Source organism: Magnolia sinica, chromosome 1 (assembly GCF_029962835.1).
Source record: "Magnolia sinica isolate HGM2019 chromosome 1, MsV1, whole genome shotgun sequence".
In the NCBI taxonomy this organism is placed as follows: Eukaryota; Viridiplantae; Streptophyta; class Magnoliopsida; order Magnoliales; family Magnoliaceae; genus Magnolia; species Magnolia sinica.
The window spans coordinates 29,834,338-29,906,426 of record NC_080573.1 but is presented as its reverse complement, the minus strand read 5'-3'; the positions used below and the strand labels follow the sequence as shown (position 1 = coordinate 29,906,426).

The window sequence follows — 72,089 nt, the reverse complement described above, 5'->3', positions numbered from 1 at the left end:
AAAACCAAAGCTTTATTAAAACCAAAATCAATTAATTGTTCATCATTCAAAACAAATAACTTGAATCAAAGTAAATTAGAACATTAAAAATAACTACAAGCTTCACCTCTTAGCCATAGGTAAAAGATTTAGCCAACCATTGTCATAGTTGAACTAAACTCTAACAAAAACATGAAAAAGAACTTAGAATCGAAATATTAGAGAAGAAGAACGACACTGTAGAAGCTCCACAACCTCTTGTTCTCTCTCTCAAACCCTAAATTGTCTCTAAAACAGCCTAAATCACCCCTTTAAATAGGAAAATTCCACACCGACTTTATACCATCTTGAATTTCTGCACTTTTGTTACGCTTCGGTCGCATCAAATTGTTCTGTCGGCTGCAACTAAATTTCCTCAAAATATCTCTGAACTTTGTCTCCCTCAGGTCGCATTAAACATCATTTCGGTCGCACTGAATTCTTAAGTTAAATTAAGTCTGAAATTCATTTTTTCTTGCTAGATTGTTTTGGGCAGTTACGGTCGAACCGAACCAACCTCAGGTCGGACCAAACAATCTGTTATTTCTATTATTAGATTGTGATTGTTCAGACTTTTCTTCATCTTTAGTGCTTGGTTTTTTGGATATTTGGCACTTGAATTCTTCAATTTTATCCTCCATAGATCCAATCCTTCACTTAGTCATTCTTCGAGCATTAAATCATTACTCTATCTTTTTCATCTTATCTCTCTAAATCACCTCGCATAGCAAAACACACATACTTAGATCATTTTAGCACACCTATAGTTATAAAACCAATGCATAATTAGGGGAAAATATGTAATATTTCACACTCAACACATCATCGTCTTGGAGTCACCCTCTTGAGACAATATCAATTGGGCTATGCGTTATACAGATGGAAATCCAATATATTGTGGAGTAAGGACAAGCTCAAGCAGACCAGGTGCGAGCTCAGGCAGAGCAATCACTGATTTAGGCATACACTTTCAATAGGTGGATGTCTAGCTACACCGAGTGTAAGACCTGTAACCCTATGAGGTCGACCATATGCTTCATTTTCTATGCCGGCACATTCCAGGTGGACTAGATTGGTGAGCTTCGATTGTAACCCTATTTCAGTACCGCAATGACCCGAGATTAATTGGTACCTTGGCAATCACGCATGCATTGCGATTCTAACACCGCGCAACACACCCTATTTCAACGCCTGGATTAGGAATTTTAGTTTTTGGAGTAATAAGAGGTGTGCCGCACAATGCAAGCGTGGCGCAGGCCCCACTTGCACAAATCTCGAGGTAGTCCAATCAATCAATCAACCCTCAATCACTCATGTCTCTCTCCCCATTAGTCAAACAAGCCCGTGCCTCCCATCCCTCACCCATACCTTTGCCCATGTTAAGCCACTCCCCTCCCTCTTCCCATTATACCCCTCCATCTTTTCTTATTTCCCTCTCTATACAAAAAGTTCTACCACAAAGCTCCCAAAGCTCTCTCATTTTCACAACCTTTATAGTAAGTGAGAGTGAGAAGAAAAGAGAGATGAGATTAGAGAGAAGGAAAGAAGAGAATAGGGAAAATTGGAGAGAAATTAGAGAGGAAAGATAAGAAATTATAGAGGTTTGAAAGAGGTTAGAGAGAAAAGAGAGAGTGCTTAAGAGAAAAATTGTTTAAGAGAGATTAGAGAGCGAGCTTGAGGGGAATTTTGAGGGTTAGAGGAGTCTAGGAGGAGTTAGGTCCATCCAAGCCGTCCGATCGATGATCTGACCCAATCTGGCCGTTCAACATCATTGTGAGTATAAGGGAGGACAAACTCTCCCTTTCTCCTTGTTTTCTTTCATTTTCATGGGCCCATAAGGAGTGGGACCCACCTTGTTATGTGATAGTTATGTAGATACACCAAAATCCCTATTTAGGAATGAAAATAGGGTCCTAAAACATTAGGAACAGATGAAAACCGTCGCAAATTAAACAACAATTTTAAAATGGTTTTGAACCCTTCCGTTAGGAAGGGCCGGTAAAAGCCGTGCAACCACTGGCAAAAGCTAGTATTCTTTTTTTTAAATTTTTTTTAATTTTAAATGGAACCTTTATTATTATTATTATTTTTAATATTTGAAACCCAAAGAATGTTGCAGTACAATTAAAAATGAATATTAAACAAATATTGTATGACTTTACAATAAAAGATATATAATATTTTCAACAATAAGTTGAAACTTGTCCAAATACATAAAAAAAAATCCTCCATGTGGTCCACTCCTAGCTTAGGCCAATACAACTCATTATCTCTAGCCTTTTTGTACACACATCATTTCAACCAAGCAACGTTGGTACCCATCTGCAACGGTCATTGCCCAAGTGTTCATCTACAAGTTTAAGAGAACAAACATGTTAAGAAGTCAAACAAGACTGGAGATTAACACAGGAAAAAAAAAGATCAATACAAAGAATCCTTTGTAATCTATCAAACAACGTTTTCTATACAATTCGAGTTATAGAACGCATACCCAGAATGAATATTATCATGATGAAGTAGTTTGTCCAGTAGCTGCAAATACACATAAAATCCTCAAATAATATAAATGAAAATGAACATCAGCATTAGCCTTTCAAATCTCAGAAATTGTGATTTTACCAAATCATGTGGCCAACTAAGATTTCAAAGAGGTGCTTTCCGGAGGTTGAAATGACCTAAATGCTTTCATATCACTTTTAGTGAAATATTCACTCTAGGTTGGTAATTTATCTAAAATAAAAAGAACTTGAGTCAGTATTATCGAGATCATGATTGTTAACTATACATGTAAAGGAAAGACGTTAATGAGGAAAGCACGGATTCTTGTAATTGATTTCGACGGACAAGGGAACCCAAAAGCCCAATTTTGGGATATTTGTTTCCATGCATTCATGTATTAACTCAAGTTAGCTAACAAAATTGTGGAAACCTATAATTCCCATGTCACAGTCCAAAAATCAAACTAGTAGGACAATATTAACCTCTTAACTGTGGACACTTCTTTGCTAAAAAGGGAACCTTGGATTTTTATTTTTATTTTTTCTCTTCAATTTTCCTCCTTGCTTGCTGTGGAAAGAGAGGTTTTCATGGGCCTTACGGGGTTGGTTATGGCAGTGCAGAAATAGAAAGCGTAGATTGGTAATGCATAGGAAACATAAGCTATAGAGAATTTGGCCACAAGTCCAATTGAACTACGATAGATCCAAAGCACAATTTTCGATTGAATTGCCTATTTTGGCGCATATGATCAAAGTTGTTCGGATGGAATTGAGCCACACAGTTGGTTCTGAAATGCCAACACACATCACATGTGACCAAATTCTGCATCCGAGGGGCCAACAACTCCATCCACACTGGGACCCATAATTTGTATATTGTTCAGATAGGATGGGATAACACCATTTTTAAATGGTAGTATAGTCGTAATTTTCATTTCCTAAAAGGCGGGACATTTGAGAGAGCTTCAATCGCCACGACATTGCTCTAACACCATAACATTGTAGGAGGCATTTATGCGTTGTAAGTTGCATTACTAACTTTCTCTAGAAATGATCACATATGGTACCTCGATTTCTTCTCTGCCAACCTAGCACGTGTGTACATCCAATCCGTTTATAAGGTGGGCCACACAATGAAGATCTCCTCAAATGAAAATCAGTCCAATCCACTATTGAGAGTTTGGTTTAAAAATAAAAGGAAAATATTTTCAAAAAAAGTTTGAATATTGGTTTCCCTCCAAAACAATTTTGAAAAAAACCAAAGAAAAATGTGTTTTGTTTAGTCCCACATTGGATAGAGTAGGAGAAAACTTTTGGTTTATAAATCGTTGCGTGTTAAGTATTCTTACTTGGAGAAATGGAGAGAGAGAGATGCTCGGTTTGCTTGTTCTAGTGCGAGCACTAGATCACACATACACGCGCGCTTGGGCTCAGGCATGGGCAATGTGGTCATAGTGGCCCTAGTTGGCGTACTTTGTAATAATAGTCAAATGGTATGAAAATGGACGACCCTTGATGATCCACACCCCAAATGCTATATAAATAGAACACTCCAGATCTAGAATCATCCAAGTCTACCAGATTCAATCAGAATCTGATCTGAGCTTTCTAAATATATATTTTTTTCCTTTTAAGATGACTCAAGAACTAGTTGAGTGACTTGAACCTTTTTTGTTTGAATCACTAAGTTCGAGCACTCAACGAATATGCCAGAGAAGTGAACTGTGTTAACCAAGTCCCTATGAAGGTCCCTTTGTGACTTCTGCATGCAAGACCTTACGAAAGGCTTGTCTTATCCTCGAAGCGATTTGCCTGTAACCCGCCGGGGATCTCAATTCAACAGGAATAGGAGGCCAATTAAGCTTTAAGGACAGCGTATTACATACAAGATTCAGCTTGGTGTACAATTTTTATTTTATCTTTCGATTTCCAATATTATTTTGTGAAATAATTCCAATAGCTACTTATTTGATGTCTCACTCTATGATTGAATCGGCCTGATCTTTGCAGTAGCTGATCATCATGGTGTGACCATTGTTTTGCCAGGTTGCGGGGTTAGATGTCCCACAAGTTAGTGGGAAAACTTGTGGCAAAGAAATGATTGTATCTAAAGTTGTCCCCACACCCTGCCTATGTGTGACTATGACCATAAAGAAGTTCATGATCCACACCGTTCAGTAGTAGACCTCACCATAAATGGCCCATGATCCAACAACCACATCGATTGGATTGTCCTAGATGCAAAATCAGACCGCTTGCCTATGAGTGTCCATTTGGACCACACAATCATATGGTTAGCTTCAACTTACCAGAGTGATTTCTGGTCCATGATGTCTCCATAGATGGACGGTCAGAATTTTCACCACATTTGCCAAGTGTATGGTTCCAAAATGAGGAATCAGACTCCAAGTTCGAACCGTCCAATTGGGTAGATGGCAAAGGAGTGGTTGAAACAAAAGCACCAAAACTCCCGATTTAAATAGGGTTTTTACTTTTTACTCCCAATAGACCTGTGGTATGACGTGGTCGTGCCTTTAGTCTCTCATTTTCGAATGTAAGTTTTTTTTTGCTTGAGGGTACGTTTTCTTCTTTCCGAGGATGAAAATACCCTTATGTAACAATTGTTTCTCACACGGCATTAACTTGTCTCAGAAGGAACGAAATAGGTTTTGGAAGGAGAATTTTCGGTCCCACAAAAATAAAAAAAGGCGCACCCCTTGATTGATCTAATCTGGTCATTTATTTCAGGGCATCCTAGGATATTGGAAGGTGTTGATTTCATCTCCATCTGAGACCTTTGTGGCCGTCAATAGAGCTAACGGTGGCCTTTTATTTTAGAGTTGTTTCCTCTGGTGTGGTCGAATCTTGATGTTTTCTTCCCTCATTTTTTAGGCCATGCCCTGAAATCCCCCCTTTCCCCCAGCTAATGGTCAGAGTGGATTTCAAAGGAGATGCATAGTGGGTAAAAAAGGGTTTGAAAAGCTACATGGACTCTAAAAACATGGATTTTGGTGCTATTTGAATTTATTTATGGGAAGTTATTTTAGAGAGAGGGGAGCACCAACCTAAAAGGTAGTTAGAAGTGTTGTGCCACCCCATGGGACCCACTCCAGCAAGAATCCAACATCATTCCCTCCATTCCGGCGAGTTTCCCATGACGTTCAATTTTTTTTGCGAGAAGATGTGCACTCTCTGATGACAACTGTCCCTTTCGTGGGCCCCGCTCCCATCATATCCTTCCTTGGGCGACATCGATAGAAAGGTGGGTGTAACATTTATTTCACATATTTTTTATCCTTGAAGATCCTTGGAAATGCATACCAGAGATCCTTGGAGTAACAGAGATCCTTAGAGTAAGCGCAATGGAGATCCGGTCGAAAATGCATAACGAAGATCCTTTGACTAAGCTCGTTGGGGATCCCATCAGAAATACACAACGGAGATCCATGGACTAAGCTCAACAGTGATCTTGTAAAACATGCACATAGGAGATCCATGGACAAGGAATCGCGGATATTCACTGAGGACTACTGATTTTAACAGTGGACCTCTATTATTTACTGTGGATTGTTAATATTCACAGTGGGGGATGACTGATATTCACTATGGACTGTTGATATTCATTGTGGACCGTTGATATTCACTATGGGCCGCTGATATTGCTAGTGGACCGCTGATATTCAATGTGGACCGCAGATAATATTAATGGATTGCCAATGTTCACTGTGGATTGCTGATATTCACTATGGATCGTTGAGATCCACAGCGAATATTGGTGATAAACATGAAATATCAGTGATCCCTAGTGAATGGATCTCCAATGTGCATTTTCAGTGAATATTGGTGATTCACAGTGGTGATCTTGGTGGAAATACATAATGGATAGGGTTGTAAATGAGTCAATGGACCTGATGGGGTGCCCAGACCCAACCCATTTAGACCCAACCCAGACCTTACTCATTTGTTAAATGGCATGGGTTTGGGTCCAAGAACAGACCCAATTGCTAAATGGGTCTAGATTTGTTTTTCTCTATATTAGGCTCGACCTGACCTGACCTGACCTGAACTCATTTTGTAAATGGGCGGGTTTGGTCTATGTTGCAAGGGACCCATCCAAACTCGGATCGGTCCAGACCTAGTTTTAAACTTGGTAAAAAAGCTCGCATTCCTTGACAAGTAACATGGGAAAATGAGAAATCCACCCCATGTTCGGTTGAGAATATGGGGTACCATGGAATATGGATCGACGCGCCGAACATGGTGGGATTAGTGAATTAGGATGTTCATGGATTGCATGTGAAAAGCTTTTAGGTTCTTGGACAAGTCTTGCATCAAAACTCAAGATGTAATCCACATGAAGGAGAGTTCATGGAGACTATCCACCATAGCCAAAGTGGAGCAAATGACCAAATAAAGATAATCGTCTCTATCATTCCGATCTTTACCTGCACCATTATTTGCATTTTTGTTATTTGAGAAGTTAATTTTAATTTTTATTATTAATTCACATTGATTAATTTTGATATAAAATTACGGTGACCCAAACCCGTTAGACTCGTTGATAAGTGGATTTGGTTTAGGATATGTGTATTCCTTAACCAGACTCGTTAGACTCGACCCATTTATAAATGGGTTTAAGTGGATTTCCCTCTACCAAACTTAGACCCAGACCCATTTATAAAAGAGTTTGATGGGGTTGACTTTGACCCGACCAAGACCCACTCATTTAGTAAAAGGGTCCGGGTCTATCATTTACAACCCTAATAATAAAGGCCATTCGACTAACCTCAATTGAGATCTTGTTGGAAGTGCACAACATATATTCTTGGAAATGACAACTGAGATATGTTTGAGCTTGTTATATTGTTATTCTAAGTCTAATAGCCCAAGCCTTTTTCATTTTAGGTACATTAATATTTGAACATCATAACTCTTCAGCTCATATGCTGCCATTATGATATATGAATGAGGGAGATGGTCGTACAAGGGTGATAGTTCTAAGACGGTAATTATGAGCAGCGAAATTAGATACGAGGAGCTTATATCCAAAGTACACAAGATCATGAACATAACACCCGGGGAATACGAGTTTAAATGAAGGTTATTTACGCTTCGCTTAGCACCATATCACTGAAATTGTGTGGATTGTCTACCACGGCATGCGGAAGCTTGACAAAGGTTAGAATTATGGGTAGGTCCTAGAGGGGGGAGGGGGAACAAGACCACTTAAAAATTCTTGCCTAATTAAAATAATTTACTAATTTAAATTAAGAAGACAAATAACACTTAGGCTTCTAAGCCAAGTGGGTTTAATCACATAAACTACAAAGGATACAACAATGAAAGCAATTAATCTATAAGAGATACTGATTTTATATGTGTGTGAGGTTAATTAGATGCCTGACATTCAATCCATTGAAGCATTCATCTAATTTAACCAATCAAACTCATAGGCGTGAATATAAATGTACTTAAATGACAATCATAAACACAAGCATATATAATGGTTCGGCTACTTGCTTACTCTATTCTCTGCAAATGCACTCTCTCGAGTATACTAATATTTTACTATTGGAGGTTTTAAATCAGGTTCACCTTTAACATTTACAATAGTTTCTCGTAGGCTAATCACGAACCTACACGTACACTTCCATGTCGGAGGAACACATTTTCACCCGTGTCGGTGGCTCTTGCGGAGATTGAGTTTTCTATCAACTAACCAACAAGCATCAATGGTCCTAATCTAAGGCCCTATGTACACTCCCGTCAAAGGCTCCCTGTGGAGATTAAAATGTATGCACATGTCATTGCCAAAATCGTAAATTTGTGACGGACCAGATCTGTCGCCAAACCAAACAAATGACAGATTTCATTCGTCGCTTGGTGCGTGGTTGTTTTCTGGGTCACAAAAAAAAAAAAATCTGTTGCTAAATTCAAAAAGAACCCACTCGAATTATTCTGCATTAAAAATATTGGCGACGGATACGGTCCGTCGCTAATACGAGGAGAGTGACGGACCTCATCCTCGTTGATTTTCAACTTCAGAAATTAGCGACGGATTTGGTCCGTTGCTAAAATATCTGCGAATAAAAAAAATATTGTTAGATTTGTTTGTGTTTGTTTGTTTGTTTGTTTGTTTTTTCTTTTTTTGAATATTACACCGATAGTCATTCAAAAAATAATTCACATGATTGTTTAATAAGAATCCGATTCACAAAATTCAAAAGGTTGAGCTGAATATGAAACTGGGCAAATATCAATGGGTGTTTGGATGCTTAGAAGGATTGAATAAAAAACTAATTTAAATATATAGTAAGTAGCCAAAATTAGGTCAGCTACTGATGAAATTAGGTAATGTAAAGAATATCATTTGCCCTGAAAACTAAACAAATGATCATCATATTTATGTCCCATCAATTAAACTACAAATCCAAGATATGCCGGACCTCCTCCTTAGACATGGTTCGATATATTTGTTGCCTATCAACTACCCTTGTAGCAAGTCCTTCCTTTGTCACCTGTTATAGTAACAAAAAATCCATTTTCTATTGTTCCAAACTTTTGATTGTAGAAGAAATTTTGAAAATAAAATGAGTTTTTTTTAAAAAAAAAGTAAAGTGGGATCTAGAGATTTACAATGTGATGGTAAGTAAATCCTCATACACATCATTTATCAGTAGTCATGTTTTGTCTGTACCTGCCGTTTATATATTTTTTCTTCCATAGTTCCACATGCCATCAAACGATATGCATAAACTGGCTTTGTTTGGCCATACCTATAAGAATGCAATACATTTTAGAAACAAAGAACAACAATGAGAAAACCGCACTCCAAAAGATTAAGCATTAAATTTTTTTAGAAAATAAATATCTCGATTATGTCATACCTCCAAACCCGAATATAGCCTGAAGATTTTAAGTAGGGTTCCACAAACCATCAATAATGATTACACAGTGAGCAGCGTGAAGGTTGACGCCCAATGATCCAGCTCGAGTTGATATCAAAGTACATTTTAACTCTTTTATTTTTGGGTTCATTAAACCTCTCGACAAGCTTTGCCTTTCAAAGCCCTCTGTACTTTCGTCAAGCCTATTTATTCTGTTGAAGAAATCAATTATATTATATGATATACCCAAGAAATCTGTCGCTGGGTATTATTTTTGGCGGTAATTTGTGACGGACAGAAATTCGTCGCAAAATCTAAATATGTGACGGATCAAATCCGTCGCAGACCAAAATCCATTGCAAAATTGATTTTAGCGACGGATTTTGGTCCGTTACTAAATTCCATGACTTTCGATCTTGAAATATGGACATTTTTCTTTAGTGACAGATTAAATCCGTCGTTAAACCAAGCCACTTTTGCAACGGACCAAATTTGTCACAAAATCTGTCACAATTTCGCGATCTTGGCATAGTGTGTATCTGGTGAATTCGGCCCTATACAAGAGCTTAGGTCCTACATAAGAACCAATTCGAGTTTGGGTCACAAATTCTACACTCAATCCTATGTAAGGAAGGAGTGTTTGGACTCTACAATTGACAATTTATTAGATTGAATCCCGTTGTAGCGCCTTTCTTGAGATGCCTGATCAATGCTTTATTGTGCTTCAATTAGCTTCTCAATTGTTCCCATGATCGTTGATGCAGATGCTTCAACTTCTACAATCAACCGCCTTGCATATGATGCTCTAATGAGATGACTAAGGTGGTGGGAGTTGGCTTGAATCTTCTACAACTAAAGGTTTTAATTGATTTCTGGTAAGGATTCATGTAGATGGGTGTTTTAAATAAAAATAAAAAATAGACAAGGATTTGCCTATAATTTTAGTGTCTAATTTCTAAAACATGGAGGAGATCAAGTTCATCTTCAAAGAGAGTTTAGAATGCTCATTCAAGTGGTAAATCATAAGGAAGATGATTTAGATATCTTTTGTATGCAGTCTAGAAGAGGGATATTTAAAGGGGAAATATCTAAGCTTCATTTACACATACCCTCCATCAAAACGCCTAAGAACAGAATGCTCATTTTATAAAAAAAAAGTTTTCCAATGGCTAGTTAATGGCTCTGTCGATAGGATTGAAAGGTCATTCGATAGGATTAAATGTCCTTCGATCCCATTGAGAAATTATAAGAATTTTCTGTTTAGTTGATGGACTGTATCTTCGATAGTATCGAGATGATTTTCGATTTTATCGAGTCCTATCAATAGACTATCGATAGGATTAAGAACAACTCGAAAACTAATATTTTAGGCCATGTTTTTACAACAGTTTAGCACCTCTAAAGCTAGACTAATTTTGATTAAATTAAGGTCCAAAGGCCAATGGATGATCGATCAAATGTTTACCTATTTAAGAATGGATCATTTAGTTCAGTGATCCGCACCTCTTTACGGCTCTCCAAGCCCAAGTTCAGCTTTCTGGTGCTGAATTTAAAGAGAGTGCTATGGCTGTTACTCTCCACTACCAGGTAGCCTTCCGGGTGCAGAATCATTCTATCGATTTGTAGCTTCCAGGGCTTGCATCATGACAAGATGCTCTGTTAATTTCTGTTGACCAAGGTCACCAAGGCACCTCATGATTTACCTGTTCTTCACTCTTTGATGCTTCATGTCCTCTTGTGTCTTCGGTCTTCAACTTTTAAAGGCTTAATTGACTCACGGACATATGGACCCATGCAATTGAAAAATAGGTGCACAAATAAGTGCATTAAATAGTTACTTCATCCACAAATTATAAGATATGATGATGATGTCATTACATATATGATTATTTCCGACCAGAGCCGTATAGTTCAACTACCTTTATTTATAGAGAAAGTCAGGCGTATAAGTGTAGTAAAAGAACCCATGTTCGTAGATCTGAATGAGTCAGTAACAAATGCGAATACCTCTATATATAGACAATATTACATAGAGGTTACATCATCGGATCGTGCAAACATCCTTGGCCCATCAAGTAATGCACCCATTTAAGATCTGAGGCTCGACAACTTGGATGTGCAGACTTTTCACTCTCCGTATCTTGAAAAGTGCATTAACACCCTCCATGAGTTGGTGCAGATGTAGTTGGCCCATCAAGTAATGTACGTATACATGTTCCGTTGTTCAACAGTTTTGATGTGCCAACTTTTCAATTGTTGGATAGCCAAAGCTGCATGGACACCCCTTCACTGGATCCTGCAGACATCCCTTCACATTCAAGCAATGCACCCATTCAAAATCTGAGTCCCAATAGCTTTAATGCACTGACTTTTCACTCTTGGTCTCGTGAAGAGTGCATTAACAACCCCCACTAGTTAGTGCGGATGTACGTGGCCCATCAAATCATACACATATACATATTCCATTATTCGATGGCTTTGATGCACAAACTTTTTAATTATTGTATAGCCAAGACTACATGGATATCTCTTTACTGAATCATGTAGACATCCCTGACCCATCAAATGCACCCCACTCAAGATCCGAGGGTCGACAGCTTAGACGCGCCGACTTTTCACTTCCTATCTCATGAAGAGTGCACTAAAAACCCTCACTAGTTGGTGAAGATGTACCTGACCCATCAACTCCATGGAGTCCTATAACAGTGGATATCGTGGTTGCACCATCTGAAATATTGTGACTTAACATATGCGACGGGGATGTTACATTCATTAATGTGGATTATTCGGGACATTCAGATTTTATTGATGATTATACTAAAATAGCCATTGGACAGATGTACATGGACAAGGCTTGACTCAAGGATGCTCTTTACAAGTTTGCGATGCGAGAACTCTTATAATATAAGGTTTTGAAATCAAACAAGTAGAGGTAAACAATTAGATGTCTCATTGAAAGTTGTTGTTGAAGGTTGAATGCATCAAAACTGGATGATGTTGATGCTTTCAAAATAAAGACATACATATCCAAACACACATGCAATTGATATTCTGCTGCGATAGCTTATCTTCAAGAACATTCTGAGGGGAGTGGTCTGTGTAAACATAAAGCAACTTATAAAGGGATGATGGGATATCATCAACATGCGACCAGTAAGATATGTAATAAATTTGTTGATAGTCACATGAGGAAGGGCCTAACATGTAGGCCCGTCGATATACAACATAAAATGTTCGATAAATATAAAGTCGATGTCAGTTATGACAAGGCGTGTAATGGTAAGGAACTTGCAACTATTGAGGTCGGTTCATTCAAACATTTGTATATTGTGTTGCCGGCCTATTTTCACGAGCTGACAAAGGAAAATCAGGGGACGGTAACAAATTTACCGATGAACTCTGAAATCAATTGCTTCGAAAGATGCTTCATCACACTCATCCAATGCGCTAAAAGCTTTTTAGTGTATATTCGAAATGTATTGTGTGAATGATGCTCACCTGAAAGGGATATGTAAAAGTGTATTGTTCACAGCTACGAAGTTAGATGAGAATAATCACGTCCTCATGGTAACTTATGGAATTGGTGAGTATGATAATAGCAGTAGTTGGAATTGGTTCCTTGAAAATTTGTGACAAACAATTGCACCATACGTGGACATTTTTATTATATCGGATCATTATAAAGTACTAATCAGCAAAGTGAAAGTCATCTTCCCGGAGGCAAGTTATGGCTATTGCACACACCATATCTTATCAAATATGATGCATACATGCAAGTGTCATTCATTGAAAAGGTACTATTGGGCAGCAACTAAGATGTGCATGAAAACCATATTTGAAGAGCTTATGCATTCTATGGCATTGGCCAATCCTTCTGTATATGACGGGCTCAATAGTATAGAGAGAGATGGGCAATGATACAACGTCACAACAACAAACATAACTGAGAGCAGAAATGCATGGTGGAAATACTTGAGAGAACATACGATCACGAAACTTCTTGACGATGTAATAAAGAAGATACAATGGTTCTTTATCATTAGAAGATGCCATCGATTTTTCTATAAGAGCAGCTCCATGGGTAGAGTCTCACATGAGTGAACTATTAAAAGAGGCACAGAAGACAATATATATTGTGATATATGCGGATGAGTATGAAGTGGGAGAGAAGGGTTATAATAATGTAGTGAAATTGAGCGAAGTGAAATATAGATGTGGTAATTATGGTGCGATGATGTTTCCCTATCTGCATGTAATTATAACCTGCGATAAGTATGAATGCAATCATTATACTTATTGTTTCCTATTCCACTCATCAGATTTTATCGACAAGCATACTGAGAATTGGTGTATCCAATGCCTGATATTAGCCAATGGAACACATCGATAGATGTCAAAGTGACATGCAATAAAATCTATCATCCGATTCAGAAGACATTGTCTGGAAGACAAGAAAAGAAAAGAATTACAAGCCTATGTGAAGAACGGCCAACCGTAAGGTGCCATAGGTGCAAGTGAATGGCTCACAATCGAATGACGTGCAATTACCTTCTAGCCGTCAGTAAAAAATAATTTTTTTTTTCTAGATTCTATTTACAATTTTGTAAGTTGGAAGATTATATTATCCATTTTTTATATATGTATAGTGTAATGGCCACTTATTGTAAAACAATGCTCAACAAGTCATATTTTATCACATTATAAAGTAGATGGATTAATATTCCCATTGATCGCATTGTGGTTCACTATGGATCACTGACATTCATTGTGGACCGCCAATATTAACAATGGTCCATTTTGACATTCTATCCATTACGCCATCCATCGCATTTATCCATTACAAAATTCATCCATTACAAGCATAGACTAAATGTATCAACACTCATGAAAGGAATAATTAAATTAACGAAACAGTAATTACAACATTCATACATAAATTTGATACATTCGGTCGCTTAAATTTAAAATATTGAAACGGAATGTGAAATAACTATTCATCAATGCTTGTTAACTTCCTCTTTTGAAAGAAGAATTTATGTGTGGTTATCTTCCTATTGGGGGTTTAATATCCGACACTTCTACTTAGTCTTCTAGCTCGATACTTTGTGATTCAGTCTTTCTAAACTACTGAATACAGTCGAAAGACATGGTTGGTCTAAAATTATTGAATTTGTCCTACAAGTTAACATACAAGTTAATATTATTCATATAATGATGATATTATAATAATGATTAGGACTGAGAAAGATTTCATAAGAATCTTACTGGGCTAAATACAATATCCAGTTGGATACAAAGGAAGTCGATATATTTCATCACGAAGACCCCATATTCGTTCTTACCAATCTGTTTTGGAAACTCGCTTACCATTTCCAACTTCCAATCGACTTTCTAGTACGCATTTCTCCTGTCATATAGATGGAATAACCATCCTAATCCCTCTGTGAATCCAACCACTTCCTTACCGCACTTCCCAATTAATTCTGTATGAAGACTATCAAGTAATTGAACTAGTCTTCTTTGTGAGTGTATAAAACTCAATGTTATCTTCGGACATTGAGTGAAAAGTATACCAATAAAACACACAAACAGTATTATAAGTACATTTAAAGAAAACACGACTTATAACATTACGTCAATTAAGTAATGTAGAAATGCAATGTCAAACTTACACAGTCGAAGTTCCACATTTGCCTTTGGAAGTGATGTCTGATAATAATAGACAAAGCCACAATATTAATATCATTCTTAATGTCATCTCTATCTCTATTTTAATACTCACAGGCACCATATTCCCATAGAAGCTTAACATTTCTTAAAAAACTCTTATCACAAATGAATCTAAGTTGGACGACTACGATATAAGTTAAATGTGCATATCATTAAATGGACATTACCCAGAAGAATGCCGTCATGGACATGCATTCCTTAGGATACGCTTTAAGATGTTCTAGGTGAAGATCCGTCAAAATTTCTATATACAAGTCGATTCCCTATACAAGTACCAAATTATCAATAAACATGTATAATATAAAATGGAGTACTTAAAGAACTTTTGTATCATAAACTTACTTGATTATCAACTCATGCATCCTTTCAAAGATATGAAAGCCATAAATGATCATGCTTATCATAGGCCGCCTTAACAATTTCATATTTTTTGGAGCTAAATAGGTCCATAAATGTAGATTTATCGGCCAAAATGGGTTCTTGCTCGGTGCAGAGCCGTATATGGACTGAGAAGGCACATTGAAGGATGTTTGTTGTGTAGGGGCTTCTCTTTATCTTCATTAACTACCCCACACCGAATCTGAAGGGGCGTCACAAATAATGACACCGCTCCCTCTGCACCACCTTTGGGGTGGGCCCGCGCCTCATGGATATCATCGGGACTAGCCCCCGCCTCATCTACGCTATCTACTATGGCCCCTGGTTGATCTGAGAAGGGGGAGTGGGTCTCAGCCTCATCCATGTCATCGATGTCATCCCCTCCCTGATCTGGTGATGTGGAGTTGATCCCCGACTCATTAGATGTTGAGGGCTGGTCTCACGCCTTGACCCCTACTAATGTGGGTGCGCATCCTGCAAGAGTATCACATATATTGATTAGTTCGGAATAAACTAGACTTGCATAATATAACAATTGAAAATTTACATACCTTCAACGTCTCCACCTCGGCCTAGAGAAAGTCAATTTCGTTTTGCAGTCTCTTATTTTACTTTTCTAATATAGTATTTTTTTCGATCTCTTCTTCATATATATAATCATTATTCTCATATGACCCTCATCGGCTATCTCTCTCCTCCCCTATCTTTCTCATTCCACTTGAGGGGTTGCTTTCTCCTAATTCTTCTTCTACTTTGCACCACTCTCCTCCCCCATTTCCATTTCAACTCCATCTTCCTCTTACTCCTCTCCTTCACCACCTCTCCTTTTCGTATCTCCTTTATTGAATTCATATTCTTCTTCCTCTTCCTCTCTTTCCTTCCCTTAACAAGTTTATGAGCTTGTTTAATAGCAACAGTTTTTTCCTCATCTGCTGTGGGGATGAGTTCATAGCTAATCCTAAGTTGCAACAATATGTATGTGATGTCAGAAACACTAATAATGGTAATATGAAATGAACAAACCAAGTTTGAGGTGTTATTTCAACTTACCCACACATTTAAAAAACTTGATATACGCTTATATTTTGCCACCTTAGTCGACGTCCAATTCAGAAATTAAAAAATTCTGATCGAACTACATCTAGTGGGAAACCCATTCGGGCCGCATACGTCGGGAAAAACCTCATATCCCCAAACCTGTTGAATGAGGGAAACAAGAAATATTAAAATTAGGAATATTATAGTGACATAATAGTTGATGGATACTTATAGAAAAAATAATTACTCGTAGGCATCCGCAGAAGTCGTAAGAATCCGGAAAGTGGTTTTCTTGATTATAATATTCGTTTCTTCTTTTAATATCTCGTATGCCACACTCCCCCAGGGGTGATTATCAAATGCATCAAAATTATTTATTAAATCTATATACTCATCTACAAACGTGTTCTTCATGGGTGATCCAACAAGTAAATACTCTACTCACATAAGCATTGCCCACTTCACGGCATTTGCATGATGGTTAGTCCCTTAGAGATTTTGAAATGCATCAATAAATTATTCTTTGTAATATGACACTGATCCTTGAAAAATCGATCCCTAATACTCTTTCTCCGTGACGATCCTTGGCCAGTTTGCTTCGATTTTTTAGTGTTTCCCACTTGATACCTATGATCAAAGCAAAGTTCAGCTCTTTGAAGCTGAGAATGGTGCCATGAAAATCAAAGTAGAGGTCACTGAGGTGCCTCTATATCAGGCAATAAATCAAAGGTCCATTTGCCCTCTATACTCCTTCGTCGAAATCAAGGAGATATCCAAACTTAGTTTTTCTAAACATATCTCCCTCATGGCAGGGGGAATTGTTGAAATCATCCTTCATAATACATAGAAATTCTACTAAGCATTTTGGGGAGACCTTTATGTTGTGGTAGTGTAGGCAAGGACTAGGTTTTCTCACATCCCAAAAGAAATCTGTAGTACATGAAAGAGAAAGTATTAGAATTAAATATAATCATACCAATTCATCCAAAGACACTGTTTGTATTACATATTTCCTGTGTACCGTGCTTATTAATAGTGGCCCGCTAATATTAACTGTGGACAGCTGATATTAACTATGGAATTCACTGTGTATCGTTGATATTAACGGTGGTATGCTGATATTCATTATGGACTGATATATCAACGGTCCATAGTGAATATCAACAAATAATGAATATCATCAGTCCACTGTTAATATTGGCGATTCAACGTTAATATCAACGGTCCACAGTGAATATCAATAGGCCACTGTTAATATTGGCGATCAATAGTGAATTCCACTGTTGATATTAGCGGATAACGTTAATATCAATGGTCCACGGTGAATATCAACAGGACGCTATTAATATCAGTTGTCCACAGTGAATTCCACTGTTAATATAAGTGGTCCACAGTGAATATCAATGGTCCACTATTAATAGATCCATAGTGAATATCAGCGGGCCATTCTTAATATAACAAAAAAAAAAAAAAAAAAACCGCAACAACTCCCGCCATTCATATAACAAAAAATCCGCAAACTCCCACCATTCATACAAAAAAAAAAAAAAACACAACTTCCACAATTTATACAACAAGAAAAACCAACAAACTCTCACCATTCATACAATAAACAAAACCCACAACAATTATAAAGGGAACAACCACACCCTCCTCCCTTTCACAAACTCCTACCAATCATGCCCAACTATATAAAGAAACACAAAAATAACTTACCTTTTGGCACCATAACTTCCACGTCAAAGATTGTGATAAGAAAACTTATATATAAAAAAAACCCTCTTGTTTAGTGCCCAGAGTGTGTTGTTAAATTTGTCGGACCTTCATCGAAGCTTGACCGAAGTTTTTCATCATCGCTTGAAGAGTGCGGTGTTCGATCGTTCAACTACCAATTGTCGAAGAAGTTTCGACTTCGTGTGGTCTCAAGAAATGAAAGAAAAGAAGGCAAAAGAAAAACCAAGTGACTAAATGGCCCCCATGTGGCAAAGGCCCCACATTTTGAAATCATCGACATCTTACATGGGGCCCACTGAGTTGTCGTGAAGCAAATCCAACCCGTCCACATGTAGGGGATTTTAATATCATGTCATTAACCCAAGTTTGAGGGCAAAACTCATCACAGATGGACCACACTGGAGAAAAATGTTCAAAATCAATGCACAACATTAGTGTAGTTGTAGGCCACGGACATCTTCAAGCAGAAAACTAGAAAAATCCTTTTGGGAGTTCACATCTGTTCAATTAAAATGAATGGATCAGATCGACTAAGGGATGAGCTAAATCCTTATTTTGGTGAGGCACGTACCCCTTTTTCAAAACATATTTCTTCTTCCGATGCAAGTTAACACCGCATGAAGAGTTGCTCTCGCACGGGCATTTTCATCCTTGAAAATAAGAAAAAGTGTCCTTAGGGCTGTAAAAAACTGACTTTAAAAAATAAGAGGCTAAATGTACCACCACATCATACCATGGGGCTATTGGGACCAAAAACCATATTTAAATGGGATGTCTTGCATACAACCACATGTACCACTCATTTGACTACATATAATTAGCTATGTGTCATGTGTGAACTACATCCAATCAGTCCAAAAGGGTGGTCCTGCTATGTAGATTACCTAGTACAAAAACAAAGGCTAATCCTCTGATGAGTTGGGCCGCGCGCATACTTTAGAACAGATTAACGGTTAAGCAATTTTTTTTTCCTATGTTGCTTCCCACGTGAGGAGTAGATCAGCCTAATTTTTGCATCGAGTCGTCTTCAAATGTGGGTCCATTTTTTTTTGGAAGGTTTGGATGTTGCACGGCTTCATTCTACGGTAGGAATTGTACAACTGGTTGTGATTGCGAGACTTCCTCTTTGTATGGTTAGAATCTTTTTCCCAGACACTTGAAAATGGAAACCTATTCTTACCACTTTCTAATGTATTAAAAGCCTGCTTGGACAGAGAAATCATGGCATTTTAGTACTCTTTTTGAAGTATTTTATTGAAAAACATTGGGATTTATTACCGTTTAAAACTCTCCATCTTTTAGAAGAGAGATGTTCTAGTGAGGTAAGTGTGTGGAAACCTTTCCATGCACCTAGTTGCATTTGGACTTGTTGGAATCTACACTATCTATCTGGACCGTCCATAAGATCCAGTCCACTCTTCTTCCACGTTTAAGAAAATCTTACAGCAATAGGATGGTCCTAAACATTCTTAACTGGACCTATCTTGTCCGTCCATTCTGCATGCCATTTACTGAATAGTTTTGACAATCCAATCAGTATGAATTTTCCGACATAACAGAATAAGTGTGGACTGGACATAATGGACGGTCCAGATATATGATATGGATAGACCATGCTGCATATTGGGACTAATTTGGGCCTTTTGGGTTGGATTCACACCCTTGTGGTGTTTCTCTTCTTACTTGTCTACTTGCATGTGATAAATTGCAGTGTTAGGAATGTCATTCTATCAAGTCACCCTGTAGTCCATCAGACCAATGGTCGACATCACTGGATTGAGGGGCCCACTTGTGCAAAATGAACATTAGAAAATAACTCCATCTCAAATTATGGACCTACAATCCCTGATTTTTACGCCGGGGCCTACAACTTGGATGCTCTAAACAACTGATAGGCCAGTCTGAAGTTCACATACATTTGCTCGAGTTACATCACTCACGTTTATCACCATTAAAGAACATGACATACTCAGAATACTTGTATCAGGCCGAAGTATTTGTACTGACACCATACAGCACTGAAGTATACAAGTCAAATGTTTCTATAGCTGTAAATCCAATTTATTCTATGGCAATAGCTATCCGTTCCTCGGTATCTACACAAGGGCTACTTTCAAAATGACTGCATTGGAAAATATTGAGTTATATATCTGTACTCTCAGTATACATACCTGTATATGGGCATCACTGGGAAAGATGATCCTCAGCGCCCATAACTAGAAATAGAATGAAAACTGCTTAAATAGTTTCATCTTTTCAGGCTGTTCTATTCAAATTTCCAAGTAGTTTCATAGATCTCCGGAAATGCATCTGCAAAAACAAGAACCGCTCTCTATCGCTCTTCTCTTTTAGACTATTGAAAACATTTTGAGCATATTCAAAATTCTGATCATAGAGGTGGGCCACGCATGCTGCCTTGAAAGTTAAGAGCTGCCAGTCACCTGTTGCAAGCAACGGTTATCAGTACTAAAATTCAGTGACTCGACTTGAAACTCAGCGGAGATCAAGCTGAATCACTGGGAAAGTCAGCTTGTAAGATGATTTGGACGAGACCCAATGGAACCTGAACTTACCCGCTTGCATCTCTGAGAGATAGGTATTCTTGCTGAAGTGGCGTGTGGCCCACCATCTACAACGGAGCTTCCATGACTTTCTTTCCTGGTCTTTAGTAAATACTCCAGGAATTGTATTGGGAGGAATAAAAGATACTTCCATGCCATCATCATCATTCATTTGTCGAACAGTTGACATCTGATCTTCTTCATATGGATGTCTTGCCATGGTTTGAAGCTCAAGGAAGCACGAAGCAAGCTCTCCCCATATGTCACAAGTTGCATATGTAGCATCCAAATGCAAAGCTATCATCCCCAGTAGTGGTTCGATATTGTAGCTTCCTAAAAGAAAATTCACAAAAAAGAATTGGACTTCCATGAAAATAAAAATAGATATCACAAAATAAATTATATAAATTTCAGAGCCTTGCTAAGCTCACACGTATATGCAACAAAGCTCATGTACATGCCACGCATGTGCCGGCAAGGCAAAATAGGTCTGAGATCAAAACGATCCATCAGAACGGTACCACTATATTGATGCCCTAGCCCAATAATCAGGCAGTTAGCAAACCAAATGTACTGCTCCAAAAAACTTGGCTGAAGTATCCTAAGTTCCTAACCCATCCACCTGTTTCCAATATTGGGGTCCACATGCTGAGTGGACAAGATTTATTTTTGGGAAAAGATGTACAAGGTTGGACCAACCTGATGGATGGATTGGACCTTGCACCTCTGTGCCATGCTGGCATGTGTGTCATGTACATAGCTTTATTGCATGTGTCTGCCACTAGAAAAGCTCTAAATTTCAAATGCACATTAAAAATATACTTCCATATCCAAATGCGTGTTAAAAAGAAAGATCCATTGTAACAATGGAAATTGGTTCCTAAAAGATCTCCATGGGCCATAATGAACAAAGCTGATCAGCGGTATATATTTCATGTTTAAATTTCAGGAAAAAAAAAAGACCACTGGTAACACAAGAAATGCAAAGGATATTTATGCAGATAGGATGAAAATCCTCTGCGCAACATGTGCGAACATGGCATACCAGTGTCGTATCTAGACTGTTCATGGGCTGGCCCCACTGTCAACAAGCCATGGCCCAAAAGTAGGCACATGTGCATTTGAATGTGGACCTCTTTTTTTTTTTTTCCTTTCTTTGAGCAATGAGAAAGAAATTTTATAAAGAGAAAAGGCCGAAGCCAAAATGTAGGACCAGGAAAGCTATACACGGACCCCAAGAACTACAAAAGTTCAGCCCAGTTGGCTGGAAACTGAGCTACAACATTTGCGGCCACTGCCCATTATATTACATGAAATTTCGCTGCCCTTAATACATCCTCTACTCGACCCAATCGATTCCTGAAAGTTTTGTTATTTCTTTCCAACCATAAAAACCATAAACCCGCCAACAGCAAGAACCGCCATACTTTCCGACCCGCCCTCCCCCCACCACCTTCGTGCCACATGAGAAAGAATTGACCAATGGATTTTGGCGAAACCCACAGTTTCAAAAAGGTTGAAGAACTTATGCCACACCTGATGCACAAAGCCGCAATGAATGAATGGCTGATTCACCGATTCCTCATCCTGAAAGCACATCATGCATACATTTGGGAGAATCATATTTCTTTTCCTGAGATTATCAACCGTCAGAAACTTGTTGCTTCCTGTTAACCAAGCAAAAGCTGCCACCTTAGAGGGTGTGCCATATCGCCAGACTAAAGCAAATGGGCTTGGCCCGCTACTTATATCACATCCTCCAAAAACCTGTAGAAGGATCTAACTGAAAATCTCCCGGATCTATCTTTTAACCACACCAACGAGTCTGATTCAGATAATACTGGCCTCACCTTATCAAGCAGGGACAACAAAGCTGCTAGCTCCTCAACCTCTTCGTATGCTAAATTCCTTCTACAAGGTGGAGACCATATACAACTCTCTCCTAGGATCGAAAAGCATCTTGCCACTACCAAGCCTTCCCCCAAAGCAGCCCTCACCAACCTTGGAAAACAACCTCCAATTTTTGCTCCCTCACCTAGATATCTTCCCAAAACTTGATTTTCAGCCCATTCCCTATAGAAAAACCAACGCCTTCCCACACCTTTTTCCTCATCCGAGCTATCCCTTTCCACACCGAGGCACTATACAAGGACGAGGCCCGCATCCACCAACCCCCTTCGCCTACCCCATACTTTCTACCCACCACTTCCCTCCAAAAGGAATCCTCTTCAACTCCAACTCTCCACCCCCATTTGCCTATTAAAGTGTCGTTAATTAACGCTGAATCTCTCAAACCTGCGCCAACGCGGTCTCGAGGCTTACAAACTTCTTCCCACTTCATAAGATGAAACTTGTGTTTAACTTCCGCACCCTTCCATTTGAATGTGGACCACTCTGGTCAATTTATTCCAAGCCATCCAGTTTCATCATACACATGTTCCTGCCTGATAGCAGACCAGCCTGATTTTTGAGCCAGCTCAGTTGAGCTCGCTACACAAAAGTCTAGGATCTTGCTCGTGGTTCATTATGGGCATATTGCGTACATCCTCAGTAGGATTGCAGTAACGCATGCATGGAAATTCAAAAGGCTCAAAATGCACACCGAAGACACATTATTGATGGATGGTGTCGACAAGAAAGCTTCACACCATCCCTAGAGAAAAACAATTCTATATTTTCCATGGGGATGGATCTAGTGCTCAATGCTAATATCTTAGTTATCAAACACTCAATCTCAGTAAAAATGGACACATGTACAAGATTTTGGGCTGTTCATCAGTTTGGCCTGCTGTGGATGGGCCATATGCCAGAAATACATCTGTGACCCAAGCTACTGATTGGAAGATTACTGTTGAACAATGGGCGGACTGTTTTGCCAGCCGCCCATCTGTAATTCTATAAAATCATCCAACCAGCAGTGAAGATCAACCAACTTGGATGATTTTTAGGCTACTCCAAATCAACGATAGAGCCCAATAGATTAACAGTCCTTATCTTGAACACATGTGCGAAAGGTACAGAGATTTAGTGGCCTAATATAGTTGAATTTCACACTGGATGCTTTCTCATTTCCATTATGAATTCATAATGTCCAGGACTTTTCTAGAGATCTGTCTGTGTACAGACGTTTTCTTCTAATCTAGAGATCTGTCTGTGTACAGATGTTTTCTTCTACAGTTATTGTTTCTTTTGTCACATCGCATAATGCCCATCTGGCCGCAGAGAGCAAGGTGTGAAGCTTTCTTCTAGAATTAGAATACTGTGTCTCCGACGCTAAGTGAGACCATTTCAACCCACGTTTGAAAATCAGTTCCGTCAATGATATAACCACCAATCTGAGTAGTTCAAGGCAATTTCAATTTGAAGTTGCAAGAAAGATACCTTACAGCATAGATGAGAAGTCAAAACAGACAGTTTACCTTACAGCATAGATGAGAAGTCAAAACAGATAGTTCATCTCATTTCTCAAACACCACAAATCTTGATGCCACATAACGGGAATTATAGGGTCCTGCTCTTCGGCAAATGTATACTTTGCTGATGAGTTCAATTTCATTTATGTGACTTCAATGGTTTGATGATCCAAAACACAGGTATGATGGTCCAAACAACAGAGTAATCTCCCAAATTTGGGGATCCCAACCTTTGGGTTCTAAATATGGACCCCCATGAAAACCAATATGATACGAGTCAAAACAGCCCAACACGGGCCCATATCAGCTCATACAAGCGCATACTGGCACCCAGAAAATTTTTGAAACTATGAAGGGAAAACATAAAACACTAGAATCAGCATGGTTTTGAATATCAGTTACAATACGGCCGTATGGGTCACCCTCATTATGCGATACAGCATTGACCTGTTCCAAATTAAGAAAAACAGGCTGCATCAGCCTGTGTTAGCTGCTACAAGTTGATAAGTACCGTATGGTGCCAACTGCCAATACAGCCATAAAGCTCCCCCAACCTCCCTATTTTTTCTTTCATTTTTCGACTCCTTTCTTTATTTTAACCCCTTGGAAACTCATTTTAGACTACGTATAGGCCTATTAACAGGATTAAAACACAAGTTTTGAGTGGCATTTGACATATCGAAGTTGAGTACACAATTACTTCCTTTTTTTTAATATTCTTTTTATTGTATTGCAGTGTAATGGGCCCTAATCCACCAAAGCATGCATGATTTGTGTTCAATTAGAGCCCATTTGGTTGACTTTCAGCACCATCAAGCATATAAACAACATTCCTATCAAAGAATGACTGAAAAACCATTGATTACATGTTAAAAACACAAAAAAATAACAAATTTTGCTTCTTCTTCTTTAAATTTTTTTTTTTAAAAAAAAAACATTTTCTTCTTATTTTTTCTGATAATTTCGAGAAAAAGGGAATTATTTTGCAATTTTTTCCAATAATTTTTCAACAACAAAAAAAGAAGAAGGGGAAAAAGCTGTTATAGGGTCATATTGTCTAATATAGGTCGATACTCCCCGAATCGTATCACTCTCAGGCCTGCCAATACACCACTTGATACTGATAGTTAAAACTTTGGAATCAATCTTTCTCTGTGTGTTTTTCTAACATGTATTTGATAGTTCCCTTTAAAAGAACATATATTCAATAGTGCATTAGACTATTCTTTGATAAGAACGTTGTCTATATGTCAGACTTCCTGAAATTCAACCAAATTGGTCCAAATCAAATATGATTTGGTGAACTGTGGTGTAACACCCCGAACTTTTCAATACCCGAGTATTGAAAGTCCTCGGGTGTTACCATGAAGTTTAACTTGATACGTATATGTGTACGACACCAACCTAGCTATCCTGACCTTGCATCCATTCCCCGACACGAATCTATCCATTGGGAATGATCTCCATTTATAGATCAAGCCATCTGACCATTGAATTTCAAAACAAGGTCATTCATCACGTGATTTGACGTAAGAACTTTCCCTTGAACGGAATAACGAAAGAACTCTCTATCCATAATGATTTAGATATATGTTCTTTTGTAAGAATTGCTTAGAAACATACCTATAACCATGTGGGGCCATTGATTTCCCAAAACTCACAGATCAACGATAATTATGAAAACGCCATTGATCTATACCCCTGATCACTTCGAAAATCCACTTTGTGATCACCCATTTACAAAACTGACCATACATCCACCCATATGCATGGTTAGAGTGTTAACCATAAAACTTCCTTATTTTTAACAAGTCACCTGACCATCCATCAGGTTTGGATCCACCAAATGGGCCATCCGAATATCAAGATGAATCAGTCATTATGAAGATCTTCAGGTTTAAGTCCAAATTACCTGGTAACTTGTCAATCAGAGGAGTACAAATATTATTTTGGAATTTTGAAGTATATTAGCCATTAAAAGAACATCTTATTCATTCTCGAGAGATCGGGACCCAGACTGGATCACAGGAAAGAGCACGAAAAATGATGCATGTTCGCCAAATTTTAAGACATTCGGACGGCACATTTTGACCTAACGGGCGTCAGATGCTGGTTGAGAAATGGATGGCCAATTCGTAAATAGTGAATGCCACTACATGCCACCATTGAAGCTTGATCGGATAGTATAGCCCACCCGATCAACAAATCTGCCCTATTTTTGGACCTTAATCCTATCAGGGCATGTTAAACATAATGAACAGAGCGGATCGTACAACTACAAGTAGTAAAGTGGACTTCACACAAAATAACTCAATTCATTCAAATTTTCACAGCAAGCTACGTGCATGGGGTTTAACGGTGAGTGTTGGTTGCTATTGGACACACCGTACGACTTACTCAACTAACCAAATCATCTCATATTTGACCCCATGTCCTAACATAGCGATACAAAAGTGGTGTGGCTGCAGACTTACACTGACTCGGTTCGGTCCGTTCTCACGGACTGAGTGGGGATAGTGCCAGCCGAGCTCACCTTCCTTCTGTCTTCTCTCTCTCTCTCTCTCTCTCTCTGTTTTCTCTCCTTGCTTCCTTCGTTTCTCACTTCTCTTCTGTGTGGAGTCTAGGAGGGTTGAACCTCCCCATTTATAGGCAGGGAGAGGAAGGGTCCAGCGGCTAGGATAGACTCTGTAAATCCCTAGGCAATGGCCGTCGGTGGCTGCCTTTGTTTTTCTCAAAACGGATAAATGCGGCTTGTAAGTTCTCCCTATTTGGCTATTCTTGGCTTGAGAGAGAGAGAGAGCTGGCGTCTGCACGTTGGAAATCCAACCGACGCGGCTCTCCCCATAACTTTAGCGGTCTGTTCGTCTTCCATGATAGAACGGACGGTCAGGGATAGATTTCCTTCGTTTGTTTTCGAGGGCCCACAGAGATGTTTAGATGAGATTCACTCCGTTCACTAGGTTCATTTACTTAAATAAGGCTATGATCTCGAGAATGGGTCCGACCTAACTTGTAAGTGGGCCATACACCTAAACTTTTACTCCCAGCGGTGGGTTTCTGACAATCTAATGGTTGGATCATCCCAGGATTGAGCGTCAACGGTTGGCAAGAGCCAAGGGGCCAAAATATGAAACATATCCAAGTACTAGGTGGGTCATACGTTGCAAAAGCATGTGGGTGAAACCCACCGTTAAAACTAACGTGAAACCATGTTGTTACTCAAAATAGGTGGGGTCCACCTGTGATGATCTTTCAGAGAATCCATGCCATTCACCACTTTTGTATCGCTATGTTAGGACATGGGGTCAAATATGAGACGATTTGGTTAGTCGAGTAAGTCGTACAGTGTGTCCAATAGCAACCAACACTCACCGTTAAACCCCATGCACGTAGCTTGCTGTGAAAATTTGAATGAATTGAGTTATTTTGTGTGAAGTCCACTTTACTACTTGTAGTTGTACGATCCGCTCTGTTCATTATGTTTAACATGCCCTGCTAGGATTAAGGTCCAAAAATGGGGCAAATCTGTTGATCAGGTGGGCCATACTATCCGATCAAGCTTCAATGGTGGCATGTAGTGGCATTCACTATTTACGAATTGGCTATCCATTTCTCAACCAGCATCCGACGCCCGTTAGGTCAAAATGTGCCGTCCGAATGTTTTGAAATTTGGCGAACATGCATCAATTTTCGTGCTCTTTCCTGTGATCCAGTTTGGGTCCCGATCTCTCGAGGATGAATAAGATGTTCTTTTAATGGCTAATATACTTCAAAATTCCAAAATAATATTTGTACTCCTCTGATTGACAAGTTACCTGGTAGTTTGGACTTAAACCTGAAGATCTTCATAATGACCGATTCATCCTGATATTCGGATGGCCCATTTGGCGGATCCAAACCTGATGGATGGTCAGGTGACTTGTTAAAAATAAGGAAGTTTTATGGTTAGCACTCTAACCATGCATATGGGTGGATGTATGGTCAGTTTTGTGAATGGGTGATCACAAAGTGGGTTTTCGGAGTGATCAGGGGTATAGGTCAATGGCGTTTTCGTAATTATTATTGATCTGTGAGTTTTGGAAAATCTAATGGCCCCACATGGTTATAGGTATGTTTCTAAGCAATTCTTACAAAAGAACATATATCTAAATCATTATGGATAGGGAGTTTCTTCGTTATTCCGTTCAAGGGAAAGTTCTACGTCAAATCACGTGACGAATGACCTTGTTTTGAAATTCAATGGTCAGATGGCTTGATCTATAAATGGAGATCATTCCCAATGGATAGATTTGTGTCAGGGAATGGATGCAAGGTTAGGATAGCTAGGTTGGTGTCGTACACATGTACGTATCAAGTTAAACTTCATGGTAACACCCGAGGACTTTTAATTCTCGGGTATTGAAAAGTTCGAGGTGTTACATGTAGTCCCCTACATTGAAATACCACAAAACAAAAATGAAGAAACAAGTGATGGTTGACCCCTTTCTCTGAGTTTTCCCAAAACGGTCCATTCTTCAATTTGTCAAGTGCCACTCAAATCTCGTGCTGTAGTATCCAAAATAGCCCTAAGTCTACTTAAAATGAGTTTCTATAAGCTTCATCTGTGGTGGAAATGAAGAAAAAAGTGGAAAATGGGAGGAAAAAGGCCTTTATGGCCATATCACCTGATACAGGCTGACATAGGGAAATATGGGGACCAATTTTTCGGGTCCCCCATTCCCCCCTAGGAGTATTGGCCATGGTTGATATGAATCCTGTACAGCCTTAACATTCTTCAATTTGTCAAATGCCACTCAAATCTTGTGCTGTAGTATCCAAAATAGCCCTAAGTCTACTTAAAATGAGTTTCTATAAGCTTCATCTGTGATGGAAATGAAGAAAAAAGTGGAAAATGAGAGGAAAAAGGCCTTTATGGCCATATCACCTGATACAGGCTGATATAGGGAAATATGGGGACCAATTTTTTGGGTCCCCCATTCCCCCCTAGGAGTATTGGCCATGGTTGATATGAATCCTGCACAGCCTTAACATCTGCTGATTTTCCAGACCATGCCTTTAATAGCTTTTTCTACAAATGCTTCTTTTTTGTTTCCTTTGAGAGAGACGAAATTTTATTGGAAGGGCATAGATGAGATATCTACACCACAAAATTAGAAAACACAAGGCCAAGATAAAGAAGCTAAAGAACAAGAAGATGGGGCTTTAATTGAAGAAGTCCACTATGATACATTCAACTTAGCTCTTTTGAAAACTGCCTCTAGCGACATACCCCGATTCCAGAAGCATTCCTTCTGGATAACCCAAGCCTAGAAGAGAGACTCCAAAGCTTCCTTTTTTTTTTGACCAATGACAAGCAAGGAAAAAAGCTTTGATCAATTCCAGAATCACCCAGGAACAATGAAAGAATGAAACAATCCAAGGAAACGCTCCCACACTGCACTTGCAAAGATGCAGTGAAGAAAAAGGTCATCGACCCACTTTGCATCCCACATGCACACAACACATGATTGAGAGAAAATACAGCAACTGTCCATGTTAATCTTGGAGATATCCATGGCATCCTCTATCCATCATGAGATCCGCCATTCCAACCATTCACTTATTGAACCCTGGGTCCCACATGAAGAAATTCTTCTTGCCGGCAAACTAAACATTTGCTGGTGAGCAAGAAGCTATAATTCTGCTAGTATAATTACATAGTTTCAAACAACTTGTCAAATTAGCTTTTCAAAGGTCACTCGATTCAAGTCTGTCAAACAGGCTAGGCCTAGGTTTGGCCCTGATTTTGAACTTGTCAGGCCAGCCCTGTACGGCTGACCCTACTTAAAATTTTGATTCTGCTTGGCCCAGGTCTGGTAAATTGACAGCCCCAGATCTGATGGATTCCTCATGTTGTTTTTTGACATAAGCCATGTATCTAAATAACATAGGTTGAAAGCAGTGATAAAAGAAAATAATAGAATGATAAATTATCTTCACTAAATGAAAAATGTTCTTACATTGCTGTTACTTCTTTTCCATTTTTGAACACTTAACATGCATAGTAACGAATATGGGTATCAAGGACCGCATCGGACTGTATCAGCCGTAAAATTTTCAACAAAAATCAGTGTAAAAATATCAGAAAAGGGGGGAAAAGATAAATTCAAGAATCTACAATTTTCTATTTTGGGCATGTATATAATGGTGATTCAAACCATTCTTTGATACAAATATATCTGTCGACTTGGCCTACCAAAACTCAACCAAATAAGCCATAATGGAACCTAATTGGACACAAACCAAGCATGATTTGGTGAATTAGGGCCCATTACATTTAAATACAACAAAAGAGGATGAAAATATGAACCAAAAAAAGTGATGGTTTACCCTTTCTGGTTTTTTCTCAAAATGGTTCATTCCACTTTGCTTCATTGAATCCCACTCACATCTTTTGTTTTGATCCCCAATAGACCTAGATCTAGTCTAAACTGACTTCCTAAGCTTTCCTCATTGTTGAAATGAAAATAAATTTTTTTTTTTTTTTAAAAAAAGGGGAGTAAAAATAAGCGATTGAAAAAGCCCAAAAATTTGGACCTTCATGGCTGTATTGGTCCATATTGGACCGTATTGGTGCTGAGATGCCTAGTATTGGCTGAATCTGATATGGACCAATTTTTTTAGGGTGGGCCGAATCGGCCCTTGATACGGACCAATTTTTTGGGGTGGGCAGATTCGGCCCTGTATTGTGTTATTGTCCAAGGCTGATACAGCTGTATCACCCAATAAAATACTGATTTTCAGAACCATGCTTACATTGATACCAACATACATGGACCTACGAAGTTAAATTGTTCAGATGGTTACATTCTGAAAGGGGATTGTTCAGTTCCAAGGTAGATATAGAAGGCTTAACAGCTATGGAAATTATTAAAAACTCAAAATTCAGATGGTTAATTAATACTGCATGAAAAAAAAAAAAGAAACTTACAGTGTCACCACAGAGGACGTTTATGATCCTCAACCTGAGGATATGCCCTAGGGTTGATGGTATAGAGATCCAGTCCATTGTCCTGATCCGTTGAGCTCGACAATGGATGGACCATCCCCCAAAACTCTCCTCAATAGGAGAACCCAAACCTTTCAATTTGTGGGCTGCAAATAGAGTACTAGACACGAATACGGGTACAAATACGGAAACGAAAGCATGGTACAACAGTTTTCAGAAAAGAAGAAAACCGATAAAGTTGTCCATCTAAGCTCCAACACATGAGGACTCTTCAGAAAACAAGAAAACTAGTATAGGTGAACCTCCAACACATGATGACTCTTCATATACATAATAAAGTAAATGATATCGTCTCTTTATGACTTTATATTGTATAATGAATTTTTACTACATAGTTCCTATATAAAATCACAGAATAATATAAACATACTAAAAAATTCAATTAAAAGTAAAACACATCCAAGGGGCTGTTGGGATGCATGAACAATTTTGGAACTCATTAACAAAGATAGGGACAAAAAGTAGCTAATTTCTGTTACAATAAGCTTAGTAAACAGTGCGAATCTGGAACATTTTCTTTTCTTTTGGGGGGTGGGGGGTTGAACACTGATCATATGGTTGCCGCAGCCAGACAATCATAAAGTCAACAGGTCAGAGAGGGAGGGAGGGAGGGAGGCCTTAAATCCGGTTGTCAATGTATCCCCTTTTGCTTGAATAGTGGTGGTGGTGGTGTTAGGGTTTAGGGAGGGAGAGAGAAGCGGTTAAGAAGAAGAAAACACTATGAGAGGATTAAAAGACAACCAGAATTTGGTTAGAAAATTACCAATGCAATTTTTTTAACCGTTTATATATATATATATATATATATATATATATAACTAAAACTATTATCAGTGTATTGAAACAGCCCCTAAAGGTATCCAAGGAGTAGCCCTAATATTTCTGGGATCTTGCTGTGTCCGACAAGATATGTTGAGCACCAGTAGTAGAGCTGTTAAGAAGAAAATGCAGCAAAAGTCCACATGGTGGGGTGCAGCAGACCAATGGTTTGGATTACTGAAGAATGGGCCCCAATTGTAAAAACTAAGAGTTCATATATTCAAATCAAGGATAGTACGATTCCTTGTGTCCACAGAGAGGACAGAGAATAAACTTAAAAAACTCTATGGAGTCAATTTTAAATTTGAGTTTCAGATAGGTTCGTACCATTTTTATATAGTCTGATAAGGCCTGCTAGTGAGGAGCTACATCTTGGATCTTTCTTCAGGACATCCTCATAGCAGGTAGAAAGCATTGTGGGATGTTTCCTACCAAAGCACTCTAAAAGAATAGCTCTTAATCTGCAAAAGAGATGCATAGTAATTTTCAGAAGAAGCAATACCTTGGTAAATTCACAACTCAAAAGTAAAGTCATACTCATGGGCAACATGCAATGGCTATATCTGCAACAGAGAACCTACCAAACAAGGACACCGTTTTTAAAAAGGTGTATGGCATAGTGTCCAACATGTAGAGTAGATACATTGACATGGCTACTAGAAAAAACCTTAGTTGCAGGATCCTTCTAACTAGGTGTCGATCCCACTTCAAGAAGCACTTTGGACTCTAGCTTCCGCTCCCGCTCCCACTTCCTACACATTAAATACTTGTTTACTAATGTAGGGGCATTTTCACACCGGACTTGAGTGGGGTAGCCCGTGGGATGCGGGGACACACTCGGGGTGGGTGACCCATGTGATTTGGGGCCCACGGAGGAGGTCTCGTATTCGAGACTCCTCGCCGGGGGTAATTAATGCGCATTTTACACTGGCCTCGAGTGTGGTAGCCCGTGGGATGCGGGGACACATTCGGGGTGGGCGGCCCATGTGATTTGGGGCCCACGAGGGGGGTTTGGCCGAGGTCCTAACCCATGCGATGTGGGGCCTGGGCTATGAGATAAATGGATTAATTCGTCATACTCTAACAGTTCAAGCTTTTAGAGCAAGTGGCTAATTGTCCTGCATCAAATTGGTATCAGAGCAGGAGGTCTCGTGTTCGAGACTTTTCACTGGGGGTTATTAATGCAGGGGCATTTTCACATCAGGCTCGAGTAGGGTAGCCCGTGAGATGCGGGGACACACTCGGGGTGGGTGACCCATGTGATTTGGGGCCCCACGGAGGAGGTCTCATGTTCGAGACTCCTCACCGGGGGAGATTAATGCGCATTTTACATCGAGCTCGAGTGGGGTAGCCCGTGAGATGCGGGGACACACTCAGGATGGGCGGCCCATGTGATTTGGGGCCCACGGGGGGGGGAGGGGGTGTCCTAATCCATGAGATGTGGGGCCTGGGCTATGAGATAGGCATCCCACTTGGAATCAATGTTCGAAGTATTGGCATTGCTACAAGTTTCGCTAGTCGGGGATACGGTAACAATATCGATATCATTGATAATATCGCTGACAATCGGAAATGCGGGAAAGCATGGGAAAATGGTAGAATTTTCAATGAAACTTCATGAGATGCTAAAATACATATATTTGCATATTTAGAAATAAAAAAATTTGCAAAAAGATGTATACACAATAAGTTTCCATTCAACGGGGGCTTAAAATTACGTGTCGTTGTAAGAAACAGTCTAACCATCCCATCGATCCCATCTAACCATCCAATCATCCATCCAACCTTCCATCGATATTGCGGAATATCAACAACTCACAATATTTTGCCAAGAAATCATCAACAACTAAAGAAAATAAAATATTATAGTCTTGATATCGAGCATGTTGCGATAACGATAATATTGAGATATTATCGATATTAGCAATGATAAATTGAAAACCGCATACAACAATGTGCTCATAAAAAAATTGAAATAGATTTGTTTTTAATAAAAAAACTTCTATGATATCTCTACATTGGCGATATTATTGAAATATCGCTGATACATTTGAGAGAGAAAAGAAGCTCGTAGGGCTAGGATGTCTAGACCTACCTTATTTATAACAATAGAAGAAGGGTACAATTACATATATGCCCTTCTTAGGAGAAAAATTAAAGAAAGAAAAGGAACAAATAAGAAAAGCATAAAAATAAAGATAAAAAGGGAAAAAAGCTATGACTAAGGCTTATAACCCATGTATATGTACTTGTGGGCCTCGTCATAGGCCCACACACACATACACCTACACTCCACCTCAAGTTGAGGCATAGATATCAATTATGCCTAGCTTGCCAAGAATATGTCATCCAACTTCTACTGTAAGAGCTTTTGTGAAGATATCTATCAATTGCTCATAAGACGGAAGTAGCGTGTAGGTTACGCTACTTAGCTTAGCTTAGCCTTAACGCTACATATCTCATGAAAATAGCTAAAGTACATGTAGCCTACGCTACATAATAATTTGTGTATGTTACACGCTACGTAGCTCATAATACAAGTTATTTTTCACTCCAAGATTAAAATCAATTAATGTTTTCAATGATTGGCTATATTTTCTATTTTCAATATAAAAAAAATAGTTAATCTTTTCAATGCTTCTAGTAAAATAATTTAAGGAACAATATTAAATCAGTTTCGTTGTTGCTCTTTCTTTACCTTTATATTTAATCATTGCCTTCCCTATTATTTTAGGTTGCTTTCGGTTGCACCCACTATCATGAAATTTTGTTAAATTTCATTATTAATCAATCTAATTTGGTGCAATTGTGATTAAAAATCTAGAAGTAGCGTTTAGATTACGCTACACACTATGTAGCTTACGTCTCACGCTTCAGAGGAGTGAATGCTACGCTACATGCTATTTGATATTTAAAACACTAGACGGAACAAATGGAGTGTAAACAACACCAGCAACAACCTTTTCATGAATAAAGTGACAATCAACTTCAATATATTGGTGCACTCATGAAAAACAGGATTAGAGGCAATGTGAATAGCAGGTTGATTGTTACAATACATTCGCATAAGAGTATTTATAGGAAATCACAATTTAGAAACAAAGCTTTTCAACCACATAAGTTCACATATCGTATTCGCCATAGCACAATGCTCTACCTCAATACTGGATCGTGCTACAACTATCTATTTCTTAGTTTTTAGGTGACTAAATTGCTAAAAAAAAAAGTACAATAGCCCGACGTAGAGTGACGATCATCCATGAAACCTGCCTAATCGACATCAGAATACCTCAATGTCAAAATTATGATGACGACTAGCGAAGATTCCACGCCCCGAGGACGATTTGATGTAGCGCAAGATGCAACGAATGGCTTTAAGATGACTAGCAAGGGGAGCATGTATGAACCGACTAACCAAGCTCATTGCATGAGACAAATCTAGTCGAATAATCATCAAATATATCAATCTATCAACCAAGCGCTGATATATATGAGGATCATCAAGAAGTTCCCCATCATCTACCCTGAGCTTCTCATTAACTACTAGTGGATAATTAATAGGTTCGACACTAAGATTTCTAGTTGAAGTCAAGAAATCAACGGCATATTTTTGTTGAGACAGAACTATGCCCTTCTTGGACTGAAAGACTTGAATTCCCAGAAAGTATTTTAATGGTCTGAAATCTTTGATATCAAATATCTTGCTTAGATAGAATTTCAGCTCTGATATGCCATTAACATCATCACCTGTAACAAGAATGTCATCCACATACGCGCTCACAATAATAGTCCCTTGCGTATGCCGCTTGACAAACATAAAATGATCAAAATGGATACGAGTAAAACCAATACAAATCAAGGCCCACTAACTTTTTAAACCAAGCACGAGGAGCCTACTTCAAGCCATAAACCACCTTCTTCAAATGACATACCTTGCTCTCTTCCCCCTTTAAACAAATCCAAGAAGAGGAAGCATATAAATCTCCTCAGTCAAATCACCATTCAAAAAAGAATTCTTAACATCCAACTTATGCAAGGGCCGATTCAAATTGGCAGTAAGAGAAATAAGCACCCGAACGGAGTTCATCTTAGCAATAGGAGCAAAGGTCTTAGAACAATCCTCACCAAATGTTTGTGTAAAAATTTAGCTACAAAACGGGCTTTATGACTAGCTATACTTCAATTGGGATTGTACTTGAGAACATACATCTAACGACAACCTATATGATTCTTTTAGTTGGTAACTCAGTTATCTCCCATGTATGATTCTTTTCAAGAACCACCATTTCCTCCTCCATAGCCCGCACTAGAAAGGAGAAATAAAGGTCTCCTTCAGTTTTTTAGGAATGTTGGAGGAAGAATACTCAACAGCTGAAACAAAGGACTGATGCTAAAGGGGTAAGGAATGATAGAAAACAAACAATTGAATAAGATGCGAAGTAAACTGTCTTTTTACTTTTCTGACAACAAGAGGTAAATCTATGGCATGTTCTAAATAAGGATCATCTTAAATAGGCAGTTGAGTAGGAACACTATCAGCACTTGTAGTAGAAGAAGCATGCTTCATGGTATCTGTTGATGCAGAAATTTGGTTAGCCTTCCCTGGACCTTCGTGTACATGCACAAGGAATGAACAAAGGAGACCCTGGCTTATGCAAGGGACCCTCCGATGCCTAAGTTAGGTAGGGAATCTAGGTCTAGTCGAGTAAGGGGTTTCAGGCTAGAGATTGTGCGTACCTTTCACCATTAGAGGTACTTCTATTTATAGTTTAGGAGAGGCGGTGGCGTAGGAGGGGTCTCCTTCTTTAGTAGGATATCTAGTGTAGTAGGATTACAATCCTATTAGGAGTCGTAATGATCGCCCTAGATTCTCGGCGGGCAGATCCGTATCACGATAGGCTTCCTAGATTTTTGGCCAAGAACTCGAGCGGATGAGGTCGGACCTCGATAGGAGGCCATCCGTGTGACTTGAAGTATTCCGACCTGGGACACGCCGACCTGGGACATGCTAACCTGGGACATCCCGACCCGTCTCTTTAGTCGAGCGGTTGGGTTCCTTTCATTGAGGTCTGTGGTCCCTTCTGCTTGCTGGTGGGACGTCGAGCTCGACCTCATCTCCTTTTCGGCTTTGGAGTCGGAGGTCGAGTTTGGAGTTTCTATTATTGCATGGCTCGGTTGAGCGTGTAAGGTTCCGACCTGACCTTTTCCTATTGGTTGGCCCGTTTTCCCCATAACAGTAAGCTCCCCTACTTTCAAGTTTGCGAAGCAGGCTTGAGAAGTAGGTCAGACCCGATTAGGTCGGATTGTTGTTTCTTGGGGTGTCGAGTCGTTCCCTCGTTAATGTCGAGTTTTAGGCGGCATGCATGAGACTCAAAGCTTGTCTGCAATCGTGACAAGAGTTCTCGAGACGGTATAGTCGCGGCTCGAGGTCACGTGCGTTGTCAGAACTCCTTTTTGACGTCTGACCAATGGGGCGACGACGCGTGGCATGCGTCCGAGCGCGGGCGTCGAGGAGCCGTTCTGGTTGCCGCATTGAATGTTGTATGGATGATTTGGCTATAAAGGGGGGTGCCCTAGCACTGGACGGGGTTATTTGCCCCTTTGCTCTTGCTGCATTTTCTTCCTTTGGCGTCAGGCGATTTCCGACATACTCCTGGTCAGTTCTTCGACTTCTTAGGCGGGCCTTCTCTTCGGGTGAGCCCTGTTCTTTATTCCCCTCCCTTCACCTTTTTCTTCTTTTCTTCTTAGTTTCCAGTGACTTTTGGGCCCACAATCATGCCAGAAACTCCTAGTCAGCGGGAGGGGACTCGTCGTCGTGATGGTGGGGCAGATGATCTTCGCCCCATGTTGAACCCATCATCACCCTTAATGATGATGAGCAACAAGGATTTTCGGACGTCCCATGCATCGCGAGGGGTTGAGCGGTCCCTGGCGGAGCAGCCGAAGGAGGTGGAGGAGACTGTCCTGACGATGGAGGAGACCAGTGAGTCCTCGTCGGATCCTGAGGAGTGGGGGCAAGTTAGGTCTGTGCTAATGGAGGTCGACCTGGTGCGGATCAGGTCGAGGTATCACATTCCAGATTTTGTAATACTCCGAGCTCCCTCACCAGGCGAGCTTCCCAATGAGCCTCCTGAGGGTGAGGAGGCTATCTTACAGGTCGCCCTACAGTGCGGCCTTAGGCTTCCCCTCCAGAGGATAATGAGGCGGGTACTTGCGCACTTGGGGTTAGCTCACGAGCAATTGATCCCAAACGCTTGGAGGGCATTAGTGGGGTCATTTATTCTCTGGTCCGAGCTTGACCAACCCGAGCTGACCGTGGATGAGTGTCTCCACCTATACCAGGTGAAATCCAACCCTCTACATGAGGGTTGGTATTATTTTTCTTCCTGGCAGGGAACTGGCAAAGGCCCTGATCACGGATGTCCCGACCTCCAACAAAAATTGGAAGAACAAGTGGTTCTGGGCGTCGGGGGAGTGGGTGGTGCCAGGGATTTCCGAGCTGTGTTCGTGGGTTCTGACCTTTCTCCGAGCTAGGTCAGTATATCCAGACTTGAATTTTCATTGCTTAGTTTCATTTTGTTGTTGCGCATGGTGTTCCCTGGCACTTGTTCCCAAGTATCCTGTGGAGGCTCTTACTCGGATTGCTAGGGCTAGATCAGTAAAGGTTGATCTGAGATCTTGGAGGGAGCTCATCATGCCTGAGTTGTTACTTAAATCAGGTCTTGACTCGTCTTTGACAGGTATATCTTTCTAGTTGTTTTGCAGTAGATTCCCTTTTATGTGTTTGCTGACTTTTTTTTTTTCCTTCTCTTTTTTGCATGTAGAAATGCCTGACCAACGAGGCTCAAAGCGCAAGGCGCCTTCTATGGCTAAGGTAGCCTAGAAGAAGAAAAAGAAGTTGAGCTCAAAGTAGAAAGGGGCGGTCAGTCTCCCGTCCTCTGCAGGTCGAAAGGCTTCTAATGGTATGCCGGCCTTGACTCCTACTGCCACCGTTTCCGAGATGGCCGAGGTAGTCATCGGGTCGGCTTCGATTACCGAGGCCCAGGTTGCTAGGGCCCAAGTGGTCGCAGAGATGGAGACTGAACTCAGGTGATGGGCCCAGCTGGCAGCCATGGTGGTGAGGGTCAGAGGCCTCGCAGGTCGGCTCCTGCCGCAATAGAGGGCCTTCTACCTTGGGTGGATCGGCACGTCACCGATGCCAAATTCACCAGTACGATGGACCCGCCGCCAGATGGAGTTGTGAGCCAGCTGGCGAGGCTTTTCTTCAGGGTAAGTTATCTTACTTGAGATGGTAGGCTCTTCATCACCTTGCTTTTTTTTTTTTGGCTTTGTCTGATATTGTTATTCTTTGCAGTACGCCCCTTCCCTGCTCAACGTACACCGCGAGATGTTATGCTTCCAAGCGGAGTGTAAGCAAGCGGAGGTGGCGCTGTTGCAAAAGGGGGTCGAGGCCGGGCAGCTTCGCGATTAGGTCAAACAGCTTCGCTCTCAGAATGCTATCCTAAAAGCTCAGGCAGAGGGGTCGACGGCCGAGCTAGAGGTGTTGAAGAAGCTTCTTGCCAACGCTTTGGAGAGAGGCGCTTGGTGGAAGTTCGACCTGAGGGAGCTGAAGCACTCCCATGATGTGAAGATAAGGGAGGCCCAGACGACTATCTCTTCGGCTCGGGCGACAGCTGTGGAGGAGTTCAAGTCCTCCAAGGAGTACACGGAGGATAGGGATGCCCTGTACGGCCTTGGGTACGAGAAGTGCCTCGAGGACGTCAAAGGGGCGCATCCCTAGCTCGACCTCTCGACTTTTGAGGTCGACTCCGATTCCGAGGCGCCTCCAGAGGACTCGCCTTCTGAGCAACCCCCTTCAGCGTCGTGATTCCTTCCCTCCCCTCTTTTGTTATAATTTCCCTTTTTGCAATGTACCTTTTACAGTTGTTTTTAATGAAAGGATTTTTTATTGCAATGGTTGTCTTTGAGTAGATTAGTCGATCTTACGATGGGTAGGTCGGCATTCTTTGGGTTGTGCCAAGGTTGGTCCAGCTTGGATTAAGCCGTCCTACACCAGTATCTATGAAGGACCGAGGAGATGTTCTCGAATCGGGTGGCTTTCTCCTTCAGCCTCGTTTCGAAGAATGCTTCCCCTTCCAACCTCTTACTCTTAAAGGTGTTTTCGAGTCATATGCAATCCTGCTGAGAAACCCTCCTCCCTCCCTCATGGTTCTTCCCCCATCCCCTCCTCAATCTCCCCTTCTTCTCAAGGGCACTCAGAGAAATATCTCACCCCACAATAAATTTTGCAAAACAGATAGAAAAACATCATATCTATGGAAAGGAAATCAATTTCCTAAGGAATCCACGTTCCTGAACAACCTCTTAATGGGGTTGGCCTGTCGGTCCATCAAGCTGCAGGGCAAAACATTTTGGAGCAATCATGTGGGGTATTTTGAAAGAAGAAATGGAAGAATCTTTGGTGTGATGGTAAATCTCATCTCAGAGGTAAAAGAGAATAAAGTCATTTCTTCTTGGTTACGGAGCTTCTATAAGAATTCCTAGGTGTCACTGCAATGGATTCCACGTAAGAGATAAAAGCAAGAAGACATAAAATGTGGACAGATGGGTCCCTCCCCCTTGCGCTCATGGAAAATGAATATCAATAGTCCTCCTTGGATAAACTTGGCCTGTTTGAGTTGGGAGGCTTCGTGTGGGACAAAAAAGCTACCACCCAACTTGCCTTATCGGGACCCCTGTGGGAGGTGATGCTAACAAGGTGGAATTACTTAAGATTGGTCTATTCTTTTTTCCAACTCCTCCAGGCCTCTCATCATTGAAGGAGATTCATGTAAAGTCAATGCTTGGGTGTTGAGTGCCTCCATCATGCGACGGGAGGATAATTTGTTGTTAATGAATTAAAAAACCTACTTGAGGATTCTATCCTTAGGCATATTAATAATGAAGTCAACTCCATTGAAGATGTCTTTTTTTCCCCCTTTGAAAGATAACTCCATTGAAGATGTCTTAGCTAAGGAAGGTGTTTTCCAACCTTCCCTTTGTAAACTCAGGATGTACAGGATTATCAAGGCAATGAATCCAAGTGTTTAATTTAAAAAGAGATTCCTTGAACAGTAAACATAAAGATGACTGAAAGTTCATCAAAAGGCTTACTAAGAACACGTATTTTAATAGATGAGTAAAACTTGAATTAAAAGAAAGAAAAGGTCGTTGAAAATTTAACGTACATGCCTTGAAAAGTGAATGCCAGAAACCAAAATCTAGATAAAAAATTTAAGGTTTCATTTGGTTTCTCAAAAAATCCAATTAGATATAGAGAAAGTTTCCAAAAGTGGAGATGGCATCAATCAAATTCATAATGATGACCAAACCCTTAATTGCAATTCCATTTGTTTCATCTTGGACCTGAACCAGTGTAATGTCAATTGGGGGCTAGTCCTTATTCTGAATGTAGTGGGCCTAGATCCACATTGAATTACAATTCTTTGAGCATCCCAAATGCAGGCTAAGGCTACACAGTATAAAAAATCATTACAAATTTCCAGTTAGTAGCAAGACAAGTAGATGGATGTTTATGTGTGTATAGCAAGGCATAATAATCAGCTTCAACTACCTAAAAGGAAGCACCGCATTTGAATTGATACAGAACTTCTTGAGCTCCTCTAGCGCCTCTTCGACTTGATCATTGAGCAATAACAGCTGGTGAAAAAGAGAAGGACCTGAGAAGAGAATACAACTTTGAAAAGCACGAGGCAACTATTCAATATAGATGTCAGTTAACTGATAGGCACCCAAGGAGATCAAATAATTACATGAAAAAATTGCCCCATGAGAACATCAGTTCAACAAAGTTCTTAAGTTGCAGATCATGTTATTCTGGCTTCTTCCTATTAGAACCTATTTGAATGTTTCCCCTCAACAAAGTGTTCTTGATATCTCTCATTTAAAAAAAAAAAAAAAAAAGCCTTCTCAACAAGTCCATCACATGTAGTAACCATGAAATGTATACAGTGATTCGGGTATATCACAAATTAACATCCTAATCAAGATTTTGGTAAAGCTTACGACAATTGATTGCACCATGTGTTTGGGGCAGAACGGACAACAGGAAGCAAATAAGCAGCTTCCATTTTCTGCCCTCTCCCCAATTTGATATACGGATTATTTCAACCTAGTGTACCCAATATCAAATTGCTTGGGAAAAGGATCCTACCCAGCCAAAAAAATCAGGACTTCCGGACACAGAAATAGAATAGCGACCTAGTGAGAAATCTTCTTCCTGGAATATACTAACTCCCTAGAAGTTATTCAAAGTCAAATTCCACTGCAACTGTGGCAAACACATATGATGATCGGGACTGCTGATCTGGTGGGCTACCACATGGAAATCATAGTGATTGAACTACTCCAACCAACTGTCAGTGCGAGCTTTGCGAATTGAATGGGGACTATTGCTTCATTATTTGAGCCAACAGTCTCTTCTACCAGTGCTACATTGGCTTGGCTTTTATTCACTGGCTCATCAAATCAAGAGTCCTAGTCATTGTACTGAAAGCCACATGTAAAGTAAAGATGTTTTGGTGAACATATCATATAACTCCATGAAGCAGTTGCCTCATAAAAGCATATTAGCACCACTAATATAAATGAAAAAAAATAAAAATAAATAACCATCCTGAACAAATAAGATGCACATAAACAAACTATGCAATAGGACTTATGGGAATAAGTACAGTAAAGTTCAGGGAGAGAATCCTTGACAACAACATCTATCTACTCATATTTAAAATACATATTGAACATTTTAGGATTACCTGTATCAAAGGAAGTAAGGCTGCCAATAGTGGTGGAGTTGAATAAAGAGCATCTTTTAAATGCCTCACTGCACCAATATAATAGTCTTTAGCATTGTTCTTATGTAAATAGTCGGAGTAGTACTCTGTATCTGCTGGTGATTGCCGCCACCATATGGGTATCAAACTTGTGTCCAAGCCTTGCATCCAAAATAGAACTAAGAATTAAGCATGCACGTGGCTCAAACCGAGCATACCAAAAGAAGCACCACAGGATTTTCTTTTCTTTTCTTTTTCCTTTAAAAAAATAGAATAATAAAGCTCTGGCACAAGGGGGTCGCCCAAGCTAACAAGATGTCAAAATGGGACTGGAATCAGTTCAGATTGTGGAATGTGGCTAAGCAATACTCTTAACAAGATGCCATGCTCCCAGATGTATGTAGATGAATTTGGAAAGCACATGCATTAAGATTTGCACATATGCTTCGTGCTTTCCTAATGATCTGCAAATATGCAGAGGAGACAATTCTAGACGCAATTGTTTGGTTGGCATGGACTGTTCTGGAACCGAAATTTACTCAAACCAATAAACAGAAAAAATGAGAAGTCTACTCCAATCTTCCTTGGAATGAGAATAACTGTTTACTACATCATTAAGTGGAATAGCAAAACTGAGGGTGGTTTGGCCTTTGGGCCTGGCTGGGCAATGGTTGGGACTGGGCCAGACTCCTGGGCTGAGTAGGGTGGTCTGAATTCAGGCCCAAATACTGATTGGGCCAGGCTTGGATCATGGATTGAAATACAAGTTTCAGTGTCTGACTCAATTGGCGACATGCCTAGTGCGAATTGCTAATACCAATACAAACTGTATGAGCCAGCCCACAACAAGTCAAACTGAAAGTTGTACAAGATTCCCGTGTGACCTGTCCGAATACAGACTAGTTGTATTGTGCATATCCTGATATAGGCAAGTCAAACCGTGTGATTCATCCAATTTGGGCCAAGTCCCCAAACTGTCTGGTCTAGGGCTGAAATCAAGTTGAATCTGGACAGGTTTACTTGCTACAGAATATTATAAACCATTACTTGGGCAATATTTGGACAAATTGATAAGTATCTATTTTGTTTATAATCAACATATATGCAGCTGAAATTATAGCAGAAAAATGCATACCAACTCAGAAACATTTCCTCATAAAAGTTCTTTCCAGAAACATTCACAGAATAAACAACTGACCACAAAAGCTCTTTCCAGTGAAGAAGTCCTCATAAAGGCCATATGCCCATATCAGGATAAAATTGCAATGTAATCAAGCAAACAGATACGTTAAAGAAGCAGTGCGAAACAGTGAGACTCACCATATGGGAAAGAAATATCATGTACTAAGTTGTCCCAAGTAGGAAAAGGGGCTTCAGGTTCACTCATTTCAGCAGATCTTTTCATGTAGAAGTTGTGTTCAGGAAAAACTTGATGGGACTGTTTCATTGGTGTATCACTGCTAGTATCCAAGGGGCTCTTTACTTCATTACCAACAGATTCTTGTGAAGCACACTGAGAAATTTTCATGTCTCGAAATTCAACCGAGTCAAAGTCAACTGGCTCAGGTTTTAGACAGAAACCATCACTGGGAACCATTTCAAAGGCCTCCGATGACATGAATGTCTGAAAGTTCAACTGCATCTCTTTTGGAATACCTGAATACCAAAGCTGATATAATATCAATCCAGCCATCAATTTTACAACTGGGTCTGATCCAGATTCCACATCTTGCCCAAGGCTGAAAAGAAACATCATGATTGATCATGGCGATGCCTACTAATTAAAAAGTCCACAGGTCAAAAAGACAAATGAGAATCATATGCTGCCAGCTCAAAATTTCACCAACCAAAGAAGAAAAGAAACTACAAATTACACTAGATTTTGATGAAATAAATGATATATTTTGTGAATGGTATGTATATGTCCAATTGTCCAAGACATACATTGAGGTTATTATGCACCCAAAGAAAAGGCCTAGGTCAAAGAGAAACACAACTCTGATAGTCAAATGCAGAATTGCTTGAGAAGAAAAAAATAGCTGCAATAACTGAGCATAGGCATTTCCTCTATATATATATATATATAAATCATCTGAATCTAAGCATTCGAATGAACCTTAAGTAGAACTAGACATCATATATTATTCGAGAATATATTATACAATATTATTGTATTCAGGAACAACTATTTCTGTCAATTTTGGTGGATAGTGATATCTGTTCTGTGTACTTGGGTAATATAATGTTGAGTATAAATTTGCCCTAAGCACGCATCACCCCGGATCAGCATTGGTTCACCACACTGTTAATGCACCACCCTAGCAAAATGAACCCGCCCCTTTCCATCTTAGAAAGGTACCAAATAGCACACAACCTTGACCATTGGCAAGTAGTGTTCCAAATATCGGCGACATTATCAAGAATATCACCGATTCCATCGGTCTCACCTGGTCAGAGATACATAAACTGCAGGAAGTGCAAAAACTCCCAAATATCACCGATATTCTCAATAATATAGGCAATACTTGGTTTGCTCCCTATAGTTGAGGGTTCGATTCCCCTCCTTGGTTTTACCTGATACACGTGGTTGTGGGTGATTGCTTGTATCGGCAGGGATTAGTCTCACTTCAAAAAAGAGGTGGGGATACCCTGTGTCTTCAAAAAAATAAAAATAAATAAATAAAAAATACTTGGCAATATTATCAATAGCAACCATACTTTGAAAAGAATCCCTAATAATAAGCTCGCCGGTATTGGCAATATCATCAGTAATATCCCTTATACCAACAATAACATATGCGATACTAGGAAAACATCCATAAATGGGTGAAAATTGATTTAAAAAGGAAAATTTTCCAAAAACCCCCCAAAAAATCTCTATTGGGGTTTTTTTTTTTGGAATTTTGTTCTTTAGGTGATTTTGATCACTCTTGATTTTTATTGAATCAAAGTTTGGAATTGAGGACAAATCTCAAATTGAAACAAAGACAGACCGGAACTCAAAGGTGATAAAAAAAAACCCACAGAAACTTCTTTGTTGTTTTTTTGTTTTTTTTTTTTTTTCCAAATGTTAGTATGAATTGCAATGGAAATCCATGTCTATGCATGATTCTCATGCATGGACATGAATTTGTGGTGAAAAAATTAATATTTAAGTGAAAATTGGGTAAATCCTAATTTTTTCCATCTCTATATTTAAAAATGTGTTGTTCACTGTTAATTAATGTGAAAATTCTATAAATTAATAAGTGTTGGAAAATCTATTGATTAGCTGCAAATTTTATATATTATTTTATATTGATTTTTTCGACAACACATGGTTACGCCCCTACAAAATAGGAACTTGTTATGTATAGTTGTTTATTGCAATATTTTGACAACATATGACTGAAGGCATCTGCAATTACCAAGAAAAGATATGGAGACAATGGATCCCCTTGCCTCAAACCCCCTAGAGGCTATGAAGAAACCTTTAGGAGAACTGTTGACAAATATCGAGAAGGATGAAGATCGAACAAAGGCCTGCATCCACTTTCTCTATCTACAGTCGCATCCCATACAGTCCAACATGTAGTCCAAGATGTCCCATTCGACGTGGTCGTAAGCCTTCTCCACGCCTAATTTACACACCACCCCCGCTTTTTTCTACTTGAACCGAGAATTAATACACTCATGCGCAATCAACGCCATATCCAATATCTGTCTACCTTCTACGAAGGCCCCTTGATTTGGAGAGATAATTCTGCACAACACTTTCTTAAATCCAGGTGCTAAGACCTTGGCCAGAATTTTGTATAGGCTTCCTATTAGGCTAATCAGGCAAAAGTTCTTAAGATCTTCTGCTCCTACCTTCTTAGGCACAAGGACAATGAAAGAAGCTCCTAATTCCGGCGAAATAGTCCCTTCCACAAAGAATTCCTCAAAAAAAAAAAAATAAATAAATAAATCTAACAAATCATAACAAGGTTCCAAAAAACCTGGAAAATGGCGATGGGATACCCATCTGGCCCGGGAGATTTATCCCTCCTTAAGCTGCCCACCGCTTCCTTGATCTCTGCTTCAAAGAACTGATGCTCTAGAGTTGTCATCTCATCTTCTGAAATGCTGTCAAAGTGCAAGATATCTAACCTCGGACGAGTCCAATTTTCGAACAAAAGAAGCCGCTGAAAAAAAACCTACAATAGCCCCACAAACCTCAGTCCTTTTCCAGAGTCTTGCCCTACCACAAGAGAAGAGATCCGATTGCTCCTAGCTCTAGCCAACGCTACGATGTGGAAGAAACTCGTATTTTTGTCCCCTTCTTTCAGCCACACCGCACGCAATCGTTGCCTCCACTTGATTTCTTCCTCTTTCAGGAATTTAGCACAATCTGCTTCCAACTTTCAATGAATATCGACCTCCTCAGTTGTCGCCTCGCCCCTTTCCTCTTTGATATCTATAGAACGAATTTGTGCAACCATTTTGGAGGCCTTCACTCTCTTTCCCCAAACACCTGCCTATTCCATTCCTTAAGCTTTTCTTTAAGAAGCTTCAACTTCTTATGCAACTTGAAACCAGCTGATCCTTCCACTTTGAAGGAAGACCGCCAGTTAATTACCATCTCCCTGAAATCCTCAGCCTCCATCCACATCAATTTGAATCAAAAAGGTTTTGAACATCAACTCTCATTGGATACCTGCAACAGAATGGATCTATGGTTTGAAAGAGTTCTGGGAAGAGCTAGTCTGAACCAAAGGAAACTTAGAGATCCACTCAGCTGACACAACGAATCTGACAAGGTGCGACATCATGGGAGGATTTCAGCCATTCATCCAAGTAGACGTAGCCCCTGACATAGGGAGGTCGACCAACTCTGCCTGCTGGATCCATGAGGAGAAGTCCTGCATGCTTCTTGAGATTTGAGAACAGTTGTTCTTCTCAGATCTGAACCTGATGACATTAAAATCTCCCCCTATACACTAGGCTCCCGACCACCTATCAGAAATAGAGTTCAACTCTTCCCAAAAAACACTTCTTTTGTTCAGCTTGCATGGGCCATACACACTGGAGAACAACCATTTGAATCCAGAATATATTTCGACTAACACCACCGAAATGGAGAACTCCCCTTGCCAACTGTCCTCCTTTCTCCAGAGAGAAAAGTTCCAGGCAACCACCATGCTCCCTGAGGAACCCACAGCATCCAATGACATAATCTTTGGATTTCAGCCCCCAAACTGACTCCAAATCAGAGGAGCTAAAAGAAGCCATTTTAGTTTCTTTAAAAAAGAGATGTTCAAACTTCAAATACAACTATTTGAACACCAAGTTATGGTCCAACCATTGCATTGGTGCAAATGGTCATGTTTGTGTGACTTTCATGGTGGGGCCAAACTTTTGCATGTTGTACATGCATGACATACCATATCTTAGCAGTCCAACTAGTTGCATACTCATATTTGAACACCTCTAAAATTTTGAATGTTAAAGAAGTACTTTGCACTTTACAAACTATAACATTGTTGAAGCACATGGAGGCCAAAAAGTTCTATTAAAAATTATTATAAAAAATCAGTAAAAACCAAGCTCTAGAAATCTTTTGTTGATTACATTCTGATGAGGACATTTCTTATTTTTTCTTCAGACCTTTTGCAAGGCATTCAACAATCAGCCCAATAGAATGAGATATTCATCATGGCAAAAGAATTTTGGGAAGAATAAACAAATACAATATGAAGCAAGACAATAAATGCCTCTGTCATTCAGTAGAACACCACAGGTTAAACATTTGGGTTGAAAATGGATTCCACAATATACAAAAACTAACACCATCCAAATCAAGGACTCAATCTAAAAAAATCTAAGGTTGTATAAACAAATATAACATGAGGCCTTGGCATAATTTGGTAGAATACCATATTTTAAACGTTTGGTTGAAAATGGATTCTAGCCTATACAAAAACTAACACCATCCAAATCAAGGACTTGCACTTTCTTCCCAAAAATCTAATGTTGCACTTGGATGCACTATCAAATTGAATTGCAATTATTAATCTAATAAAGTGAACCTATCGAAAGTGTAGTTTCCTTCCCTAGTCCTCAGCAATTTTATTTACTATCTGAGCACAAAATTGAGATAATGATACTTTCAATTGGGACCTGAAAGGATCATGAGAGCAATTTGAGGGCTCTTCCCATTACGAATACAAAACAACGTCAACAGCTTTTTTTGCACTTTCCTTGATTGGATAAATTCAATTTACTTGTGCATCCAAATGCATCGCAAGGGCAGCTATGGATGTTCCAAGTACCCAAGGCCAGGAGGATGCACTACTGCGAAACCATGGTTGAGATAATAACGGGACCTTACTATTGTAATTTTCCTTGTGATTTGGGAAGGAAAATGATAGCTTAATAATGCTGATTTTGTTTCCCAAGCTCCCAAGCGAATCAAGTATTCTCGGGAAGCCCTACCAACCATGATAGGCATATCGCATGCTTCAGTAAATGATTATTCAATAAGATCATGCAACTACAAATTAAATCCACACCATAAAGAACAAGTCTTGCTTGAACCAAGATAATCAGTGGCATGATGAGGATAGAAACATACAATTTGATAGTGTTGTAGGCATCTTGAATGTTCCCTTGTTTAATACAGTAAAGCGCAAACTCCAGCTGGATCATGTAGCTTTTCTGCCCAACATTTTCAAATGTCTTAAGAGTGATATAAATGACAAAGCAATTTAAGCAGTTCCAACACTTTCTGTTCCTTAAGCACACATACATGCAATTTCAGGGGGAAAAGAAAAAAAAAAAGATTTATCACATGCAAAATCAGGCTTGCATGATCACGAGACGTTAGGTGCATTGGTTTTTTTTTTTTTTTTGGGGGGGGGGGGGGGGGGGAGGCAAGCAATGAAATGTGATTAAGAAAGGAAAAAAAGAAACATAAGCAGTCCGCATCCAATGCCTGGCTACAACACCCAAAATAATGAAAAACCCACAGCTGATAGATTAAAGTAACAGTTTAATCATGAAGCAGGGAGCAAAAAAACAAAAACAAACAAAAAAAAAGATCGAGGCACATGGGAAAAGACAGACAACAAAGACAAAAGAAAGCTAAAAATTCCAATCTGCCTTTCTGCCAGAATGCCACTGTAAGAGGGGTAATGGATGCCCATTCGACCATACAAGCCTTAATATGATTAAAAAATAAAACCCATGACCGAAATTTGCTCATCCTCATGGATATGTCTATGCGTCTCTTTCCAAACTTCCTAGCAGAAAGCTAAAGGAAGAATCCTCCGTATAACCCTGATGTATCTGAAAACAGCCCGCTGTTCCAGCTAAAGAACACCTCCTCAAGGATGCACCGCATCGTCCTTTGAATTCCAAATCGCCTAAAGAAGCAGCTCCATAAAATTGACATGACATTGAAGTGGACAAATTGATGATGAACAGATTCTTCAATCCTCATCACATTTACACATGACGGATCTGTTTGGCCATTGCAAGCATCTGCTATGAAGACGAAGACAGGTGCATCATCATCATCATCGTAATTGTCATCGCCTATACCGTCACCGTCATTGTCATGGCCTTGTCCCAGCTTATTAGGTGCATCAATAACATTTTACAATGAGAATTGTGGGACCAAAAAGTCCACCACATTTAACAATTAAAAGGATAAGTGACCTTGGGAACAAAGAAATTTGTGTTAACGTTTGGTGGAAACAAAAGGTACAGTAGCTGGGAGTCTGGGACTGGTGTAGTTTGGTAGTTAGGCATGGACTTTGGAGTGGCAAGATGCTATCTAATGCCTCATGGGAAACTAAAAATGTAAAAGAATACATGATACTCTATTTACATGCAAAATGTCCTCATACACTTCCTGAATAGGTAACCCAACCCAAATACCCTACTATAGATGAGTCATATTCCTAAAACCATAATGAATTGGTAATCCTAACATTTGATTAGTAACCACCAAATAAATGGTCAGGATGAAAATTTTTCAAATGATCCAAATTCGACAAATAAATGTGCAGAGTAATAAGAACATTCAATCTATCTGAATTTGTTGTCTGAGTTCCATCTACACTGATGCCCATGATTTCGACAGTTAGGCTTGGGTTACATATAATCCATGTGTACAATGCTGACATGAAGAAGGCATTTAGATAGTCATAACCTTAGAGCGATCAGACTACCTATGCAAAGCTTCGCACTTTGGGTGGGCCTTTCTAGTGGTAAGTAGTATCAACAGATTCTCTAACACCTCGTTATGTTGCGGTATAGAAGTTTTTTAGCACACCAATCATTAGGCCAAAAAATGTTTAAAGGAAATATATCAGCCAATTCATGAGAATCAGTTCTAGATGGAGGAATAAATACCATGAATGCATGATCAGGAGGCATTTGGGACTTTTGAAAATTATCCGATGATATGGCATTGTATATATTAGGAGAATCTGATCTTTATTTAGGGTCCGTTTGGGCAGGGAATCCCGCATAGTCGGGATCTAAATCTAATCCCAATTTTGGTGGGCCCCATGCCTTCCACGTAGGCTCTGTGCAGGATCATTCGCACTGAAGCAGGGCTTTCTTCTGCAAAAACACAATTAACGGAGCTTTTTTATTTTTCCGGGAACTTCCTTAATTGCATTTATATGGAGGAAAGCATCGGTGTACTGCGTTTGAATCTTAAACTGGGCATGTGGCCCGCCAAAATCAAAATTAGATATAATCCTAATTATGGGGATTCCTACCCAAACAGACCTTTAATATTTTATGATACTTAGGTTTGGTGCTCAGGTCCTCCAGCCTCTTTGGAGCTGAGGACACTCACCCTCCCCTTCCCATGAACCCTAGGACTACTTAGGACCACTGAATTTCTGACTTTTCCAAATAGAAAAATGCATAAAAGGGAGTCCTATGACAGCAGAAATCTCTAAAAAATTAATAATAAATAAACAAATAACAGCAGAAGATTTTACTAAAAGGGAAATATAGCTAAATAACAGGTTTAGGAACAGTACTCCTGGCAACTAAAGAAATAAAGCTCAAGTAAAATAAATTCTATACAAAATAATATGTGCCTCTAGATCTCTGTGATGCCTTGATGATATCTGAATAGGAGTCCTATTACAATGCACATGCATGTAAGATCTCCTAGTTCCCTCCTAATCATAAAAGTATGGTGATCAGGACTGGCTCTGGTGCATCACTGCTTCAATGGGCTGTAGTACGAGAGTCGCAGTGATTAGGTACATCCTGACCATCTAGTGTTGTGTGTTTTGCCTGTTAAATGGGAGCCTTCTCCAGGACACTGATCAGATGGCTACCACAGTCCAACCCCCTTGATTTTTGCAAGATGGCCTATAGACATGGTGTACGGCAAAATCAACGGTCCTTATTTATTTGTTTAAAATAAAAATAAAAATTAACGGTCTTTATTGCCATATACTAGTGGCAAATTTCTGGAGTGTGCATCCTGGAATTCCAAGATATGCACATGACTTCAGTAGCATTTATCTTCAAATAATGTCTCTGATCTCCTTCTGGCAAAAAGCCTCATCTGAAGTATGGATATAGAAAATACTATCAGATAAATACTTTTATCACCTTCTCTGTTGCATCAAGCATTGGACATTTCTATATAGTGTTAGAAATAAGACAGAAGTTACAGTTCCCATGCAAGCACTTAATCCAATTCTACAAACAGCCTTGCACTATCTACTGGTCCAAATTTCATCTGCAATATGTTGATTGAACCAACTTCTAGTGTCCAAAGACATAAACCTCTAGAAATCAACCAAAATTACATCCAAAATAATGAGAATTGACCCCCAAAAAACATGGTCAACCTCATTTTTGGATAAGGAAATGCCCATCATTACCTCATTTGTCTAAAATCTCGAAAAATAAGGCACATGATTAGTTAATGGGTTTGCCAACGAGTTTCAATTAGAAAGTTCAAATTATGGTCAATGGCAAATAAATAATTGTAAGCCCATCACTTGAATAAATGGGTCAAAGGAACCACTATTATATCTTTTTAAACTGGCTCTCAATAACCAAAGAACCAAACCATCAAATGCATTAGACATGATGATAGGAATGGGTGGAAAGGAAGAGTAAAACTACCTTCATTTGGTACTGCTTCCATCCATGCTTACTCATCCAACTTTCATAGATGCCCTTAATATTTTTTTCGTTGTTAGCAGTGCTCTTAAACTGTCTGAGAATCTCCATAGCAGCCTAACCAAATAACCAGATTGCAAGCAATAAAAATACCATAGACGCGTAATTTACAAGCACTTATTAAAAAGATAAATACTCAATATCATGATTTTAAATCCACAATGCCATCTTCCAAGATATCGCTCTTGGTTGGATGCATGGAATCCTTCACTAATGAGAAAGGTTTCCATGGAAAGTGAAGCCTTCCAAGGTTTGGAGACCCTAGGTATGGTGGAAGCAAGTTTGAAGTATCAGCCAAAAGCAGAACGTATTGGCAGGTGATGATACAATGCAAAACTTTACAGGGTCAGGCCCCCTGAATTGATCTGACTCAGATACGACTCAGCCAATTGCTGTGACTTGTCCGATTCATGATGAGTCGACCCAATATGCAAGGCATCTGACTTGATAGTGTATATAAGAAAATGTTTTTTGGGTTATGTTTGACTTTAGAATCCAAAGGAAACAGCTTTGAATTGAATGGAAAAAGCTTGGAAGCGTGGGTCTAGAATCTTCTAGTCAGAGAGATTTTTGGTGCACAGTCCATCCATAGTGGGGCCCGTTAGGTCAACGGCTTGGATTACGAACCATATGTCCCACTTACACAAACTAAAGGCTCGAGAATACTATGCATCCTCGGCTCCATGATCAGTGTTAGGTTTCTGGAAATGCCAATGATCATACCCAATATTTTCTCCGGTGCACAAATGGAGGGCTCCTTTCAGATGTTCCTTTCAACAACATGCTCACAACCCCACTCGCTTCCTTCCAATTTCTCTCTCTCACCAGTTGGCGAAGAAGACGGCTTAGTCTGCGCTTATTTTCATCTAAGAGGAAGTTCATGACCTGTGTTTTCGATGGCCTTGTCGAAGGAAAATAGATTCTCTTGGTGGGTTTTTCAAATCCAGCACCGTAACTGTTGCTAACCCCTTCATGAACCTTTCTCTTGTGATCATTGCCACCATTACTGGTGTCATTAGCTTCCATTTCATAGAACCAGGTGCATAGACTGTCAATCAGCTGCACTTAACAAGCCTGAATTCCTATTGGCCTGCATGTTTTTAAAATCAGTTCATAAGTCAAAATTCAGCAATTTATCATCATTTCCTTATGCAAATTGTGTTGATCTACATACAAAGCAACAATGTTAAACACAAATTTTAATAAAAGAAATACCAATGAATGACAAAAAGTACCAAAGTTCAGAAAAAAAAAAAATTTAAATTAAAAATATATACAAAAAATAAAAAGCCAAATTCTCCACTAATATCCTCCTATCCAAAATTCCTTCATCTTTGCATTCATAGGTGCAAGTGTGGCCCATGTACAACCCAAAATTCTTTCATCTTTCCATTCATAAGTGCAAGTGTGGACCATGTATGAGCAGATGGCCTACTTTTGGGCCATGGCATATGAAGGGTCGGTTGTATATGTGTTTCAAATATATAGTGTAATATTATATATTTGTCTTATATGCATATTACTGGTGTCACACATGTCTCTTGTTGGAAAGTGTCTTGAAATTTGATAGTGTCATACGTGCATCTTTTATAAAGGAACATACATGTATCCATACATCCATGTAGCCATGCAATGTAATATTAGCATGCATTTCTTGTATCATTCACATTCAACATGTGTTATCCATGTTCTGGCCCATTCATACAAGTTAGTTATGTGCCATCCAATGCAAGGTATTCCATAACAATAATGGTGGATATAATGGCCACTGCCGTTAACATTATAATAATGGCCAGTACAGCCTTTTTTTTTTTTTTTTTCCTTATGAAAAGAAATCTGTTTCAGCCCCATTACAGGCCATTTTTCTGTAACAATCGTTACGGACGTTTGGCCCTGTAACACATAACAGTTACCACCGTTTCCCATTATGTAACTATATTGGCAAACCTTGAACCAATGTATACATGTCACACATGTGAAAATGCTTGTTGACAGCTTACACATATTGAGTTGCGTATTTGTGTTACACATGTGACAGTTCTTGTGCACATGTCACATATATAAGCACATGCACACATGCCACTATGTGATAAGCACATAATTCAATTAACACACCATATGACTACCTCATCATACAACACAAGACAACATAACTGCGGGTCTGCGGCTCACATGCCTCACAGGCAATGACTTGCGCGGTTGTGGCTTGCATGTGTTGTGCAGGCAGCAATATGCGAGGCCAACCCAAAATACATCCAGGGACATATCAATCAAAGGTTGGCCCAAAAAGATAGCCAAACACATAAACTTGTGTATACAAAGAACACAAAAAGACATGTATAAAAATACATGGTACTTATCTCAATTTTCAAAGCCTATTGCCATAATTCTCATTAAAGTGATCGACTAAGAAGTCAAGATTGATCATACTAACAATTGATAGAGTGCCCATTTGCATCTAAACTATCTTCAAATTGTTAATTTCAGTAATGAATGGATGATGACCCACTTGAAGAATTTTGACTCAAAAGCACACTGAACCACCACTTTTTGAAGACAGTTTACATATCCCAATGGTGCAACAGAGCTCTTGCATACCATCCTCGATATTCAACTGAGCACAAACCCTCACAGAGTTTGTGTCTGGTCTCAATACCATAATCGTGTCTACTTCAGGTCTGTTCTACTTGAAAGACATACTATCATCTCTAAACCTTGTTCAATACACAAGAACTCAATCACTAGCACTCTTAGAATGAGGAGAATAATTTTTGTACCTTGCAAATGGGCGAAGGTTTGAGTACATGCAGGTTGTAGATGACTCTTGGTGAAAAGTCACATGCATTGAACATGTATGGCCCGTAAATGAATGGTGTTAATGTGGTGGACACATTTATGCATTAATTATAGTGGATACATGCATCTTATGAACGATGCCTGTAAGCAACTTCATGTTGGATGCATGTATGGCACTATTAATTTCAAGATCGCTTATATGTTAAGTGAAATGTGTCCCACAAACTCGATCTTACTGAGAATCTAACTGAGGATGAAGCCGAAGAGTGGTGCATTCTGACTTAAAAGTGGACGGACAGTGACTATATTTCCCCCATCATATTTTTGGTGCATTACAAACCTAATATATGACTTGTATGTTGAAGCAGAAACTGTTAATGATGCATTGGACACATTAAAGACCAAGTATCTAAATGAGTAGGTAGAAAATAAGAAATGGTTAGTGGGAAACTACTTAGGCCCTGTTTGGATTGCTCAAAATCGTCAGAAAGGAAAGAGGGTTTCTCATGAAACAGTTTTCCCCCTGTTTGTCGTCGCAGATCCTTCAGAAATCATTTGAAAATGCGTTTCTGATCTGGGAAAATTTCCTTGAAAATTTCCCACCCTCCCCCTCAGGAACGAGATTTCCTTTCCCTCGCTTTCCTATATTATTTAACATACTTCCCACTTCTACTCACCAACAACTTTCTCCAAATCTAATCGATCGAAGGTGCATTTCTTTTCTTTTCTTTTTTCTTTTGTCTTTTTCTTTTTTTATTTACAGTGTGTTGCAAGTTGGCGCCAAAGCAGCAATGGCTGCAGCAGCCATGAATGGCCTTCTCATATACCCAAAAGTGGATGGGTTTGGTGTATATAGCCGATAGAGAGGACGCATCAAAGAAGGGGGTATGAAATTGCTATCATGCGTCAAATGTCATGAAGGGTTAAAAAAGAAAAGAAAAGAAGAAATACCATGCACCATGAGGATGCCACATGAAAAAGGTTAACTTATAGGTGGTTGTGATAGTCGAATGGGTAGGTTTTTGGTCTGTCAAGGATCTACCGATGAGGCCCAGCAAGATATGAATAAGGGCCTCTGAAAGATGAGCCCATATGTGCACAACGCTTGTACTGGCACACTGTAGTATGTAACCCAGCAACCTGCCTCTGTAATGCAAGAAGAATAACAGTCTGCAGGTGGCTGCATAAAAGCTCTATTCATGTTCAGTCCTCAAATACACGTGCCAAAGACGTCCTGTGATTGTAACCATTGATAAGAGAGGCCACCATGTGGATAGTTCATATCTAGAAAAGCAAGTGGATTGGACAGTGGTAAAAATCCAATCAGCAGTCTGCAAAACGAACAATTAGATCAACGGCTCCACATTCAATTAGAAAACTTAAAACAAATGGATAGGGAAGAGTTTTCTAATAACTGATACTTCAGTCCTATACACTATCGATATGGTGCCCCACAAGATAAGTCATCCCAATGACTGTAAGTATTTTGCCATGTCTACCATGAGGAGGGAGCTGTATATAACTTTCCTGCAGCTACAACTCGTTAAGCTATTCTAAAGATGTTGTGAGATAAAAACTATGATACCCTGAATGTAACAGCCCACGCCCACACTGTATGATATTGTCCGCTCTGGGTACAACCCGTACGGTTTTGTTCTCGGGGTTGCCCCCAGAAGGCCTCATACAGTATAGGGTGGCAACTCCACATATAACCACCACAACTTCAAACGACACTTCCGATGTAGGACAAAGTTTCACATTCACTGTGTGCACAGTAGCCTGCCAGCCACCTTGGGGCCTGCCCACATGTGACCACAGTGACAGGGCGTCACAATATCCCCCACCGAGGGCAGAGCCGTCCTCGGCAGAGATACCATTTGTAACAGCCCACGCCCACACTGTATGATATTGTCTGCTCTGGGCACAACCTACACGGTTTTGTTCGCGGGGTTGCCCCCAAAAGGCCTCATACAGTATAGGGTGGCAACTCCACATATAACCATCACAACTTCAGACGACACTTTCGATGTGGGATAAAGTTTCACATTCACTGTGTGCACAGTAGCCTGCCAGCCGCCTTGGGGCCCGCCCACATGTGACCACAGTGATGGGGCGTCACATTGAAGGAGTGTAATAGCTGATACACAGGCACTATGAAATTGCACACGTGACACATGTAACTTAACATCAACCATCCAAATCATTTAGCCCATTTTTTTAATGATTTTAACGTGACATTTATATTCTCTTTACTTCTTTGTTGGTAGACTATGATATTTCCTATGATTTCTCCTTACTTCTTGTTGCCTTAGCATCTATCCATAACCCCAAACAAGTGTAAAACAATATTCTTAAATAGTGATCTAGAGGAAGAGATATATGTAGAATAACCTGAGAGATTTGGGTTACAAGGGCAAGAGAAAAATATGTGCAAGCTAGTCAAATCATTGTAGGGTTTGAAATCAGCGCATAAATAGTACCATAAGAAATTCAATTAAATCGTGATTTTTCATGGATAAAAGACAAATGGTGGAGATTTGTGTGTCATTGTAATCATTTGCTTATATGCGGATAATATGTTGATCTTTTGGAACTGATCTAGAGAGTATAAATGATGTGAAGAGTTTCTCATTGTCTAACTTTGACATGGAAGACATAGGAAAAGCTGATGTAATTTTAGGAATTAGAATCATAAAAAATAGTGGAATTGTGTTAACATGATCCCATTATATTGAAAAAAATTTTAAGAGCTTTAATCAATATGATTATAACAAGCTCCTACTAACTATTTTTAAGAGCTTTAATCAATACAGAGAGAGGTGCGTCTCAACTTGAATATTCGAGGGTCATTAGCAACTTGATGTATGCCATGTGTTTTACAAGGCTGATATAGCATTTGCAATAGGAAAATTGAGTAGATGCACGAGCAATCCTAGTAATGAGCAATGGATGGCACTAACCAAAACTTTGAGATAACAAAAGAAAACCAAAAATTATGGTCTTCATTATGAGAGGTACCTTACTAAAATCGAAGGTTACAATCATAGGATGTGTTTGCCACTTTTGTTGAGTATGAGACGAAACCCCTCTTTTGAGATATATATATATATATATATATATATATATATATATATATATATAGAGAGAGAGAGAGAGAGAGAGAGAGAGAGAGAGAGAGAGAAGCAAAACCCCTCTTTTAAGAAGAGGAAGGGCAATGTTGTAATTTTGAATTAGTTTTAGGGATATTTTAGTCAAAAGTGAAAAAAAAAATAAAAAATATTATGCACCACCACTTACTGCATTCATCCTTCATCGTTAAGCAAAGGGAGGGGACAGTACGCAAGAGCTTTGTTGACTTGCACCATTGGGATGCATAAACTGTCTTCAAGAAGCAGCAGTAATGTGTGCTTTTGAGCTAAAATTCTTTAATTGGGCCATCCATTCATTCCTGAAATTAACAAGGTGGAGCCCAACTGATGAATTGCTTGGAAAGTAAACACAACATAGCACGTGCTCAATGGTGCACCCGCCAGACCTAAGCGGCGAGTCTAGTTAGCAGGGCTTTGACGACGATGACATATACAGGCATGAATTTTGACATGAGACACTGGATCAGAACCGTTTCTCTATCCATCTTTTTTTCCTACAGTCATGAAATTTCATACATTTGCATTCAAAATGACAGAATTTTTCTTTTTTTACTACTAATAATAGAAATATGTAATGTAATTCGACACAAAGCAAGCATGAACATTTCATTCAAGCATTTTATCAAACAGGTTCCATGCATACGATAAGCCATATTTCAAACAGAAGAAGAGGAAGAAGAAAAGTGTAGACATTGAAAATCGTTCGGCACGTAGAACTAATGCTGTTGATGAAAATTGAGTTGGAAATATCAATTTCTCGAATAAATAGTAAAAACAAGGGAAATTTTTGTGTGCCCATTCTTCACCGACCGTCGGTGCGCTCATATTTCCCACAACGGCGGGTGGGAATCTTAACACGCGGTTCGAAATTGATTTTTGGAAGTTCGAATATTGAAATGTTGCTAAAATCCTTCCAACCATCTTTACATGGTGAGAGACAATGCGCGCACAGCTCTCGGTGAGCACAGCGTGCATTGAAATCGTGCCCATCTAGTCACGTAATCAATATATTTACGAAAATAACCTTTTTCTCTTCTTCGGAGCTTTCTGGGAGCGTTGCAGTCAAAATAGTACAGCACGAGTCCGGCCCTGACGTTTTTTTGCAGAGCCTGAGCTCGGACCAGAAGCAGAAGTGCGATAAGGCCGTGTGGTTGGTCCAGTTGAAGAAGAGGAGAGGAAACTGCGGCAATGGCTGCTACCGGGGAAAAGCGGTCGCCGGCTCGTTAGGTCTCTCGTGGTGTTTACGTGAAATCTGGACGCGGATTTCGGAAGCGGATTTCGGAAGCGGATTGCGTAGTGGCTAACTTACTACGTTAGCGTACTGAGTAAACTCTGTCAGGTCCACCATGATTTATGTATTTTATCCGCTCCGTACGTCTATTTTACATGATAATCTTAGAGGTTAACCCAAAAATAAGGCATATCCCATGTTCATGTGTACCACACAATAGTAGACAGTTGAATTGAACGTCTACCGTTGAAAAATCCTCCAGCCACATAAGTTTGGGATCAGGATTATATTCGAGTTTTCCACTCATCCATGTCTGTATGATCTTATAAACAGGTTAATGACAAACAAACATCACTGTGAGCCCTGAAAAGGCCTATTTCCTATGGTTTGATCCACTTGATCTTACGAACATGTAGTTTTTTCTTGAGAAATAAGGAAACATGCAAACATAAAGAAGATACGGACGCACCTAGGTTCCGAGTGCACGAACTTCCTGCAAAAGCCGTCATATATGTCATATATATGCCTTACATCTACGCCGGCCATCCGTTTTGATGGCTCGTTCTATGGTATTATCCCAAACATTAAAGGAGATACGGACGCGGATTTTTTGCGAAAGCCTTTCTAAGGAAGTTCCTACTTAAGGATGTTGGGTGGGGCCCACTACCATGTTTGTGAAAAATATACTCCATTTATCTGTTTGGCGAGCTCATTTTAGGACAAACGACCTAAAAAGAGGTGGATACGAGACTCAAGTGGGCCACGTGAGAGGAAACAATGGGGATTCAGTGAGAACCGTTGAAATATTCTTATGACCATAAAAGTTTTTTTTCAGGCTTTTTTTTTTCACTTCATCCCTCTGATAATGACCTTATAAATGGTTTGGATGGCATATAAACATAAAGGTGGGGCCCAGGAAGGTTTCAACGGTAGGTATTTCTTTTCCCAATTTTCCCTATGGTGTGGTCCACTTTAGTTTTGGATCCAACTCGTTTTTGGTCGCTGGTCCTAAAATGAGCTTGCCAAACTAATGAACGGATTATATTTCCCACAAACATAGTGGTGGCCCACCCAGCATCCTTGCGCAGGAATTTCCGGCGACATGAAATCCGCGTTCAGAAGATACAAATATGAGTGGACCACCAACTTAGGAAAAACTTATTTGGGGCATCAGAATTTTTACTTGCCATTCAGCCGGCTTATCAGTTCACAAAGAGGACGCAATATGGGGCAGGCCCACTGTGATGTATCGGTTTATCCATGCCGTCCATCCCTTCTCTTAGATCATTTTATAGTATAAGCACAAAAATAAAGCAGATTCAACGGTCAAGTGTACCACACCTTACATTTAATGCAACTGGCATTTAATGCTGTGCATTTAATGCAACCCAAGGGTCATCTGTAGTGTGGCCTACTTGAGGGTTGGATCTACTTCATTTTCGTGCTAACACCATGAGATGATCCGAGAGGAGGGATGGACGGTATGGATAAGCTGATACATCCGAGTGGACCTGCCCACAGAACTGCCCGGGGCTAGAAACCGGCAGGGTTAGGACCCAATCCGCGTCCCACAGAGACTTAGATGAAGGGACCATAAAAATATCAGCTTGATCCAAAACTTTCTAACCTACGGGAAGTTTTAACGGTCAATCACCACTGTTTCCTCGTGTGGTCTACCTTATATTTGGATCTGCTTTATTTTTGGTATCATGCTTTAAACTGAGCTGTCAAAATGGATGGATGGCACGGATGTAAGGCACATATATAACTGTGGCCCCGCAGTCACCGATCCACTTGAGGGGAAGCGGATTGGGAACTGAGTAACTCAGTATACTGAGTAAACTATGTGGGGTCCACTGTAATTTATGTATTTTATCCACTGTGTCCATCCATATTAACAGATAATTTTAGGGGTTCAGCCTAAAAATGAAGTATATCCAAAACTCAAGTGGATCACATCATAAGAAAAGGTTTGAATTGAACATTTACTGTTGAAAATTTCTCGGGGCCATGGTAGTTTTGGATCCAGCTTGTATTTTTGTTTTCCCTTCATCCATGTCTGTGTGATCTTATGAAAAGGTTTGGATGAGAAGAAAAAAAAAAAAGAAAAAAGACATCACTGAGGGCCCTAGAAAAGTTTCAACGGTGAAAGTCATTATTCCAACCGCTTTCCTATGGTATGGTCCACTTGATCTTTGGGTTTGCTTAAATTTTGGTCTCAACCACTAAAATAAGATGGAAAAACGGTTGGACGGCGTTGATAAACCAGATACATTCACGGTGGCTCAACAGAGTTTATGCAGTACGATAAGAGTATACTGAGTAACTCAGCAGGCAATCCGATTCCCGGCTGGGGATCCACATAAGCCGCACCCGAGTAAGTCACTACGCTAGCATAGTGAGTAATCCATGTGGGGCCACCCTGATGTATGTGTCCTTGCTCTTTCCTGTGGCGTGGTGTACTTGGGCTTTGGTAAAAACAAATGGACGCGTCGATGACAGAAATTACTTAGGCGCTCCACTGGGTTTTTTCGGTACGTGGGTTGCTGGATACGCAATGCGACCATAGCTCAGGGCATGTCCATGAGTCTGATGGACCACCTAATTAAAAACATTATAAAGTACAATACTGACCCTTCAAATTATTAGTATAGAATATGATAATTAAGAGTTGATTTCATATAATCATCGCCCTGTGAAAGTCTAGGGTAGGGTGTATATCTCTCTCTTAACGAGCCTGATTTGGCCAAACCTGCCATTACACATCAAATGATTAGGTAGACTTCACATAGACATGAGCACGGTGGCACCCTGAACAAATCAAGGGTGGGTGAGCGTCCTCTCAAGGCTTTTTTTAGCTTATTTATTAAAGACAATGATGAGACCGTTTAATTTTTATAAGGCCCACTGTGATGTGCATGTGAGATCCACTCCGACTATTTGATGTGTAATCCCACATAAGGCTTAGGGCTAAAAAAATAAAGATGATTCGTAATTAAGGTGAGGCCACATTAATGAAATAGTTGAAAGGGAGATGTCCTCCCTTAATTTTTACAAGGCCCACCACAATGATTATATGAATTTCACTCCAGCCAATAGATGACATACTAAAACTTAGGCCTTATACTAAAAAATCAGAACCATATGTGAATTAGGTGGGCCACACTAAGGAAAACATTTTGTAGGGTAGACATTGCCCTATGTATTGTTTCTAAATATGTGGTCCACCTGAATAGTGGACGGTGTTGCGTGCAGTTGCCTTCACATTAGGTGCGGAATCAACCTTAAAACAAATTAAACCAACAAATAGAGAAAAGAAAAGGATGAGCAATCACAAGAACATATTGATTTATGTGGAAAAACCCTTGTGGTAAAAAATCACGACACAAAACGATAAAATCCACTATGAAAAATGAAACTACAAGAGATGGAATCAACTTATAAATTAAAACCCTGTAGTAGAAAACCCTAGCTCCCCTTCCTCCAAACCCCACAAACATTTTTGCTCTTTATAAATTACCATCATCGCGTATTAACAAGCCCTTATATAATATTACACACAAATTAGGAAACAAGTTGTACAAAATCGCCAACTTACGCATTTTGTCAATAGGACCCTTGATAGGATCGAGTGGCATCGATGGCTTATTGATAGGATCGAAGTCATTTTCAATAGGATTGAAGAACGCCAAAATATTATCCAACAAACAAATCAAGATTTCAGAGATTTTCTCAATAGTATCGACCAAACTGTCGATCATATTGAAGAACCCTAAATAACATAGATTAAAGACACCTAATTTTCAATGATCTCCAGCATGCCTTTAATTTCCATGCTCCACTGCTCCAAATTGAATCCTACATCTCTAATCATCTCCACCATAGTGATACCATTATCACTTTTCATGCACATTGCGTCTTCGTTCAAATCTTCACCAAGTTTAAAGAAGTCGAGTAAAACCTGAACTTCTTTGTAGGAACCACTTTTGTAAGCATGTCAATCGGATTTTTAATGGTGTGAATCTTTTCAAGAGTTACACTGCCCTCTTCTAGCATTTGTTAGATAAAAGTGATGATGCACATCAAAGTGATGATGTGCAATGTGTTTAGTCCGCGAGTGGTAAACTAAGTTCTTCACCAAGTTAATAGTGCTCTCGCTATCACAGTGTACTGGCACGGCTTCCTGCTGAACCCCAGCTCATTCATCATTCCTCTTAACCAAGCCGCTTTCTTAAATGCTTTTGTTACCGTCATGTACTCAACTTTGATTGTACAAATAGCGACCACGTACTAAAGCTTTGACATCCAACTAATCGCTCCACCCGATTACACGAATGAGTAATTGAAAGTCGACCTTCTGTTATTCATATTACCAGCATAATTGGTGTCCACGTAGCTTACTAGTTTCTCCTTAGACTTACTGAACATCAAGACGTAGTCATTCGTATCTCGTATTTAATAAAGTAGCCATTTCACTACCTCTTAGTGTTGCTTGTCAAGATTTGACATATATCTACTTACAACACACATAGCATGTAAAATATCAGGTATAGTATAAACCATGGCGTGCATCAGATTGCTTACTGCGCTCGAGTAGGGCACACGAGACATGTTGCTTTTCTTCATTTGTAGTAGAACATTGTTATGAATAAATCCGAAAGTGAGCAGCATGGAGAGTGCTAACCGGTTTAGCCTTATCAAGTCCATAATTGTATAAGACTTTCTCAAGGTATTTTGCCTAAGACAACCACAACTTGCTCCTTTCCCTTTCCATGTGTATATTGATACTAAGATTTATTTATTTTTTTTCTGCAGCCCCCAGATCTTCCATCTCGAATATCTTTGATAACTAAGCCTTCGGTGTATTGATTTCAAACATGTTATGGTTGGTGATAAGCATATCATCAACATACAATACCAGCACAATGAAATCCCTATCATTAAGTATTGTGAAGTAGACACAATATTAACTTCACTTATGATAATCTGCTGACTCACCATAAAAAAAAAAAAATCAAACTTTTTGTATCCTTGCCTAGACGACTATTTCGGTGCGTATAATGACTTCTTTAACCTGCAAACCTTATTCTCTTCTCCCTTCATCCAGAACACTTTTAGTTGCTTTATGCAAATCTGTTATTCAAATTTTCCATATAGGAAAGTAATCTTCACATCCAATTATTCCAGTTCAATATTGTATTGGGCAACCAATGCCAACACGATTCTGATAGATACCTACTTAACCATAGGCATGAAAATCTCGTTGAAGTCGACCCTCTCCTGTGCATAACCATTTACTACGAATTTGGCCTTATATCTATAATGTTTCTTCCAGAAGATCCACATGCACCCAATCACTTTTCGATCAATGGAAAGCTCCACCTGCTCCACGTCTTATTCTTGTACAGTGAGACCATTTCATCGTGCATAGTCGTCATCCACTTCTCAGCATCATTGTCGTCTAATACTTTTTGGAAGATAGACAGATCCTCATCATCTGTAATGATAGTAAATGCAATGTTTGAGTTATCCCTATATCGCGATGGCATTCTATGATTTCTTAATGGATTTTTTCTAACAGGTTGTTGCTCCACCTGCTTCTGTACCTCTTCCTCTGACTTAACTTCTACTTATGTCTCACCCTTTTCAATTTCAACATTAATTACCACTGACTTTTTTCGTTTCTTTGTGTTTATCCTTACGAAACAAAAAATTCTCATCAACCTTGACGTCATGGCTAATTGTGATCTTCCACGTGACTCAGTCATACATCATATATCCTTTTACACCATCACCATAGCCAGCGAAGGTAACTTTTTAACCCTTTGGTCCAGCTTACCTATCTCTAATGACAGTATATGAGAGTAAGCGTCACAACCAAATACATGTAACCTTGAGTAATCAACTTCATGAACACTCCACTCTTCTTCTAGAATTTTACAATCAATTAGTGTAAAGTATTAACAACCTCAGTCCAGAGCTCATTGCCTAACCCAACATCGCTCAACATCCTTCGGACTCTCTTTAAAAGAGTCTGATTCATATGTTTTGATACACCATTATGTTCTTGTGTGTGCCTAACTATGTTATCCTATATGTTCCCATCATCCATATAAAATTGATTAAAAACTATATAAATAAACTATCCGTCATTGTCGGTCGCCCTGACTATTTTTCAACCATAACTTTCAACTACTTGAAAGTGGTGAAAATATCATATTTATATTTTTGAAAGTAAACTCAAACCTTTATAAAGTAGTTATATATGAATGTAACAAAAAACGATATAGTATGTCCCCCTCCCCACACACACACACATTAAAATGCACACATTCAAATGCACGTAGTCAAGCAATCCTTTACTATTATGTTTCCTACTTTAAAATGATAAATTTGAATGTTGGAATTAAACCACGATCAAGTAGTGCCTTCATACCATGCTTGCTCATGTGGCCCAGGCGTGCATGCCACAAATGTGCTAATGTGGAGTATATACTATTGTCACTGCCGCTCCACCCGATATAATGTTACCAACAACCTGTAGAGATTTGTTGCTTCTGTGTGCTTTCATTATAGTGAGTGCCCTTCAGAAAATTTCAGGATAACATCATGGTCAGAGAACCTGCATCCAAGAGCATCAAGTGCTCTTAGAGGTATCAGATTCTTCTTTAGATCAGGAATGTGTCTTACATCTGTTAATGTACGCTCCCACCCTATCGAACGTTTGAATGTTAATCGAACCAATTTCAATCATCTAACGGCATGATCTGTAAGCCCCGTATCCTATACCGTACCGTTCCGTAGGCTTTCGCGATCTTCCTAGTTGAATTTCGGCAACCTTCGACCTTTATTCGACATTTGCGCGCGATCCTAAGCCAAGTCCTGTCAATCCGAGTCAGCTCAACCCAAGACTTGTACCCTAGCGACCGCGCCGTTGCCACGATTCCGATGCCGTGTCTCGCGCGTCGAGGCGATACCCAGGTCAAGAGATGTGGACCGGCGTTCAGTTCGAGAAAAAACGCTGCGTGTTGCAAAATCCAAGAGAACATCACATCAAATCCCATCAATCTCATCAATCAATTACACATCACCTCACATGTCAAAGTACAACCCCATTCCCAAGCAACCCCAAAGTCAAACTTTCTCTTACACAAAGTACACCCACCACATCACTCACCCATCTCTCTCTTTCAATATCTCTCTCATCTCTCTCTCCCTCATTCTCTCCAAGCAACGTCCATGGCTTCCATGGGAGAGAAACTAGTGTGGCCCACCTTCATACCTTCCATCTCCACCATCCAAGTCCGATCTTAACCGTTGAAGTCCATCCATTTGAGCTCTAGCTTGCATTGGCGGCAGAATGAAGAAGAGATCTAACGGTGGGTGCTTCTCTCTCTCTCTCTCTCTCTCCCTCTCTTGTTCATTTGTTTTGTGCATGAAGATGTGATTGTATGGCCCACTTAATGAGTTGTGAGATGTCCAAACCGTTCATTAAATGGACCTTACTTTGATGTGTGTATTACCCACGTCATCCAACCATTTGGGTGACCCACCTGGACAACATGTTTGTGGGTGGGGCCCACCTTAAATGCATGTCTTAGGCAACCGTCAAGCGTCCAGGGACGCTGGACGTCGCAACTATGAAGTATGAGCTGACAGTGGGTGTGCTCACGTCCAAAAAAAAAAGGGGTTTTGGGTGGGCCGCTCATGCAGGCCCCACCTTGATGTATGATTCTAATCCATGCCGTCTATCCCGTTCCCCATTTCATTTTAGGCATTGAGCCAAAAAATGAAGCTAATCTGATTTTCTGGCGGGCCATAACGTTGAAAACAGTGGTCGTTATAGTTGAAATCCACCTTGATTTTTCTACCCGCCAAAAACACATCCTATATTAGACTTGTTTGGTCCATCTTGAGTCCTGGAATCCAATAGCTGGGGTGGATTTTGCCGATGCGGGCCTCACCTAGGAAAAACCACGAGAAGACTAGTTTTTCAAAAAAAACAAAAAAACAAAACCAGCAGCAGCGTCTGCTGCTGCTGTTGGCAGAGGACGGCGCCGTGGACGATAGAGGCAGGGACCACGGCCCCAGCTATGGGCCCCACCGTGATCTTTGTTGACGTCAGCACCGTGCATTTGAGGGAGCCCCTTTTGGGCAGTGGGCCCTCCAAAATCCAACCGTACCAGGTGGCCCATGTCTCAGGAAACAGCAGGATTGAACGCCTGCCATTGAACTCTTTTTGGGTCCCAGAGTTTTGGATCCATATGAAATTTGTTTTTTTTTTTCTCTTCACCCAGGTCCTTGTGACCGCATGGGCAGGATAGATGGAAAATAAACTTTATGGTGGGCCCCACGTGGGACCCACAATGATGTATGGGTTTTATTCACACCGTGGAACCCACCATTTATTTGTTTTATCAATGCCGGTTGCTGGACGGTCAGTGGACCCCTACCCTTGATGTATGATGTGTGGGTTACATCCAAACCGTCCATCTAAATGGCAGGCTAGCCTTAAGGCTTGGGACTAATGAGGCAGATCTACCTATCAAGTGGACCACACAGCTAAAAGTAGTGGAGGATTGAACGTCTACCATTGGAACCTCCCTGGTTCCACAAGTTTTGGATAAATATAATATATATTTATTATTTATTTGTTTTTTTTTTGGTCTGTGTGATCTTATTAAATAGATTGGATGGGAAATTAACGTTATGGTGGGCCCTACGTGGGACCCACCTATTTGGGCAATGGATTGGCTGGTTTTTCACACAGCCGTATACTGACGTCAGTAAGGTCCCTGGGACCCAGCTGCTGTGAGGGTCTCATCCATGCCATCCAGTACTCTGGACGGGTGGGACCCACCTTGATGTATTTATTCTGTATCCACGCCATCCATCTATTTCTATGTGGGCCATACCATGATGTATGCGTTTAGTCCAAATGGCTGGACGGTGGAGCAGCTGTGATATATGTGTTTCATACACTCAGTCCATCTGTCTTGGCTGCCCCACACATGTGGGTAGGTGGAACCCACCTTGATGCAAGTGTTTTATATCCACAATGTCTGCAGCCCACCATGATATATGTATTTCATCCCTTTCTACCGGGGCTCCACATGATGCATAGGTTTCATCCTCATCACCCGTCCACTTGCTAGGACGTGGGCCCCATATATATGGGGCCTCCCTGATGTATGTGTCTTTCCCATGCTGTACATGGGCTGGGACGTGGGGCCCATATGATGTATATTCGTACCATCCATCCCCAATAAATGAGGCCCACCTTAGTGTATATATTCTATATCCACCATCCGTCCAGTTCGCTAGACGGTAGACTCCACTTTGGTATATGTGTTTTACACTATCCGTCCATCTGCCCCAGGACGGTGGTAATCCACCTCATGTATGTTCACGTCGTCCATCTAGACGTGCCGAGGGGCCAACTGCGATGTATATGTTTGGCCGGCCCACCGACTGTGTATTCGCAGGCCCCACCATGTTGTACGTATTTCATCTATACCGTCCACTTATGCGGCCCACCTTGATGTGTGTGTAGTAGGCACACTGACCACTTGTTGAGGCCCACTTTATGATGTGCTGTATATTTGAGCCGTCCAGCAGCTCATGCTTCTGTTGATGTTAGCACCCAAGGACTAACCGTGGGGCACGTGTTCCTCCAAGACGTTCACCTATTTTGTCGTGTACAGCCCCACCACGATGTATTTATTTCATCCACACCGTCCAGATTGTGTTGGACGGTGCTGGACAACGTTTAGATTGTACTGATTTACACAGGCGATGTTTGGACAGTGCTAATCATCATTAGTGGGCCATGTGCCCCATGGGATGATAGTGTACAGTGATACATGTGTTACACCTACAATCATTGATATAATTTTTGGTGTGGTCCAAGTCCATTTGAGGCCCATTTTGATGTATTTTGTGGCCATGTAATGTGCCCCACTTGATATGTGAGGCTTAGTATTGAGGCCCATGGGCGAGGCCCATGTGGTAGGGCCCACTTGCCTTGTATTTGAGGCCCATATGATGGGGCCCATCTGCTTGAATCTCAGGCCCATGGGCAAGGCCCATTGTGATGCGGCTCATAGTGATGTGTAGTAGGTCCGTGCAATGCGGCCCGCTTGATGTATTTGTGGCCATCCGTTGAGGCCCACCTTGATATATATACATGGGGCCCATTGATGCGGCCCACATGATACATTCGGCCCATTGGTGCGGCCCATTGATGCGGCCCATCATGATGTAATTTTTGGCCCATGTGCGGGGCTCACCTGTTTGTATTTTGGCCCATGTCATGGGGCTCACCTATTATGTATTTATAGCTCATTAGCGAGGCCCATTGTAATGTAATTTCGACCCATATGTCGTGGCCCGTTATGATATATTTTTGGCCCATATGATGTGGCCCATTGTAATGTAATTGAGACCCATTGATGTAGCCCACTTGATGTGTATAAAGCCCATGTGTAGAGCTCACCTATTGTGTAATTGAAGCCCATGGGTTGTGGCCCATATGATGTAATCGAGGCTCATGTGATGTAGCCCATAGTGATGTGTATTAGGCCTTTGTGCGAGGCCATGGACCCACTTTATGTTTACCTCTATGTGGGCCACTCCTTAGGAGCAATGTTGGTTAAGTGTTCACATTGATGGGCGATGGTGGTTGAATATCCACATTGTGACCTTCCCTTAGGCCTTGCTAAGCCGATTGTATAGACCGATTCCAATTTGTCGAGGCCGATTTTGATTGTTAAGGCCGATTTCGATTGCCAAGGCCGATTGTCGAGACCTATATGATGTATATGCGACCCGTAGTTGAGACCTATTGTGATGTATTCGTGGCCTATGGGCAAGGCCCATTGTGATATATGTATTAGGCCCATGATGCATGACCCATTTGATGTATTCGAGACCCATGTGCAGGGCCCGCATGTCATGTATTTGAGGCCCATGAGCAGGGCCCACCTGTTGTGTATGTGGCCCTTGAGTAAGGCCCATTGTGTTGCGTATTAGGCCCTTGTGTGAGGCCGTGGGCCCATTATATGTTTGACTCTATGTGGGTCATTCCTTGGGGGCAGTGTTGGTTAAATGTCCACATTGTCGTGGCCAATCATTGATACTAATTATGAGCATATGACAGCATAACATCATGATACATGCCCATACACATCATCTGCATGCTTGTTATGAGATGTGATTGACCATTGCATATGTCATTGGGCATGTTGTTATGAGACTCCCTGATAGGCGAATGTTATCTTACATGAGCACACGGTATGCGCAAGATTGATACATGACTGGATTGTATGACTCATGCATCTTGCATTATGATTACTATACGCCCTAGCGACATCAGGGTCGTAGCCTCCACAGGCATATCGTGGATGGCCAGATGGGACACCGAAAATTTGTTCTACATGGGGTGCTATAGATATCCCTTGGTGAAAGTCCCTAAACCCTCTTGGTTCCAGAGGTTGCTCCAATATCTAGGCCGAGTGGATGCATGAGCGCATGAGAGCCGTATACCATTAGGCCGCGTCTCCCACTATGTCGTAGTCGGTTGGAAGGGGGTGCGGCCTTACCTGCCCGAGAGGAGGGGGCAATGCTAGGCTGAGTCTGACCAGCTCGAGGAATGGGTCCGCTATCGACGAGCCGGGCCCGATATTGGCAAGCGGATAGTGAGGTCTCTTCTACTCACCTTGTTGTACGCAATGGGGCGACAATCTGATTTAGAGTGTAATAGACCCCGGTGAT

General features: G+C 40.1%; 1 protein-coding gene across 5 annotated transcripts; it reads right to left on the bottom strand.

Moving 5' to 3' along the window:
* Nucleotides 1-20,258: 20,258 nt before the first annotated feature.
* On the bottom strand, nt 20,259-60,217 carry LOC131243759 (uncharacterized). 5 transcript variants are annotated; one of them, XM_058243336.1, is made up of 12 exons: nt 59,473-59,691; nt 59,235-59,385; nt 56,896-57,268; nt 53,865-54,231; nt 53,085-53,198; nt 49,549-49,631; nt 44,277-44,695; nt 42,939-43,117; nt 41,738-41,823; nt 32,452-32,585; nt 20,857-21,207; nt 20,259-20,724 (listed from the first exon to the last, which is right to left on the bottom strand). In XM_058243336.1, exons 4-12 carry the CDS (start codon nt 54,165-54,167, stop codon nt 20,540-20,542), a joined length of 1,854 nt encoding a protein of 617 aa, XP_058099319.1. In that variant the 5' UTR covers nt 54,168-54,231; nt 56,896-57,268; nt 59,235-59,385; nt 59,473-59,691; the 3' UTR covers nt 20,259-20,539. The 5 variants fall into 5 exon arrangements, with proteins under 5 accessions (XP_058099319.1, XP_058099326.1, XP_058099301.1 ...); XM_058243343.1 differs by lacking the exons at nt 56,896-57,268; nt 59,473-59,691 and adding an exon at nt 60,111-60,126; XM_058243318.1 differs by lacking the exon at nt 56,896-57,268.
* Between the last annotated feature and the right edge of the window lie 11,872 nt (nt 60,218-72,089).

Excerpts from the sequence above, each read along its gene's own strand:
- LOC131243759 (XM_058243327.1), bottom strand. The coding sequence starts at position 54,167 with ATGGAAGCTAATGACACCAGTAATGGTGGCAATGATCACAAGAGAAAG. Across the intron at positions 41,824-42,938 it reads CCTTACTTCCTTTGATACAG|CTGTTATTGCTCAATGATCA; the intron begins GTAATCCTAAAA and ends CTTTTTCACCAG. Across the intron at positions 32,586-41,737 it reads AATGCGGTGCTTCCTTTTAG|ATTAAGAGCTATTCTTTTAG; the intron begins GTAGTTGAAGCT and ends TCTCTTTTGCAG.